Below are 71,930 nucleotides of genomic sequence, written 5' to 3' on the forward strand. Positions count from 1 at the left end.
ATCTCTAGTGTAGCCACTCTATGCCAACCAGAGAGAGCTCTCCCATCAACATAATTAAAAAACCTTCAACAAGTGGTGGTAGCTATGTCAGCGGGAGACGCTCTTCCACTAACATAATGGTGTGCACACTACCACTGATGCTGGTGAAACTTATGTCGCTGAGGGAGGGTGTTTTTTTTCACATCCCTGAGTGACATAAGTTTTGCCAACATAAGTGGTAGTGTAGACTTTGACCTAAGTGGACTTGAAGCAAAAAGTTTTTTCTCACTGAATGCTCGCAACAGTCTGGCTGGATCTCTCAACCAGGATCACTCCTCCAGTTTAATTATGCTCTTTGTCTTTCAAATGTTGTTGATGCCATGAGAAGAGCTGAAAGAAGAGAGATGAATTGTGTCCTCTGTTCTCCCTTTTTATAGCATTTATTTTCTTTGAAAATCATCTCCAGCTGGGTACTGGCAACAGTAAATCTGTTTTGGATGGGAACCCCCAGCTTTTTATTTGCCAACATGTACATTTCTCACCTACGCTCTTCTTCCTGCTAAAGAATAGCTGCTTACCCAGGTGATCGCCCATCTGATTTTGTTGACACCTGGCTGAGGTGTCAGTTTGCCTTTTGTCTCTGATGAACTAGTTTGTGCCTCCTTTTCTAACCTGGGAGCATGTCTCAGCAATGTCCTGCAGTAGAATCTTATATCTTTACATACAATGTTGCTACACACATTTTATCAGGACAATAATGGTCAGTGAATTATGAGTTTTCAAATTATACCTCACAAGGTATACTCTGTACAAAATTTATCATTGTCTTGTAAGAGTGGTGAACATAGGGTATAGATTGTCACAATTTGGTAATATGTATGGGAGCAGATATGAGAAACTACTTACATAAAGGAGCTAGTGGCTCAGACAAAGCTACATTAGTACAGTCAAGTGATTACAGTTGGAACTGCTAATCAGAAAATCTGTGTTCTATTCCTGGCTCTGCTGCAGACTCGTGGGGGTGGGGGATCTTAATTAAATCACTTTCAAAGATTTTAATGCCAAAAGGAACCATTCTAATCATCTAGACTGACATCCTGAATAATACAGAGCATAGTTATTCATGCTGAAATCCCTGCATCAAACTCAGTAACTTGTGCTTGAACTAGAGCATATCAATTAGAAAAACATCCATTCCAAGATTTCAAGTGATGAAGAATCCAACATATCCATTATTTACATCCTCTGGAAATACTTTTCCAACAGTTAATTGCCCTCACTGTTAAAAGATTTGTACCTTATTTTGAGTTTGAATTTGTCTAGCTTCAACTTCCAGCCACTGGATCTTGTTAGGTCTTTGCCAAATTAGAGTACTCTATTTGTTAACCTTCTATGGCTTAGTTAACCTTTCTATGGCTCAGTCTGTAAATGGGCATTGTAATACTTCTCTCATGGGGATTAATGGACACTGAATTATCTTTACAAAATGGGCCAGATTCTTTGGTCTGCCAAAGAGAGCTGGTGAGGAATTTTCTGCTGGAAAACCATTCCATCAGAAATTCAGCTTCCACAAAATATGTTGCTTAAGTTATTGCTTAATATGCCTTTGGAAGGCACTCAGAAACTATGATGACAAGACTGGTATAAAAATGCATATAGACTAGACTAGATTAGAACATGAACTTTTTCAGTGTTTCCAGAAGTTTTGATCTTTCCGTTGGGAAAACCAAAACAAAAACTCCAAGGTTCCCCAAGATCTCCAGCTCCCTGGCAGCCCATCTGGTGTATCCCCACTTAAGTAAAAGTGTTGGCCAAAATGTTCAAATTGGAGTGCCTAAAGTCAGGCACCTGCAATGAAGTGTAGGGGTTGGCTGACAAATAAGGGATTACCAGATTTGTGCCTATTACATGGCTGACCTGGGATGAGTTATAAAAGGAAAAGGTAAAAGGAAGCTATCAAAGACATGGGCCATAGAAGATATACATTAATCAAACACAAGCTTGGGGCTCAATAAGAGGAACTGGATGAAATTCTATGGTCTGTGTGTTACAGATAAGCCTGGATGATCTGATGGTCCCTTCTGGCCTCACAATCTATGGATCACAGGGTAATACTGTATCCTCTCTCTTCTCAAAGCTGGAAAGGCCTTGGGTAATTATCACCCAGTAGCTTGAGCTGATTGGTTCTGGTTTTGAGTTTGTGTTTTGGAACTACAGCAAGTCCTGAAGAGACCTGTAACTGAGCCTTTATTTTCCCCTCTTGGGGTGATGACTCTGTATGCTGGTTTACAGCCATTTAGACTACAGAAAAATCAATTCCCTAAAACTGTACCATAAAACAACCAAAGTATTATCTTTAAGACAGAGCGAGGTTAAGGCGAAAAGTTGCCAACAGGAGTGGACTGTGCTAAGCACCTGAAATAAAGTGGCCTAATTTTCAGAGGTGCTGAGCACCCATAACTTGCACTGAAGTTAACAGGAGCAGCATCCTCTGAACAGGCCATGTTGATTTAGACACTGAACTTTAGTCACTCAAGTTTTCCAATTTTGACCCTAACTTCTCAGAGTCTTCAGTTCCTCTCTAGGGACAATGGTATTTGCCACCTTTGTAAAGTGCTTTGGGATAGTTAGGTATTGGACTTGATTTTCCATGGCCTTGCACCTTGTGTAGGGTTGCCAAACCTCTAGGATTGTCTTGGAGTCTTCAGGAATTCAAGATTAGTCTTTAATTAAGGATTATGTCATGTGATGAAATCTCCAGGAATTTGTCCAATGGCAACCCTAACCTTGTGGAGTCATCTACTCCAGTAGAAATGGATGTAAACTATCAATTCAGAAAGATATTGGAGGAATGGGGCAGCCGGGCAGGAGATACTCTTGTGCAGTGGCTGGTGTGTGTCTTGGAGGGGACTAAGGAGTCCATTTAAAGTGGCAGTCATCCTCTTTCTCCCGGAGAGCTGCGAAAGAAGTGGCCAGACCAGAGCTGCAGTGGTGCAACAGCTTTCAGCACTAGCCCTGCAACTGGTGTGTGTGTCTGTTTGCTTCATGGGGCAACACCCTCCTCAAAAGTACCTTTGGGATGCACTGTTCCAAGCCATTGCTGTGGGTATGGGGATACCCTTTAAGGTCCCAGAGCCTGGTTGGTGTGGCGGGGAGGGGAGGAGTGGTGGTGCTGGGGCAGAGGCAGCAATTTTAAAAAACAGCATCCAGGGTGGCTAGTTATTGCCCTTTACATTGCACAAGCATTAATGACTCCAAAAGGTGCAAGCTAGTGGTGAATCAGGACCCAAACGTGTTACATAAGTGCCAAATGACATAAGTGCCAAGCGCCTGTAGTTAAATGATGTAACATTTGAAATATGCTATTCTAATACTCTGCTCAGACTTTGAATGTTTCTCAGGCGTGATAACAACACAAATGTCTTGTAGCTGCATGGAAACTTTTTGGTTCTGCCTAATTAATCAAATCTGGACCTTTCTTACAGCAAAGTTTATAACACGTCACATGGCACACGCTAGTTCTGATGACAATTGCTGGGGAGTGATGATAATTATTCAGTTTCTTTCTCTTTCACTCTGTCCTAATTAACTCAATGGTTTAATCACTAAAACATCTCTAATTGTGACATGTATCAATCTGTCTGCCGGCAAAGTTACAAGAGGTCTTGTCTAAATATGGCAGTGATTGAATATGGTAGATTTTCTCGGCTGTTGTTTGTTGGCTCATATTCCCCATCTGCAGCTATCAGGACAGTCACTGATTTAGTCATGAAAATGTTTGTGAATGTCAAATATTTCAGATACTAGCCCAAACGTTTATTCAAAAACGTTTTCTGGAGGTGCACGACTAGGGCTGGTGCATGACTAGGGCTGGTTGAAAATTTTCCATTTAAACTTTTTTCTGAGGGAAATATGGGTTTTCTATTAAATGGAAATTTTCCTGGGAAGTGGCTTCCTTCCTCAAAAAAAAATAATGTTTTTTTCATCTGGAAATTAAAACACAAAAACATGTGCTTGGGGCTGCACCTTGGGGCAGGGCGGCGCGCCGGTTTTTTTGTTTTTGTTTTTTGGTTCGTCGGGGAAATGCTGGAGGGTTTTTTTTGTTTCAGAGGCATGGCGCTCGGGGGGCGGGGCTTCGGGCGGGGCTTGGGCAGCGCGCGGGGCGGGGCTTTGGGCGGCACTTGGAGGGGCGGCATGGCGCTCAAGGGCGGGGCTTTGGGCGGCGTGGTGCTCAGGGGAGTGGGGGTTTCGGCAGCGCAGCGCTGGTGGGGGGTTCGGTGGCGCGGCGCTCGCGGGGTGGGGGTATGGCGGGGCGGCGCTCTTCTTTTTTGCTTGGGGCAGCAAAAAAAGTTAGAGCTGGCCCTGCAAACCATTTATTGGTTTTATCAGCTTTCGGATAAAAAATTTTGATTTCCAAAAATGTGGCCTACCTAATGAGTCTGTTACCCAGAATTGATGCATTCACCCTGATTTTCAATCTAATGTATATTTTCTAAATTAAGTAAATCTTGTTTTCAGAGAATTGGTCTTAAAATAATGATTGTGAGTCAGGAATTGTTTTTGTTTATTTTTACAGTGCCCAGGAACATGCTAAATGCTTTACAGGGCAAACAGAAAGATGCAGTTTGTGCCTCGAGGATCTAGCAATCGAATTTGAGAGGTGATGAGACAAGAGCAAATGGGAAACTATAAATCATGGGATAGGAGGATAGAGAGTAAAAATTACATTGGTGAGATTATGTCATTACTCAGTTTTTAGGCATGTGCATTTCTGGATGGTTTAATTTCTGAGATTTTAATAATAATAATTATTGACTGACTTCTTAAACATATTCAGGAAGAAGTAAATCTTCTTCTGTCTACATTAGAAAAGTTGCATTGGTTTAATTACATTGATTTATAATCAGTCTAGCTAAACTGGTGCAAACCCCTAATGTAGATGCACTTAAACTAGTTCACCTCTTGCTTAATCTGTTTATCTTAATTTAGTAATTTACACTAACCTGATTTAAGCCAGAGTTAAACCAGTTTTAGGAGTTTGCATGAGGGGTTTTCATCAGTTTAACTAGACTGAATATAAATCAATTTAGCTTGCACCAGAAAATTACAAAATTAAGCTAAACTAATTTAAGCCAGAATTAAATTTGTTTATGTGAGTCTTCACTAGGGGGTTTGCACTGGATTAACTAGATTGAATTAAAATTAATTTAATTATTCAAATGCAATTTTTTTCCAATGTAGAGAAAGCATTAAAGAGGGATTTGAATGGGGAGAAGATAGTAGTTTGGACCAGATAAAGGATCAGTAGTCGAGTAATATATGAGGGGAGAGAGATGGCTGCAAACTGCTCTTAAAGAGAAGGAAAACTTATCTTAGGATTCAGTCAGCAGTTGCCTGGGGACACTCAGTCAAATATGTGGGTACTCAAAGAAGAGGTGAAATAATGTGTTTGTCTTTTAGCGTGGTGTAATATAATAGTTAATGCAAATATTCTATTCAGAGGGATGATAAATTCAGATCCAAAGCTTTCTTCTATGAGAAGGTTCATTCAATACATGAGATCTATTTATTTTTTTACTGTAGTCATTTTTTAAAGTAATTGTTTAGTCACTATGTACAGTATGACATTTCTCTGTATCTGGAAAGAATAGGGTCCATCCACATTTCCTGTTCTTGAAAATAATACTTAATTTTAATTAGCAGAGACTTAGGCAGGAAACCGAGATGGTCCTTGAGTGAGGGACATTTCTTTTGTTTAAGAGATCCACGGAAGCAGAACATATGGACTGTTACATGTACTCACAGCCAATTCAAACTAAAAAAAGAAAAGGTATCCAGAAATTAGAACTTTTTTGTGAAGGTACTTGTCTCTAAAGTCTCTTGTCATAGCAGAACATTTCCAGCAATATAAATGGAACCAGTAACCTGCAGCGTCAGTAAATGTCTACATGACAGAATTGAAGCACTGTGAATTTTAAGCCAATTTGGAGGAGGCTTTAAGGGATCATAGAGTGTCTGTTTTGAAGCAGGGGGTCTAACCGAAGTGTTTGCCAACAGAGTTTGATTTCATCTGCTCACAAGCACCGGTTGTTACTGTGGAGACTACAGGGAAAAAAACGTACCAGGGGAAATGACCTGTGGGAAGAGTGATGCATGCCACATGAGCGGAAGTGAGCAGCTGTCTTTTCACAGGTGAGCGGTGTTGGAACTGCCATAAAAAAGGACACACCCAGCACTACGTGTAGAAGCCCAAATGAAACCAAAAGGATAAAGCTGTTCAGGCTGTGGGTGAGAGACCATCTGCCAGTGGTAGTGACGGTGCAATTGTAAATGCAGACAGTAAACAAACTCCAGATATAATTTACACAGAACTATAAGGAGCTGGTAATCCCTCGGTCCTGGACATAGCATGTACATTTCGACCAATTGCCCAGAAGGATTATGAAAGTTTACTTGCAGCTATTCCACTTTGCATGCCTCTCTGAACCCACTCAATTACAAAAAAACAAACAAACAAAAAAACAGAGTCAGCAGGGGTCCTGTATGTTAAAACTGCATACTAGAATCAGCCATCACAGTGTTGTCTGTGCTTCTTACTAAGGCAGGGAGCTCTAGACAGTCTATAACAACGAACTGAGACCCCGCTACAACCTGCCCCCATCTGTTCTGCCCCTTTGCAGGTGACAGCCCCACCTTCCATCAGAGACCTTTTGTTTCTCCAGACACATCTCTACAAAACAATAGCAGCTGCTCCACACAGTTTGTCATGTAAATCTATTCAGGCCCCCAGCCAAGATCTACCAGGCCTGAGATGTGAAGAATGAGTGGAGCATCTCTGGGTATGTCTACACTGCAGCACGGAAGTGGGGTTCCCAGCATGGGTAGATGGACTCATGCTAACTTTGCTCATGGGAGCGCATTAAAGAGAGCAGTGTGGATGTTGTTGCATGCTTGGCGGCTCAGGCTAGCTGCCTGAGTTCAGACTTGGGGGGTCAGGCAAGCTTGGACTTGGGTGGCTAGGTCCATCCACCTCAGCCTCACATTGTCCCCTACACCCCTCCTCCCACCTGAAAGCTACCCCATGGCTGGGTCTCTGCCCCGTTTCTTCCAGCTTTGAGAATTTCACTGCCCTCTTCTTCCTTTGTATTTATTTCTCACCTCTTTTCTTTCATATCCTTCTTGTTTTGTTCTTCCTCTTATCCTTCATTTCTTTCAACCCTGCTCCTCACTTCTCTGCTCCCCTCACTTTCACTGGAGTCCACTTCTCCCCACCTGTAGCTGCCTCTTCTCTCGCTCCCCTTCACTCTGCCTGTCCTACTTCTCCCATTCTCTTTTCCCCCTTTCTCCCCTGACTTGTAACCCTACTCTTTTTTTTCTTTCCCAACCTAGTTTGTGCCCCACTATTCTCTCTCTCAATGAGATAAACAAGAATTATAATCGTTAATCCTAAAAAAGAGCATTAAAAGGGATATACAACTTCATGCTCCAGAGTTTACCCAAACTCTATTAGGGATTAGGATAATACACTCATGGGGGACTGATTATCCCACATCTACCTACTGTAGTGTTTCTTGTATCTTCCTCTGAAGCATACTGGCTGCTGTCAGAGACAGGCTTCTGGGCTAGATGGACCAAGGGTCTGATCCAGTGTGGAAATTCCTATGCACCTCTTCTTTCCCACCGTTTTTGGCTCTTTGAGGGCAAGGAGGGGTGACAGGACGGCAGAGGACAAAGGCAAAGGACCCCAAAGAATTAAACACCAAGAGACTTTAATGGAAACCAAAAATGTGCCACAGGTACCACTCACTCACCGTTAGGTCCAGCATTGTAAACAGAAAAGGCAAAAAGGCAAAATTCTAGCGCTTCATCAATGCTAGTTCAAACCAGTTTCACCAGTGGCATTAGTGGGCAAACATCAACAGATTCTAATGGAGTTTTCCACGGGTAAGTCAGCAGAGAATTTGGCAGTTAGTTTTCTGATCTCCCACATACAGTTGTATTATATGTACAGTCCTCCTCAATCTATCTAGGTATTTATACCATGCTCATCACCATGGTATCTGAGCTCCTGGTCAGTTCTGAGCTCTGAACTCACACCAATAGACAATTATGCTATTATATGGAAGGCTGCAGTTTTATCAATGAATTCCAGGAAAACTATAACTCCTAAGTGAAGATTTTTCATGAGAGCCCCAAGATACAATTATTTCGTTTTATGTAGTAAGTAGAAAAATAAATAAATAAAATAAGAAAGCGAGATAATCAAAACACTTGTTTCTTATTTACTGTTATTGCTTTTCCTTTCCCACAGCTCTGCCTCTCTCTCTTCCTCATGTTTTTATTTTTAAAATGGAGAGTAACTTTGCTTGGGGTCTCACATGTGCCAGTTAGTAGTGGTGTGATGCAAGTTTCTTCATCCTACCATCAAACGTCCCTTCACAGCATTGCATAATATACTGATCTAGAACACATTTCACTGTCTCAGTCCTGGGCTGCTCCTTGAGTGGACTAAGGTGAGGCCAGCAAATTCATTTTCAGTTGTGCTAGGAGATGGATTTGAACCCAGGTTTCAGAAGTTGAAAAGTTAATGTGCATTAACACATAGTGTAAACCAGCCTCCTTAAGCTCCTCCTTCTCTCATTTGTTATTATCATATTTCCCGGTGTTTGTCATATAGTTTGTTTTAGGTCACACCATACCGTAACAACTTTATTGCATGGCCTAAAGCAAACTATATTCAGAGATTCTATGACCAGAAGAGACCACTGTGATCATGTAGTCTGAGTTCCTCATGCTATTCCAATTTTGTTCGGAATGCAATAGTTATTACTCTGATTGATTACAATATAGTGAGGCTATAGAATATACAGGCCCCTTATATATGCACTAACTATTGACTTTGTATACTTAGTGGGACAGTATTCCATAAGAATATGCTTTCTCCTCCCATATTGACTAGTTAGACAATCATAGAATATCAGGATTGGAAAGGACCTCAGGAGGTCATCTAGTCCAACCTGCTGCTCAATCCCCAGACAGATTTTTACCCCAGTTCCCTAAATGGCTCCCTCAAGGATTGAACTCATAACCCTAGGTTTAAGCAGGCCAATGCACAAGCCACTGAGCTATCCCTCCCACACAGCAGGTCCAACTCTGAATGCACACAGGGGCAGGTCCATGGGGTAAGAAGGTGCCGTTTTTACAAGATCTTGTAATCTAAAAGAGTGCTATTCCTTAATGATTTCAGAGACTGATAAGAAGTAGATGAACGGGTTGAATGTTTAGGGCAGTGCTTTGTTCTGAATCTCTCAGCCTTTACTTCTGATAATACTACAGTCTTCTTTCTCAGAAACACACCTGTATTGCAGAATCCAGGTGCCACCCCCAGAGGGATTACAGATCAATGTTGGACACACGGACATGAAAGCTGGGTCTCCCACGGGCTGAGACTAACTATGTTGTTCTGAGACTGAGCTGCAAGATGTTCCTTTCTGCTTGCATTCTGTCTTATTTCCTTCTGGGATACCACAAAGAGCAACTCAAGGACTTATATTAACACTAAGAAAGACTCCTTTTAGGAGTCTAAATGATCTGGGAAAAGGGTAAACAGTGAGGTGTCAAAACTTGCAGATGATACAAAATTACTCAAGATAGTTAAGTCCAAAGCAGACTGCAAAGAGTTACAAAAGGAATCTCACTAAACTGGGTGACTGGGCAACAAAATGGCAGATGAAAATCAATGTTGATAAATGCAAAGTAATGCATAATCCCAACTACACATACAAAATGATGAAGTCTAACTTAGCTGTTACCACTCAGTAAAGAGATCTTGGAGTCATTGTGGATAGTTTTCAGAAAACATGTTCAGTGGGTTTTTTTGTTTGTTTGTTTGTTTTGTTTAAACTAACAAAATGTTAGGAACCATTAGGAAAGGGATAGATGACAAGATAGAAAATATCATAATGCTACTATATAAATCCTTGGTACACCCACACCTTGAATACTGCGTGCAGTTCTGGTCACCCCATCTCCAAGAAAGATGTATAGGAAATTGAAAAGGTACAGAGAAGGGCAACAAAAATGATTAAGGTTATGGAACAGCTTCCATATGAATAGAGATTAGAAAGGCTTATTCAGTTTGGAAAAGAGATGACTAAGGGGGGTAATGACAGAGGTCTGTATAATCACAGATTAGCGTGGAGCAAGTGAACAAGGAAGTGTTATTTACCTTTTCACATAACACAAGTACTGGGGGTCACCCAATGAAACTAATCAAGAAAATAAGGATTCACCCTTTGCTCTGCTATTACGGACCTTTTGACTATGTTCCTTTTAATGGGCATATAACAGTCAAGGAAAATGTTTTTTGACTTTATTTTGTTTTGCTAAAGTGGTGGCTATTTGAACACCACCCATGCATGGTGCCACCTGTGGAGCGGATGATACGCATACCTCTCAACTTTACCACATTTGGAGAGAAATTTCTCATTTTGTTCTCAAAATTGCTAACGTATTTGGCACCCTCTTGCTTTTATTATAGAAAATCATTTAAATCAGACATAAAGAGTCAGGGACCAGAGGAAGAATCATTTACACTAAAGAAAGGGCTATCATGGCATTTTAAGTTTCCTGCCTGAATAATTTTTGGTGTCTTATGGGTCTTTGTCACACACTGTGCCCCATGTTTGGCCTTTGGCAGGCTCAGAGGTCTGGTGGTAATGCAATAAAACATATAGTTACATAGAAATGATTGTTAAATGCAACACAGAGTACTACAAACACAAAAAGTAACCCTGAATGCAGAAATACCAACCCAAGCATACTAAGTGGTATCTCTGTCTAGATACTATCCTGCTAGGTTAATCAATGCAACCCCCCATGCTAAAAAAAGGGACTTAAATTGGTGCAGATAACCTGCAGCAGCTGATCGCATTTTATTAAGCCTGACACTGCTACCACACAGCTGTTAGCCTGTGTGCAGAACATCAAACAGGGCAGAGCCTTTAACAAAGGGCAGAGTGTGTACTTAGCAGTTAGTGCCTGCAGTTGAGTCACAAGCAAGATTTGCCCGAGGTTAGTTCCTCACATCCGTGTGCAGGCACTCAGGGCACGCCTTCTTCTCATACAAGCCGTGCAGACAGAAGCCTTGTCAGGCTAGCTCCCAGGGGTGGTGCTAAAACAGACTTCAACGCCTTCGCTGCCCTGACAGCAGCGGGATCAGCATAATCGCTCAGGACGATCAGAGTAAGTTTCTTGCCTGACACTTTTAAACATTTCCCACCACAATCTGGGTTATGGGGGGAGGGTCTGCCTGGGAGGAGTTGAGCAGGGGACGGAAAGGTAAAGCCAGCATCGGTCCCTGAAATCCGACACCCAAGTTCACACGCTGGTGAGTTTGGCAAGCAGGGGAGAGAAAGCGAGAGAGAGTGTCTGCTCGCTGGAATGTACTCACACCCATCTAGCGTGTTCCGAGCTGCTCCGTAATTGTGGGGAAAGGAAGTTAGGCCTAACATGGCAAACAGCTTTTTTTTAATTTCTTTGCTGCTCCTACCTTTTGGTCATTTCAGATTATATTGTAGAGGCTTTTTTTCTTTTTCTTTTTTTCTTCTTCTTCAAAGATCACACTTTTCTAGGGCATGGGCCTTGATATGCCAGCAGGTAGACCTCGTCAGTGATGGGTCACCAGAAAACTGTTGCTTGGTGCTCTCTGCTTAATATTTGCATATCAAATAGCTGGTTTTTTAAAAAAAGCATTGAGGTGTCCAATGCTTCCATGTTGTTGCTGTTAGAGATTACACGTGTGCTTTCTGAAGAGCTCCAAGGAAAACAAAGGTTGGCACAATGTTTTTCCCGTTCTTTAAACTTTTATTATGAACTTAGTTGTGATTTCCCCCACCCTCCTGCCACTTTGTCCCCCTTTATTGTTTGATTTTTGTATATGATTTTATAACTTACAGCACTTGGGAGGGATAGCTCAGTGGTTTGAGCATTGGCCTGCTAAACCCAGCATTGTATTTTCTGAATGCTGATAAGGTTCTGCTTTACTTTAATAAGAGGTTACTGCTGATGTTTGCTGAAGCGTTCTTGTTATGTTCTACCTCCAGTTTTAAATAAAACTATTTTGTCATGGTGGACAGTAGTTTTTACTCCTTGTCGTGGGTGATTGTACTTAAGTACTAGCACTTTTTTTTGTAGCACTAGACAACCTGGAAAACATTTTGTCCTCAGTTATGCCCCATGAAAGTCAGTAGGATTGCATGACGTGTAAATGGAGCAGAACTGGTCTCCCTAGTTCTGTGTTTATTTAAGATGTAGGATGGTTAAGGGCAAGGTCTGCTGATGGGTAGTCCGGATTTACATCAAGTTTAGCTGAAGGATGTGGATGAATTTACAGCAAGTTTTACATTGGCATAAAAGGGAGTAGAAATTTGCTTCTTGTTTATAGTGGCTAGTTTTTGTGTATAAAAATGTGAGCAGTTCAAATTCTGGCTTCCATACCAAAATGGACATTGTCTCCCTCCCTCCCCCATGTTGTGTCTGGAATAAATTCCTGCTGCTGAACTGTCAATGTATTAAGAGGCTTTCCTGGGGGAGCAGAGAGGTTTCCTTGCAATCAATAGCGAGTTGCTTCACAATAATGAAAAGGTTATATTGATTCTGCTACGCTGAAGGGCTATTTGAGTTTCACCATTATTGCTCATGAGGGGGCCATGCAAACTTTCAGCAGAAATTGGATTATCCTATTCTCCTGGCAGATGTCACTTAAATGGACACTGTCAAGGCTGACATGCACAAAATGTTTCGTTCCCCCCTCTCCCCCATTTTTTTTTTGGCTCAATTAGCTTTCCAAATAAAAAATAAACCACAATTCAGTGATCCACGTAGAATAACCCTAGAGCAGTGGTTCTTAACCTGGGGTGCACGCACCCCCTGTGGGTGTGAGATGTCCTGGGGGTGCAAGATGTGCCAGATTTTTTTTTTCTTTTTAAGAAGGTAAATAGTTGAAAACACAAATTAAGCACAGGCACATAGGTGCAATTACTTTGTTTCATTAAACCTATGCATTTATTAACATTACACTTTTTTTAATGATTACTGTAATATGCAAACAAATATATCTAGGTTTAAGGGGTGTGAGAACATATTTTGAGACCAAAGAGGTGCAGGCTGCAGTAAAGGTTAAGAACCACTGCCCTAGAGTGTTGGGTTTGTTGTGATTTGTGGATGCACTAATCTCCTTAGCTGATAGGAGTGGAGGGTCATAATCTTAGTGTGGGATGGACGGGATTGAATGTCATGGGGTTTTAGTAAGGGACGTTGGACCAGTCTGTATATATCTGGATATATAGTTTAATTTTCCCTTTTAGAGGCAGGAGTGAACACATTTATATATGTCTAAATAAATTAAGTTAAATATCATGCCAGCTGTCTACTCCTCTGGAAATCTGTTCTTGAGGAAGGAGATAAGTGAAATTGACAAATGATCTCTAGAGAATTCCTGTCCATTTCAATCTCAGCAGATTCAGAAGGAGCAGAACAGCCAGGAGTACAGGAGAAGAGGTGCAAATCCACTTTGGCAACTTGGACTATGTCTACACTACTGCGGTAAATCGACCTATGCTATGCAACTCCAGCTACATGAATAACGTTGCTAGAGTCCACGTACCTTAGGTCGCGTTACCGTGGGGTCTACACCGTGATGGGTCGACAGGAGAAAATCTCCCATCGATTTACCTTACTCTTTTCATCGGGGGTAGAGTACAGGGGTCAACTGTAGCGCAATCTGCAGTTGATTTGGTGGGTCTTTACTAGATCCACTAAATCGACTGCCGGTGGATCGATCTAAGAGCATCAGTCCCCACTGAAGTGTGAACCTGCCCTCAGTGCCCTGCACTGATCAGCTCAGAGCTGGGATTTTAACACTGTTGTAGGTTGATAGTTGTTTTTGCTTTCATTAAAAGGGGTGATATAGATATATTAAATCTGTTTTATAGGTGGATAAATTTGTGGGATGTTTTACCTTTTGAGTGGCCCAATTCATCCCTTTTGAAGCAGTTGAACTCTTGGGGGAAGGGAGGGAAGAGGCTTCTTGTATATTTTAAGAATAAATTCCCTGTTCTGCTGAGATGAAACCTGTAATACACTCACTTGGAGGCACAGGGGTATTCTGAATTAGGGGCAAGAGAGACAGTAGTTGCAAAACCAGAACACAATACTCTTATTCTGGAATAAAACTGTCCACACAAGGAGTTATTCCAGAATAGCTATTTCTGAATAATTCCATGTGTAGGCAAACCCATAAAATGCCAAATTCTGCTGTAATTAACACTTCTGCCCCACTACTGGGAGAATGAGTAAAGCTAGAATATAGTGTGGTGTGTACAAGAAAATCAGCTATCTAGAAGTAAAATACATTGCTTTTCATTCACCATGTTACTGATTGAGAAATATTATTGCCACAACATATCTGCAATGGTGTCAATTTACTCTAAACTGATAGCATTTCATGCACTTGCAGCCACAACGAAACATATTTAGTCTTTTAAACAATAACAAAGCAGAACTCCTAGCTATAACCTCATTCTTCAGTCTGTTTTTATGTATTTGGGAAGGTGTAGAACTACACCATTATTTTATATCCCTCCTGAACTCTGTTTTACAAGATCTTTTAAACTAATTGTGCACATTAGTCTGGAGGCAAAAAGCATTCACCCAAGGGTAAAATAAATCATATGCTTTCAGGCATGTGAAAAGAGAGGGCTGAACCCTGGAGTTATGCCTACTGAGACCAGCTGACGATCTGTCCCAAACGTTTTTAATTCTTGATTCAGACTTTTTAAAAACAGGAGATAGTTTTCCCAAGCTCCAAATGCCCTGCATACAGAATGTTTGCAGGTCCGGCTCAGTTGTGATGTTCAAGTTTGAACAGCTGTAGAGATAAGCGACAGCTCTCATGGCACTGCACTTTATTTTTGCATTCAGAGAAACAACACTATATTGCACCTGCTGACAAATCTGCATCAGGGTGTAGTTTGCAGCGCTGGTCATCCAGCTGTGCAGGGCCGGCGCTGGTGTGGCCACACTCACAGCTACCGGCGCTGGTGTGTGGCCACATTTGCAGCGCTGTTGGGAGTGATGCATTATGGGCAGCTATCCCAGCGTTCAAGTGGCCGCAATGTGCTTTTCAAAAGAGGGGGGTGGAGTGGGGTCTAGTGTGACAGGGAGCGGGGGGAGAGAGAGAGGGGATTTTTGGAGCCAACACTGTGTGTTTAGCTTCCTGCCTTGAAAAATCCACGCGGAGCTCGTTCATAACAAAACAAAGAGGCTGCATAACAAAACAAAGAGTAATTTATAAAAGCATTCTGGGATACATCCTTATACCCTGGAGGCCAATCACAGTGCTGGTGTGTGGCCACACTTGATGACCAGCGCTGCAGCACCAGCGCTGGAATCCTTATTCCCCATGCTGAGTGAGGTGTATGGCCAGCGCTGCAGCCAGGGAGTTGCAGCGCTGGAAGTGCCCTGCAGGTGTGGCCACTTACTAATTGCAGCGCTGGTGGAGGCTTTCCAGTGCTGCAACTCGCCAGTGTAGCCATACCCACAGTATACCTAGAAACTCTGAGGGCGGACTCTAGAAAACACAACGTGCTTGCTGCCAGAGTACATGAATTTAGATGTAGAGGTTGCTATTTAGAAAATGGCATGGTTAAGAACTGCTGGTAAAATACATTGCCCCTAAGAAATTGCAACTGTGCACTATGTGGTATATCAGATGCCTTTCAACACCCATGATTTTTATATACTATTGTTATGGCTTTTAGATAGAGAGAGTGGAATTAAGTCATGTCAGAATCTCTACAGTCTTTTTTTTCCCCTCTGTGCTGAACCTTTAAATTTCGGAGCTCACCCGGTGAACACAGTACAGCTATATTTTATTCTCAGATTTGCTGTGGAGACAACACACACTGCTCTTTCTCATTGAGACTTTACTTTTGTTGTTTCTTTTGGGTTGTTTCCCCCTTCAATCTAATACATTCTTTTTGGATTGAAAGTATTTGTTTTGCACTTTGTACATGGAAACATTAATGCAATAGCATTCACTTCAGTGGATTTATAGCAATGACGAATTTGGCCCTAAGTGTGTCAGAAAAATAAGTCTGTTTTTCTTCCCATTTACCCCAGCCTTTTGTATACAGCTTTGTATCGTGTATTGTAATACAAGTCTGCAAAGTGTCTTTATTTTAGCTCATGTTTTATTAAATGACAGATTTAATTGCTGACCTGAAAGAATGAGGAGATAGAATTGCTTCTGTGGATTAAACCACAGCAAATTCAGAATGCAATAAATGATTCCTTGGTGGATCAATAGATAATGGACTACATGCTTGTTAATCTTGTAGAGTTCACATAAAAAAAACCTACATTTTCTGTACCAAAAGAGTATCTAAGATGTTGGCTTTCATTTAAACCTTAAGGAATTGTTTAGTTCCCTGATATGTATTTAGGGGAGGGTTAGCTCAGTGGTTCAAGCATTGGCCTGGGTTGTGAGCTCAAGCCTTGAGGGGGCCATTTAGAGATCTGGGGCAAAAATCTGTCTGGGGATTGGTCCTGCTCTGAGCAGGGGGTTGGACTAGATGACCTCTTGAGGTCCCATCCAACCCTGATATTCTATGATCTAACACAGCCAGTTGATAGTTGTCACAAGGGTTCTGGTATCATCAGGAAGGGTTTGGCAGTAGGGAGGTGGAGCAAATTGCTAATCTTCCATGAAACAAGTCCTGACTCACTTTCACCTCCCTGCAGCCACAGTCTCTCACTGATCTCAAATCTACCTGCCCTAAGGAACCTGTATCTCCACCCTTGGGCTGGGCAACTAGCCCGGTGAGACCAGAAATGGATGTTTCTGGAGGTTAGAGAGGGACCTGCTGGATGCAAACTTTAAGGGCCTGGTTCTCCTGTCACTGACACCTGTATATATCTGCAGTAGCTCCATTGAAGTCAAGGTAGTTCCACTGGCGTAAAACTGTCATAAGTGAAAACAAGGCACAGGATCTGGCTGGCAGCAGGCAGGAGAAGCTGTGGCTGGGAGACATTAGAGTTTAGATTGCTGTTGTTTGTGTGTGGAGTCCATGCTTTTTTTTGCCCTGGGGAAAGATGGTGAACATGTTAGGGGGCAGTTCTAGGATACGCTGAAAGATTTTACTCTTCTTTGCCTCTGTGCAGCTCACTGAGAAGGAGCATTTTTTTCCCCCTCTCTCGGCACTGTAAAGTGTTAAGCATTCTGGTGTAGTCACTTGTGTCTGCAGAACGGAATATGTTTTAACTCCAAGAACTTTTCACTGAATAATCAAATTGCTTGAATATTCATGTGGGCCTCCCATAGAATGGAGAAATAATTGACTATTTCAAAAGTGACGATTTAAAGGCATAAAAGACCTCAATGCTTTAGAATTCACTCCTGACCTAAAATGCTGCTTCCAATGAGAAACTTTCCTTCATTATGTGCAGTCCTTTAAGAGTCTCACTAAATAGATTATTTAACAAACCAAACAATCTTTATCGCTATTGTACTTTTTTTTTATTTAAACAGAACAATACAGGAAATGTGAATCTGCCTGAACATATTGTAGAGAGAAGGATCAACAATTATCATTGATCTTAGTTATTAATATTCTTATTTGTTTCTGGTAGCACTTACAATGCGCGAGGTGCATTCCAAACATTAAAGAACGTTTATCTTACCCCATAGAACTTAGAGCCTGAGATGAAGAACCTGATATTCAGTTATGCTAAGGCCCTTTTATGCCTTTCTGGTAGCATAAAGAGGCCTTGACATGGATGGAAATTACTCAGAAAGTCCCAGGCAGGTGACCAGTGACATAAGAGTGCTGCACTGGTCTTGCTCCAAACCCCTAGCATTGAGGGCAGATCAGGGACATTGTCAGTGCACTAAGATCATTCTCTGCTCCCTAGAAGGCCATGCAAAGCAGAGCGTAAGTCCAAGTCTGGAGGCTTGTTCTAATTTACACAACACGCTGGATGAGCCTTTGCGTGGGCCCAGAACATTGGAAGTGAGTTTGTAGTTGCCTTTGCTCCCTTCTGTCCCAACCTCAAGAATGGAGGAACTGAAAATCAGGCCAAAATATAGGGGAAAGACTTGCAACATACAAGTGCAGTGGGTCAAGCTGGTAATTGGCCTTGGCTTGGTAGTACAGTGTTTTTACAACAGACGTTTGTTTCATTTTGTTAATCTATAATATATTTATTTATAAGAATTGCAGCCAAATTTTCAAATGTTACTACAGATTTTGGGATGCCTCATTTTTAGATGTGCCCAATTTGAGACCCCATGGTTTCCGGAAGTGCTGAGCACCGACCACCGCAAACAAAGGCAACAGGCACTGCAGGTGCTCAAAATCTCTTCAAATCAGGCCCAGGGTGACCAATGACAACTTCAAAATGAGTATGGTGCAGCTCGTGGGCCAGCTTAAAACAGCTTGTGGGATGGATCTGGCCCGTGGACTGTAGTTTGCCCTCCGCTGGTCTGGAGCCTTCCACAGTGCTTGGAAATTAATTGCTGCAAATGCATAATGGGGCCTGATCTTACTCACAGAAGTGTCAATTAGGAGTAACTCCCTTAATGTCAATGGAATTACACCGGTATAAAACCAGTATTATTGAGATTAGAACCAGGTCAGAAATGTGATTCAGCAGCGTAGTGGCTCTTCAAATTTTAAAGAAATGTTTAGGAATTATTTAATTATCCTTAATATTCCCAAAACCAAATGATAACATGCATTCTGATTTCTCCCACCCATTTTGTCAGGCGAGGCAGTAATTAAGGTAGACAGGGCTGGAAAACTTTTACCAACACCTTCTCATCCAAGCCACTAAGTGGGTGAAAAATGGCACCCCCAAAGCCACACCAACTCTGCACATCAGTGGATGTTTAATTTCCATTACTGGATCTTCACTCCCCCATTCACTATTGTGCTCACCAAATAAATCCATTCATTCCCAGTTAATTGTGTCTATTTCTATTCCAATTAAATCTCTCCCCAGTCAGTTCTGCCTCCCTACTCAGTCAATTCTCTTTCCCTAAATCAAGGAATATTTCCTACCCAGCCAGTCATTTTAATGCTGCTAGTCAATCTGTTTGGAGCTCTGATGCTCCCATTTCTGTTTTCCTCCCCAGGCACACAGAAGGGTCTTGATATGTCAGATTCCTGTTTCCAGTTGGGGTCTTTCTTTCCTGCTTCATCTCTATCCTGTGAGCAGAGACTGTTCTGTTCCTCATTTCCTGCTTCTAAAAGTAGGAAAATATTTTTATCTGCCAATAAAAATATCATGGGCCAAATTCTACCCTTATATAGATAGGAGCAACTCCTCCTTGAAGCCATTGGGAACTGTGCACAAATACTGTATATGTGCAAGAGTAATTTTTTGGCCATGTATCTTTTCTTCTGGCCACTGACTGGACAGCGCAAAGTGGTATGACGTTGCAGGTAATCCATTCTCAGTCTAAAGGCTAATGTGGAATGATTCTGGATTTAGAATTCTGGTATAAAGAATCTAGATTCTGGTGTATAGAATACAGTATTTAGCCCTAGATATGTAACGGCGGTCAAAACGTTTCCTCATTTCCTTTGGTTAAGCACATTGTAGTCAGTAACCAGAGATGTCTGAAATGTGGGATTTCCAGATCATGGGAGCTTTTGTTATTTAGACATTGCCCCCCCAAACCTGAAATCCCTCCCCTCCCCCCCCCAAAAAAAATTCCCACACCCTTTGTTTTGGAAACACTGACACATGGTGTTTCTGAAACAAAATTTGCTCCCAGCTGCAGCGTGAAATTGACATTCTTGTCAGTGTCACTGCTGCAATTAGCAAGAAGTGAAACCAGCCTGTGATTCCATAGAAGTTTGTTGGATCCATCTTGCTTTCACAAGAAATTTCAGGTTTGACGAACTGGCATTTTCCAACTAAACCGAGATCCAGCCAGCTCTAAGGGTAATGCTGTGGGAGCAAGAGGATAATTTAGTTTCACCTCTGTCAAAGAAGGCGCTGTGGTTAGCAGGCCAGGTTTGTAGTCCGAAGCGCAACATTCCATCTGGCAAATGTCAAGGCAGCTTTGTCACCAGAGGCCAAATTCTGTGCTCGGATACTCATACCTTTCCTGTTAAACCCCATGGAAGATGTCGTCTGTGTGAATCTGAAGGTACAGTTTAGCTTCAGGTGCCTTCCCTTTCTTATTCCCCTGATCCAACAAACAGTTGATGATCTGTGAGATTTGCCCTTTTCTTTTATTTACAGTTCAGGCAGAAAGTTTGAGGACTTTGAACACTCAGCTACAGAAACATGTCACACAGAAAATTATCAGTTTGTCCACAGAGAACCAGAGCAGAACCGCACTGGAGCAATATAGGAAATGAAACCTAAGATGTGTTTAACTGTGGGTATGGCTACACTGGCGAGTTGCATCGCTGGAAAGCCTCCACCAGCGCTGCAATTAGTAAGTGGCCACACCTGCAGGGCACTTCCAGCGCTGCAACTCCCTGGCTGCAGCGCTGGCCGTACACCTCACTCAGCATGGGGAATAAGGATTCCAGCGCTGGTGCTGCAGCGCTGGTCATCAAGTGTGGCCACACACCAGCGCTGTGATTGGCCTCCAGGGTATAAGGATGTATCCCAGAATGCTTTTATAAATTACTCTCTTTGTTTTGTTATGAACGAGCTCCGTGCTGAGCTCTGTTGCTGCTGCTGCTTATCTAAAAAACAAACAGAGCTCCTGTTTGCTGTGGTGTTGGCGGCAGGCTGTTTGCAATTAAGAGTTAAGACTAAGGGGTCGGAAACATGTTCTGATTTTTCAAGGCAGGAAGCTAAACACACAGTGTTGGCTCCAAAAATCCCCTCTCTCTCTCCCCCTGCTCCCTGTCAAACTAGACCCCACTCCACCCCCCTGTTTTGAAAAGCACGTTGTGGCCACTTGAATGCTGGGATAGCTGCCCATAATGCATCACTCCCAACAGCGCTGCAAATGTGGCCACACACCAGCGCTGGTAGCTGTGAGTGTGGCCACACACCAGCACTGGCCCTGCACAGCTGGATGACCAGCGCTGCAAACGGTAAGTGTAGCCATACCCTGAGATTCACATGTTAAAAAATGACTTAAATATTCTTTAAAAATTAACATGCAATACAAATAAAGGAAAACGAATCTTTCAAGGGTCCCACCAGCAGTTTCTGAAAATACCTGGTATACTAATCTTCCATTTTATTGCTGTGTGTGCTTTTTCTGTCCTTCCTTTCTTTGATTACTAAGGGCCAGATTCTGATACCCCCTTGCTCAATACCTTACTCAGACAGTTGCCCCATTTAATGCGTCTGTTCAAGGTCAATTGAGGGTATCAGAATCTGGCCCAGCCTTTTCCTGCTGGACTCTTGGTGGGGGTTTGCTAGACACAGTGGATGAATCTAGCAGCTTATGCTGTGTCATTAGAAATAATGGAGCCTCAGAAAACTGCACAGCCCCAGGAGTGGTGGTAAAGGGTGACTGACTAAATAAATAAATAGATATTTATTTTAAATACCAAACCAGAAAACCTATAATGGGGTGGAGCTGAGCAGGGAGCTAGAGAATGCACACATGATCCAGCATTAACAACTGGGGTGCGCAGGGATTGGAGGAAGGGATGAGATTGACTCCTCAAGTCCACTCTTCTACCATACAACCAAGCTCACTTCCTCCTGTTCCCCTCTTTCCCTGACCCCTACCTTACCAGCCTCTTTGTCCACTATTAGACGCTTCAAGCCCTAGCTGCCTTCACTGGACCTGATGCTGCTAATATGCATGTAGTGAGGCTACAGTGCAATGGATTGTAGGGTATGTCCATTTGTACACGTAATACAGTGTGTGGTAACACAATGCAATTGTGGTCGACAGAGGTGGGTCTGGGATGGTTGAGACGTAATATTGGGAGAGGTGGTTGGGCAGGCAAGGAACAGGATGGGGTGGGGAGAGGGAGGCCAAAAAGTTGAAACTGGAGGAGATGGGGAGGAAACTGCTGTTGATGGGACTAGCCAGGACACTGAAACTATACGAAACAGTCAGGTGATCCTGGAGCCACTAGGCACTACTGAATAGAAATAATAACAACAGTGCCTCTCTCAAGTCTCACAGTCAGGATGGGGGGGCAGGTGAGTCCCTAGCTAGGTGGATCACTAGGTCCAATCATTTTCAGCTCTGTATTCCCACCTCTTTACTATAGCTGCTTCCAAAACATTGTTTAAGTAGTTTAAAAAAAAAACACAAAAAAACAGACCCTAAAAAGGGATTTAGGAGGGAAGGCTAGCTCAGTGGTTTGAGCATTGGCCTGCTAAACCCAGGGTTGTGAGTTCAATCCTTGAGGGGGCCACTTAGGGATCTGGGGCAAAAATTGGTCCTGCTAGTGAAGGCAGGAGGCTGGACTCGATGACCTTTCAAGGTCCCTTCCAGTTCTAGGAGATTGGTATATCTCCAATTATTACTTATTACTAGGATAATGAAATTGATCTGGGTGTACTCTGAGCTGTATCCTAGGCTGGTATGAAATCAGCATGACTCCTTGTACTTACACCAGCTGAGGATTTGGCCCCAAACAAGTGCTTAATTTCCATTACAAATTCTAAGCTTTAGAGTGTATTCCTTGTATCTGTCTGTAACCCTGGGTTACACCCAGGCACTCATTGTAAAGGAAGAGGTGGGAAGATTAATAAAACACGAGAAGCTGGCAAATATTCGGGTCTCTTTTGTGTAATATTCAGGTTTGGATTCTTCACCTATGCTTCAGAGTTTTGAATCACCATATTCTTTTTGGTGGTTTGGTTTTTAATTGTCCGCATTCATTTAAAATATGGCCTAGCCAGTGTGCTCAGTCTTAATGATAGGACTTTGTCTTTACAAAGAAGTCCTATAGAGATCTTAGATTTTAAATCTGAAATCATTACTTAGCTATGGTCAAACAGATGAAATATGGGTAATGATATCATGCTTATGCAGTTATACGGGAAGTCTAACCCAGTTCCTGTCTTTCAGATGTGAGCTAGTGCAGTTAAGATTTCACAGAATTATTATTTTTTCCTAGCACTCTGGCAGATAAATACCAAAATTAAGGATAGTTTTCACTTTGATAGCAAGGGATTTAGAGGTTTTGATCAGCAACCAAGTTGCAAGTCAGCAAAAAGCAGCTAGAGTGGTATTTTTGAAAGGCTCCCATTAACTTCACAATTAGTTGGATTCAGCCCCTAAAGCATAAAGGAGAGGTGACGTCACACTTGGAGTAGGTATCCTGATCACACCTACACTAGGTCTGATTACCCCATGAAGATCTTATTACATTGTTTAGTCCTTGCACAGCATTTAGTCTCAGATGATATGACTGCCCCTGGATTAGATTAGGTAGATATGATTCTGTACAATAACCCTCTGAGTCCCCTCCATCCCTTTTTTCTTTTCCTCTGGATGATATTGATAAAAATCTGCTTAAATCTCTCTACCTGTTTCTTCCTTCTGCAATGTGGGTGAAAAACTGGAAATATCACTTTTCAGTAGCAATTTGCTTCTGATATTGTCAAAATCCTAGCATTTCTATATTTTTATAATCTCTGTAGGTATTTCTATACTATTACTTTTATTGTCAGTAATCACAGTTACGCTAGTCAATCACTCAAATATGACAGAATAGATTGTACATTAGAGGCAGGCATACCCCAGATTAGTCAATAACGGATCTGAATTATCTACTTACAAAACAGGTTTTTGAAATGGAGAAGAATTTATATGGTCCCTTGTGGTATAACTAATCCCTTACCGTGCACTCAGCACAGAACAAAAAATGCCAAATGTATTTCTAAAGGATGATAACTTTAAGAAACAATCAACTATTTTCTTTATTTCAATTATTTTTCATATTGTTTGGTACTAAAAAATTATTACTGTATTGCATTAGACAATCAGACTCTCTTTGCATCAGAGAGGTGCAAATGTGACTTTATTGTGTGCAAATATGGTGAGGGAACCATGCTACATGGAACATTTGTTTAGGGAATTGGGGAAGGAATTCAGTGTTGCTTCAGGCCTATTTAAGTCTGGCCCGAGATTGTAAAGAAGAATGTTTAAAAGCAAGAGCCCAAGAAGCTGCATTAGGAAATACTGATGTCCTTGGATGACTCGGAACATGTTTTATAGTGCATTATGAATGACCCTTAGAATAAAAGTGAATTTGAATGGGTAATTGTTGCATTTTTCTTTGTTTAACCACCACGATTAAAAGCGGTGTTTGTAGTTTGTGTATATTAATGTCTGAATTTAGACCCAAATCCTGCTGAATACTTGCATGAATAGACTCATTGTGGGGCTACTTGAATGAGTAATGTGAGCAGGATTTGAATCTTAAGATCTGCTGGCTTCTTTGCAAGTCTGTGTATTATAGTGTGCGTTCTAAATTAATAAACTGGCCCTTGTAAATATTGGCATGTGTTGTTGAAAGAGATGAATACAGGGTGTACTTTAGAGTGTCTTCCTTTTTGTTGTTGTTGAGCTGTAAAAGGAAGTGCATTCGAACTTCTAAGTGTTGATGGTATGTTGTGTTTAAAGGGACACTTTCAATTGACAGTATATACATCTGTATCCGTGCTACAAATAACACCGTGGCTTATTAACCCAGAAGGAGTGAGAAGTCTGTTCTGATCGTAAAAAGCTTTTCACATGTAGAAGCCTATTGATTTCAGTGGTGCATACGTGTACTGAATTTTTGCCCTCCAAGGTCCCCAGTGCTGCCCAGTGAACCAAACTTACTGCTTGGTACTCTTAGGGACTTATTTTTGTCTTCTCTGAGCTTGGAAAATGACAAGAGATCCATTTCACTTTCAGATTGACAGGCACCGGAATGACACATTTGGATTGAAAGGGCTCCAGTATAGCGTGTGTGTGGTTTTGGTTTTCTTTATGTGAGAGAAGGGGCCCTGACTGTGATCCCACACAATTTGATGCTGTTTCAATTCCAGCAGGTTGAGTATTCCTTCAGAAAAGATGAGGGTGTTGGCTCATTGCAAAGGTTTTCAGTTTTTTATTTTGTGGGGGTTGATCATTTCCTTTTTGGCCACATGATTCCAGATGAAGTAGTTTGAACTTGGTGTGATTGGTGGAAAAGGTTTTATCTTGAGTTTTGATCGCTCACCTTTCTGTTCTATCTAGTTATTCCCCTTTTCAGGAAGCAGCCCTGAGGCCATCCATGGGTAACTCAAACCCTTAAAATTTGGCTTCTGCACCTTCATCCTGTTTTTTGCAACCATGACCTCACCCTTTATCTTTCCTTCGGGAAACATGTCTCAAATGAGGAAGAGAAAACTCTGGGGGGTTTTCAGTGCATTTTTTTTAAGCACTTCCATTCTGAACTAAGAATGAAGTTTGGGCTTTATCCAAAGTCCAGGTTCTGACATATGCTACTCAAAACTCCATGAGACTCAGTCCTAGATACTGGGCACTTTAAAGGCTTTTTGAATGATGATCAAAGTTCTATTATGGAACAATCCTAGTAGCAGTTGGTTACACTCATCTGCTAGGATCTGGTTTGTGGTAAGGTACTTACTTCAGTGATAGAAAGGTAGGGAAATCCCTTTGCCAAAGTGTGCCTGAAAACTTTCCAGCTGGATTTCAGCTGCTTGTTGTCTCATTGAGTGGAGCATAAAGAATAATTGTGCATATGCTATATGGAATTTACCAATTCTCTGTATTTTGCAGGAGTTTTAAATTAGCTTGTGGTGGGGAAGAAGAAGAAATAATTTGATGTAATTTCAGAAGCAAATACAATTATCAACTCTTGCAATAGCCTTCCATAATTTTTTTTTCTTAAGGCGCTAATTCTCCTGCTTCTGAATGAGAGGCGTAGAGGAGGATTCTCAGTAATACTTTGTTTTCTATTCGTTTTGCTTGGCAAGGGGAATCCAAGACTATTCCTCTTAGAGACTTGCCCTAGGGAGGATGTTTGCATAAGCAGTCTCTAATCCTTCTAAATCCATCCTCTCCCAGGGCCTGTTTATTTCAGTCACTAGATGGAGCTACTAGTCATTTCCAAAATTACTGTTGGCTGGGATTTGCAGACATACATGTAGTGCACATTTCATCTCTGAAAGATGCATCTCATGGTAAAGCTGATGACTTAAGGCAAGAAGACAGGGTAAAATGTTGGAGATCTCTTAAATGCCAAGAGCTTGAGCAAATAAATGAAAGGTTGAGGGTACGTATAATGTATGTGGCTGACTCTCACAGGCTGCCATCCTCGGTAGAACTCCAGCAGTGTTGCCAGTCCCACAGAAGGGATAGTGCCCCACTAGCACACTTAGTGCCCTGTACCCACATGTCTATGGGAATTTATCCGGCTCTCTTTAGAGCCAATCATGTTTATGCAATAGATTCTGTTTGTGCCGCTCTTCCCTGATCTCCCACTAATGACAAACACAAGATCTCTTGTTTTTTTTAAGAGCTCATTTTTTCCTGCTGCTCTAGGAGTACGCTCTGCTTAGTGACATCACAAATAATTACTGCAGGGGTTGAATATTAAGAGATCCTGTCTTCACACACATCCCTGTTAACAGGGGAAAAGTGACCGACAGAAAATCTGATAAGTACATTTATTTCTTACATAGAAATTTTTGTTTTCAAACTCTCTGATGAGATACCAGGTGTTGTTTACTATTAGGTTCTTGGCAGCTTCTGTGATGAGGGTAGGAATAATCAATATATATATACAGTCTTAATTGGAAGAAGAAGAAAACAAATTGGTAAGTGTTCCTCCCTGTACCTCATTCCCTCCCTTGCATAGAAAAGCAGCAATATGGGGCACTTGCCTTAATCCTGTGCAGTCCACTAGGGAACAGTCTGGTTCATCCAGAAAATATAGTTGATTGAATACTACTTTCTCTCACTACAGAGAGAGATGTAAGAGTAGCAGTTCTGCAACCCCCCTACAATAACCTTGAAATACCTTCCCCTTCCCCCGCCCTCAACTTATTTTTGGGTCAGGATCCCTCCAATTACAATACCATGAAATTTCAGATTTAAATAGTTGAAATCATGACACTTGCTATTTTTAAAATCCTACGACCGTGAAATTTACCAAAATGGGCCATGAATTTAGTAGGGCCCTAAGCATGAAGGGCTGGAGGAATGAGGCTGGCTGGGAAAACTTAGTGCCACAGCTTTCATTTTGTCTGATCTCAAACTGAAAAAGTAAAAATTGGCAAATTCTTGTAACATTTTGGCTACATTCCCAAACCTACACGTAGTCTTTGACCACGAGCTGGCTTTTTAAAAGAAATGTTGAAATAGCCTGGATAATTAGAACAGACTGACCCTTTTCACCTAAATTATGTGGTTTGATTCAGCTTTGTTTCAAATTTTCTGTAGAGCATTGGGATCAGAAAGCACTCTGACAGACTAGCATACACAAATAAATTAATCAAGACACCAATTTCTTCACTGTGGCGAAGTACAACAGGGCATGTTAACCATGCCTTGAAACAGATATTTGAAAAAGCGCTCTGCTTCAACTACAATGATGGATCTACACATCCATGCATAAAAGGAGCAGATATCCTCCATTTGCAATTTTTATAGCCCAACCTCCAAGATATTCAATTGACTTATTTGAAGCAGTATCATCTACGTATTGTAAGTAATCATGATCCAACGCAGATGCTCTGGAGTATCTGCTCACAAATGACAGATTTTCAATTATCTGCCACACTACAATTAGGGAAAAATCAGTAATCAAGACTGGAGAGGATGATGGGCTGGATGAGAGCCTTAGCTCTCTGTACAGCAAGAAAAGATCTGTTCCCTCCTCTCCCCCCCTCCCTTTGAATTAGACTTAGTGTGTGTGTGGCAGGGGATGTGGAGTGTCAAAAATGACATGCACCCCTCCCTGGTTATTGGCCTGATTGACAGGAGGGTTTTGGAGGAAAGGTAAGGGGGTCAGTTTGAGGCATGTTAAATTGTTTTAATTGACGGTATGCCATCTGGGAGGAGATATCAGGGTGACAAGCTGAGAGATGGAATTGGCTAGAAGGAGAGATTGCATGGTGAGGAGTAAAAAGTGGAGCTGAGTCATCTGTATATAGGTGCTAGCTGGAAGCTGTGTGAGCAAATGAGACAGCTAGACAGGATGTAAGGGGTGGGAGGGGGGAGGAAGGGCAGGCAAGGTTTCACTGAGTGGAGGAGGGCAAGAGATGTTGAAGGAGCAATTAGAGAGGTGTTAGGAAAACCAGAGAGGCCGGTCTGAGAAATGCCGCACTAGTGGAACAGGGCACCCAAGAACCCTGTCAGTGGCTGGGAAGGAGCTGGAGGAAGTTACAATGGATCTTCTTGACTTTTTCTTGTGTGAATGAGAGAGGAAAGGGGGTTGAGGAGGGAATCCGTTAAGGAATATGTGGAAATATGGGTGGGTTAGTAATGTGGCTCTCGTAGCCCTGGGTTTTAAATGCTGCAGTTCTAATACCGTAACACTGCTACTGGCAGTACTGGGATGAGTTCAATGAGGTTGAAATGCTATGGTTCTTGTACTGGTCTCTGCAATAGACAAATAGAGTTGTACTCTAAGGTGCCAAAAGTACTCCTGTTCTTTTTGCAGATACAGACTAACACGGCTGCTACTCTGAAAACTATCCCATGTGTACCACACGCATTTATCACAGGTGAGGGAGACATGACTCAGGAATCACGATTCAGACATAAGGCCATGCCTCCCCAAGTTACTCATGAGTAGGGTGACCAGACAGCAAGTCTGAAAAATCAGGACAGAGGGTGGGGGGTAATAGGAGCCTATATAAGAAAAAGCACTAAATATCGGGACTGTGCCTATAAAATCAGGACATCTGGTCACCCTACTCATGAGTGACTGGTGGAGACCTACTATTAATCACTTCTCTCTAAATACTGTTCAGAAAAAGTGAGTTATTTTAAGCTGTTTTTAGTTCAGGGGAAAAAAAACCATCATCCAGGTACACCATTGAATGTGTCTGACCTTCAGTGTTATCTAGCACTGCTGTTGAGGTTATACAATTATTGGCTGGCAACTCTTAGAGAAGACTTTTCTCATAAGAGACAATCCATTGGGTTGTTTATACTGTGTAATATCAAAACACAAACCATTCACATAAACCAAAGTAAAACATTCCTTGTTCTGAGTGCACTCCACACAGATGCACTGTAGTAGTGCAACTGTAGAGACAAAGCAAAGTGGATTTGTAAAATACGGTGTGCTCAGTCGAATACATTTAAGTACTTTAAAGTTGGTGGTGTAGAGACTGAGTTGACAGGTTTAAAGCAACCTTTAAAAGATGCAATTATTCAGGACAAATCTTGAATAATTGTAATCAAGGAATGCAAGGGCTGCCGTTGGTCTGGGATATAGAAAACTTCAATGCCATAAGATTTTAATTAGCACAACAAGCAATACAAGTGTTGATGGTGTGTTAAAATAGCCTTTGGACACATGATAGAAGTAGGGAAATCTAGTCTGTCATTGGAGACTGGATAATCATGCTTCAGAAGAAGGTGTAAAACTCCCCATCAAACAGCTAATCAAGCTGCCTGATTTTAAGATATGTTAACTTCAGGAGGAAATTTCTACTTCTAGCAGGGATGAATTTAGCCCAGTGGTTCCTGTTTTAAAGTGTGAAAAAACAAAACAGTAATATATTGGACAAATGATCATGTTTCCTCTTTGTCTACAGAGGTTTATAATTGGCTGAGTGCAGAGTTAATAGCCAGTCCTTTTTCCCTCATGTGATGGCGGATGGTGGTTGCTCAGTTTTCTTATTGTTAGGACTACAGCTATTGAGGTGTGGGGTTTTTTTTTCCCCTCATGCTTTTATAGCACCTGTGCCCTCAGTCAACACAGCCTCTAGTGTGCTTATCAGTAGACTTTGAGTGGAGATGACCTGATGCCACTGGTAGTGGTCTCCCATATGCACTCCTGTCAGTAGACCCATAAATTTAGTTTTCACACCCAGTTTGATAATCTGGTAGTATCTTTTGTCCAGCACCTGTAGATCCAATGCATTCTGACAATCAAACCCTGAGTAGTAAGTTGTAGTTCCATCCGTGTACATTTGACCATTCACTTTGTACACTGAAATCTTTTTATTTGATAGAGAAATTTAAAACACCGCTTTCAAGCAACGTGACGCTCGGGACTAATGCTGAGTCTGTAGATTATGATAAATGGTTTTCAGTGCTCTATTCTGCCTGATCGAAGATTCAGCTCTGTAAACCAAGGCCAAAGTGGGCTTATGAGCCTCTAATAAGTGGCTCAGAATAGTGGACTACACCTACTGTGGTGCTCTGTCCTCAGGACTGGCTCTACCATTTTTGCTGCCTCAAGCAGGAGGAAAAAAAAAAAAGCCGCCTGGACTGCCAAAGCACGCGCGCATACACAAAAAAAAAAAAAAGCCACCCGGATTGTGCTGCCCCAAGAATGGATGGAATGCTGCCCCTTAGTATGTGCTGCCCCAGGTATGTGCTTCCTCTGCTGGTGCCTGGAGCTGGCCCAGGGTGTAGTACACAAAATTTGTACACAATAGGTGTCGAGTACACAAAACCTCTACTTGAGTTTGTGAAGGAATAATGGCCACTCCCAAGTTGCCTTTCTTTGCTTTATCTAATAGGTGACATGAGATTATGGGTGTAAAGAACAGTACTCCAGGCCATGTAATTCTGCTCCATATTTTGAATGCGTGCTGGATGAGAGAAACTCTATGTGGAATCTCTTGTCATGCAATTGGCTTGTTGTACTCTGGCAAGAACTAGAATGATCCAGTGAATTTTCTGTCCTCTCTCTGCAGTGTACAGAACACAGACAGCTTGGTGTCTCCTTTGAATAGACTGTCACAAAAGCTGACGCTGCTAGACGTAAAAATTCTTTTGATCTTTCCAAAGTCAGAAGATGCCAAATGGCCTCTTGCAGTCGCTGGGCTGCTTTGTATTTGTCAAAGAGCACGTATGTAGGCGAAACTGTATTGTATTCGGGAAGCTCTCACAGCCATACAGATAACAAATGAAAACACATTGAATTTCAGGTTGGTCAAAATTTGTTAGTTAAAGCAAGCTGGCACTTCCTTATTCATGTACCAAGGGCAATAGATTCTGTTCTTATCGAAACTACTGGAATTACATTGGTGCAAATAGGAGTATCTGAGCACAGAATTCGACCCAGGGAATCCAGCTCAGATGCCATGGTGATGCACGCAATACAAGAGTTTGAATAGAATAGAACCTCTTCTACACTAAGGATTCACTAAACCCCATTCATAAGGAAGCAAAAGCTTTTACTTATGAAGAGTACAAAGATTGAGAGGCAGTGTAAAATGGCTTGCACATACATAGTCTTTCATGTCATGATCTCAAAGCATTTTACAAAAGTAGGTATGTACATATTGTTACCCCTATTTTATTTATCAGCCTCTTAAGGGATTGCCAACCTGATTCAAAGTAAAAATAAAAAAATCCCACATTGTATTTACTATAAAAGTAAGAATAAAACATATCTGATAACAATAGGCCCATATCATTTGTGCATGTTAGAGAGGTTGATGGAGCAGACCACAGGGAATGGGGAACAAGATTTCCTTTGCTTTAGATTGCAATAGAATTTTCAATGCCTTGTGACCCCCCCCCCCATTTGCCTTTTGGGACCCCTGTGGGTCATGGCCTTTGAGCTGAGGAACATTGTTACAGATAGTTTCCCTGCTGCTTTAAATACCCAAGATAATGCAACCAGTCCTTAGCAGAACTTGGAATGCAATCCAGGTCCACTGAATCTCAATTCACCCCTGTTTTCACTGCTAAACTATGGTGCCTCAAATTTGAAGTTGATGCTAATCTGAAGATTTGATTTTTTTATTCTTTTTTTAATTTGTCAGATTTGGGACAACAGCCAATGTTTAATTTTCATAAGTGCTTCTTTGAAAGAACAGATGGTTCACATGTTCACCATCTTGCAAAACTGCAGTTTCTTAGCCATCAGGCACATACGCTAGTGTAGTATTGACCAATTAAGAGTTCACGGTCTGGTTGCAGGACTCTCTGGGCTTGCATCCTGCAAATTAACCACAACAGAGGGCTAGTTGGGACCCCAATTGTTAAGAACTGTGATCATCTCTTTCCCCAAACCAGTAAGAGCCATGGCTACTAATAAATGGCACTTGATCTTTGCATACCACCCTCATGCTTTCACCACACTGGGTCCTGCTGCCCAGGACCTGCTGTGGTTATTCATTAGTACAGAAAGATGCTAGACCTTGTAGTGTACATCTGAATTGCTCAGGCAGGAACCAGTGCCACCGAGTGCTGCATCTTTTCCTGTTGCTTGGGGTAGAGTTCCTGGTATTGAGGTTGCCATCAGCATAAGGAGAGAGAGCAACTGAATGAATAAATAAAAGTGGCAGGGAGAAGTATGATGAAGTAACTAATGTACCTCCTAGTTCTGGGCAACCATGTCCAGCAACTCAGGTTACTGCAAAGAAAGCAAAAGAGCAATTTCAACGAAGGGCAGATAAGTAATTAACCTTAGGAACAATTTACCGAGGATCGGGGTGGATTCTCCATCACTGGCAATTTCTTAAATCAAGATTGGATGTTTCCTGGAAAGAGATGATCTAGGAATTATTTAGGGGGAAAAATCTATGACCTGTTAGACAGAAAGTCGGACTCGATCACAATAGTCCCTTTTGGGCATGGTTTGTATGAAAAGAAGAGGAGAATCAGTCAGCTCCTATGAATATTCTTGATGTTGACCTCAAATTCTATAACTAAAGCTGTACAAAACTAGTACACATAGCACTTTGGAGATTTACTGTACTACTTTTATGATGATGATTCCTGGCATACTGTAGTTCCTGTCCTGCTTTGGAGAATAATGCTTCTGTTGGCTTCGCAACCATCCTTTCCTCTCTGCTGAAGCTGTATTTGGGTTCCCCAAATAAACTCTGCCAACCTGCAAAGGCCCTGCTGTGTAAGTAACAAGATTAGACCGCTGTTGTGTGGGGCAAAGGAAGTCCCTCAGAAGTGTTACTGTTGCAGCTCTTTGGTTCTAAGAGCATCTGCTCAGTGCAAGCTGAACAGGCCTGGCAGATCTTGTTCAATGGTTCTCACTCTTGCATGACTCTGTGCTATCCTCCTATAAATTAATGATTTAAATATTCGTAGCAGAGGTGTATGATGATGCAGCTTCCATAGATCTAGTCCATTGTTCTCTTTAGACATAGAAACACAACATTAAATTCTGAGCATATATATTATAAATGATAGTTGGTTTTGTGTTAACATTACCTATTTGGAGTCTATGCAAAATTTTTACCTACCTTCAATACCTGAATAACTTACCATATGTATACACACTCCCTAAGCAAGTAACTACCTGAACATATGACTTTCCTCATGCCATTCCCAACCAGTAACAAGGTTTTAGTTTAATAAATACTGTTGGCTTAATCATTTTTGTTCTTTTTGGCAGGGGAACGTAGAAGGAGAAGCGGGAAGGTAGGGAGTCGAGCTGAGTGAACTATTTCTGTTTGGGTACTGTGACGTTATCTGACTAGAATATGACCATGCAAATCCTTGTTGCTACCACTGTTGTATAATTGCAATGAATCTTCTATAAAGTGTGACGCATAGCTTGCAAGCTGCTTAACCCTTTCTGGCCAATTGACCCAGATTGAACCCTTAGACATTTTGGTAGATAATATTTTGTGGTTTTGTGTGTTTACATATATATTGTTAGAAGTTAACAATGTAATGAAACAGTCCCTGTCTGTACTGTGTTCTGTTAATTCAGGTTTCAGAGTGGTAGCCGTGTTAGTCTGTATCAGCAAAAAGAGAGAGGAGTACTTGTGGCACCTTTAGAGACTAACAAATTTATTTGGGCATAAGCTTTTGTAGGCTAAAACCACTTTCCACTTCATCAGATGCATGGAGTGGAAAATGTGCCAGCAGTGTCCCTATGTACATGGACACAAATCAGATGTCAAGAATTATAACATTCAAAAACCAGTTGAACACTTCAACCTCCCTGGACATGCAATTACAGACCTAAAAGTCGCAATTCTTCAAAAACAGACTCCAACAAGAAACTGCAGAACTGGAATAATTGCAGACTATTCAAGCCTAATTTAATGGTGTCCAGTTTGTTGCATTTTGATTTGGTCATTTTAGGGTGCTTCTTGGCTTTTATACAGGCCAATTCCAAAATGGAATGTCATTTTGAAATGAAATATTTTGACATTTTTGAATGTCACTTTTTTTTAAATTATCCAAAACTATTTGAATTCAGCACCAATCCAAGAAATACTTCAGTTTATCCAAAATCTATATTTTTAAAGTTTAAAAAAACCTTCATACTAAAAATTTCACTCATCTCTAGCATACACCACTTGAAATCTACATGACAGACACATTCTGTCCATATAACCATGCCAAAGAGTAAACTTGGCTTTAGATGTGTTCTTGCATTTAGTAGTGACCTTTGGACAATTGCTTACTGAAATTTAACTTTAAATCATGGAGTAGCAAAATAGACCACTCCTACCTATGTGCATAAGTATAGCACTGATCGTATCATCTGATCATGTACAGCAGTTGAGCTCTGAGATGGAGTCCTTTTTCCTGTTGATTGTCTCCTTTGATCTTGAAGATACAAATTTATTTCTTGTATTTGGAAAAGGAAAACACTCCCCCCCCCTTCCCCCCAGGATTTTGGAACATGAAGGTAAATTCGGTTTTTAAGCTAAGATGAATTTTCTCTCACACCCTCCCATGAAGCATTTGTAGAACAGGCCACACCACTTGTACAATACAGAGGAGTTTACAAAGCCATTTGTAGGAATAAACCAACAATCTAGAGGAATGTTTTGATTTTAGCCTGGAAGGCCTATTGCATACCAAATCATCAAGAGAAAAGGATGCCATTTTCCTCTGTTACCCAGTTACGTTCTAAGTGATGTGAAGAAGACTTAGTTTGTGTCTGACTTTCCTACAGCATTGGTGATTTTTAAACAGTGTAAACCTTAGCAAGTGGGAGCTTCTTCAGTGTGAAGATTGAGTACAGATGGCATATTCTTTGAACAATTAATAGGATTATTATTGTCTATAGGATTAGAGGAATTTAAAGAACATGCAACTACATCTGCATTACCCTTTTTTTTTCCTTTACAGTAAAATAGTGGGTTGACGAGAAGCTTGTATCCCTAAGTTTTGGTGGTTATCCTGTGGGTACCAGAAGGTACCTCTCTATTCTGTCTGTGGCACATCATAATCTAGTCCAGGGGTTCTCGGACTTCACTGCACTGTGACCGCCTTCTGACAACAAAAATTACTTCTCAACCCCACGGGGGACCGAAGCCTGAGTTCCGCCGTCCCAGGTGGTAGGGCCAAAGCCTGAGCCCCAGTGCCCTGGCTGGAGTGGGGGTCAAAGCCAAAGCCCCAGGGCTTCAGCCTGAGGCAGGGGGCCTGTAACCTGAGCCTTGCTGCGCAGGGCTGAAGCAGTGAGCACCAGCAAGTCTAAGCCAACCTTAGCGAGCCCATTGAAACGGGATCGTGACCCACTTTGGGCTCAAACAGCAGGTCAGGAGAACTGCTGGTCTAGTCTCTTGTGGGCTGTAATACTTTGGTATAATGTTGGTTGATGGGTTTAGTGTGCGGGTGCTGCGTGGGGGTGGTGGCCTGTGACATACAGGAGGTTAGAGTAGATCTGGTGGTCCTTTTGGCCTTAAATTATGACTCAATTGAGGTGTTTGAAAGTATAAGTGAAATTTTGTCCCAGCCTCCTCCAACTCACAAGATTTAAAAATTAGACTCGCTTTGGCCATGCTCTAAAACTTTTTCAAACTAGGATTTGAGTTCTTATGTTACATGGGCTAAAACAGGGTTTCTCAAACAGGAGTCGCTGCTTGTGTAGGGAAAGCCTCTGGGGGGCTGGGCCGGTGTGTTTACCTGCCCCATCAGTGGATCCCACTGGCTGTAGATCACTGCTCTGTGCCAATGGGAGCTGCTGGAAGCGGCAGCCTGTAAGTCCCTCAGCCCGCACCGCTTCCAGCAGCTCCCATTGGCCCGGAGCAGCAATCTCCGCGATCGGCCGGACCTGCGAACGCGGCAGGTAAACACATTGGCCCGGCCCGCCAGGGGCTTTCCCTACACAAGCAGTGACCCCAGTTTGAGAAACCCTGGGCTAAAACCTAAAACTAAAGGCTTCCTTCCTCTACTCTCTTCCTATGTAAACATTTTAGACCATCTTGAGTACAGACAATAGCAATTAATTAATTCAGTCAAATTAACAAAAGTTGTTTTAAAGTTAAGTATACTAAGAATTCATTTGTTGAACCCAGTTATACTTCTGGCTTTAAAGAATTAGACAACTTCATAGAGCCGGGGCAGGCAAACTTTTTGGCCTGAGGGCTGCATCGGGTTTTGGAAATTGTATGGAGGGCTGGTTGGGGGAGACTGTGCCTCCCCAGACAGCCAGGCATAGCCTGTCCCCATCCCCTATCTGACCCCACCCCACACTTCCTGTCCCCTGACTGTTTCCCATCCAACTCCTTCTTCTCTTATTCCTGACTATCTCCTGCTGCCCCTATCCACCCCTCTCCTTCTCCTTCCTGACTGCCCCTCCAGGACCCCTGCCCCCATTCAACCCCCCTGTTCCCCACCCTCTGACTGCCCCAATCCCTATCCATACCTCTGCCCCGACCACCACCCCAAACTCCCCTGCCCTCTATCCAACCCCCCCCAGCTCCCTGCCCCCTTACCACACTGCCTGGAGCACCGGTGGTTATCAGCACGGTGCTCCAGGCTGGAGCCATCCATGCCACCGCACAGCACAGAGCACTGGGTCAGGCCAGGCTCTGCTGCTGTACTGCCCTGGGAGCTCATAGCCCACTGCCTGGAGCATTGCGCCAACGGCGGGGCGAGCTAAGGCTACGGGGGAGAGGGAACATCAGGGGAGGGGCCAGGGTCTAGCCTCCTGGGGCAGGAGCTTAGGGGCCAGGCAGGAGGGTCCTGTGGGCTGTAGTTTGCCCACTTCTGTCATAGAAGATAGGTCCATGAGTGGCTATTAGCCAAGATGGTCAGGAATGCAACCCCAAGTTCTGAGAGTCCCTGATTCTCTGATTGTTAGAAGCTGGGACTGGACAACAGGGGATGGATCTCTCAAAATTGCCCTGTTCTGTTCATTCTCTCTGAAGTATCTGACATTTGGCCACTGCCAGAAACGAGATACTGGGGTAGTTGGACCATTGGTCAGACTCAGTCTGGCTGTTCTTATGTTTATCACCATTTTAAAACCAGTTCTTCCTCTCTCTGCAGGTTCATAAAGATCAGCACTATGACTGATGGGGACTATGACTATCTGATCAAACTCCTAGCCCTGGGGGATTCTGGGGTTGGGAAGACAACATTCCTTTACAGATACACGGACAACAAATTCAACCCAAAATTCATCACAACAGTAGGAATAGACTTTCGGGAAAAACGTGTGGTAAGTTTTTTCTCAAGTCATCAATGTCTTCACTTCTTCCAGTTTGCAATAGTGTTGAGAATGTGCTTTACGTTAATGTATAGCATTCCTCTTACTAAAAGGTTTAAGGTGTGTTGAGAATGCCTTTTCAGCTTTAGTTTCTAGCTTGAGTCCTGTCAAAATTAGAAGCGAGTGAGGGAGAAGCTGTTGCCCTCAGATGGCTACCTGGTATCCTAGTGGGGTATTATCTATTTACATTAGCACCAAAGGCCTCCAGTGGGGCCCCTTGTGCTTAGCTAGCTGATGTACACATTACAGAGACCGCTTCTGCCACAAAATAGTTTGCGGCCTAAAGAGAGAAGGTGACAGGAAAAAATAGAAGGGGAAAGAGCACAGCAAAAGTGTCTTGCCCAAGATCACATGCCAGGTAAATAGTAGAACTGGAAGTAGAACCCATGTCTTCATACTCCTGCCCAATGCTCAGTCAACTAGATCTGGGGTTGGCAACCTTTTTGGCACGCGGCCCGTGAGGGTGATGCGCCGGCAGGCCACGAGACATTTTGTTCACATTGATCGTCCGTAGGCACAGTTCCCCGCAGCTCCCAGTGGCCACAGTTCACCGTTCCCGGCCAATGGGAGCTGCAGGAAGTGGCAGCCAGCATGTCCCTGTGGCCCATGTCACTTCCTGCAGCTCCCATTGGCTAGGAATGGTGAACCACGGCCACTGGGAGCTGCGGGGGGCTGTGTCTGCAGTTGGTCAATGTAAACAAAATGTATCATGCCCCGCCGGTGGATTTCCTTGGTGGGCTATGAGTCGAAGGTTGCCGACCCCTCAACTAAATACTGCCTCCCAAGGTGTCTATAGCACAAACTATTGACTTCTTTGACTCACTTTAGTAATGTGGTTGTAGATTGAACTATCTTCATGCCTCCTATAGGTGGCCCTTTCAGGCTACAGTTCTACACTTGTAGAACAGAGTGGGTACTGTGGTGTATTTGTTCCTTAATGTTAAATGGAAGATAACAATCTTCCATGCTGTCAACGTGATTCCTTTCATGTGTACTAACATTCATTGCCACTGTTTTTAATAGAACACAACTATTGTGCATATCAACAAACCTTGACAAAAATGGATTTTTATTTATTTATTTTTTTAATTGCACAATGTAGGAAAAAAAGTTCTGCCTTCAGATAATTCTCTTTGCTTGCTTGAAGCACAATAGCAATCATAATAAAGCATGGGATCAGAAATCTGGGCTCTGTTCCTAGTTCTACAACTGACTTGTTCTCTAATCTTGGATGTTAATACTTGCCTAACTCAAAAGGAAGTGCCTAAACTCACTAGGGTATGTAAAGGGCTTGCATGGTATTGCAAAGTGTTTTGGACGCATTAACCATAGCCAGAATGGAGCATTTACAAAAAGCAGGTCTTCAATGCACAGCAGACCATATTAAAGAAATTAAATGTAGGAGGTGATTTCAGCACATTTGTATACGGAGATGAGCAGAATCAGGGTCTAAATGACAGTATTAAGTATACCCAATCATCTTCAGAAGACAGTATTGGTTTTCTGGTTTTGAAATATTGTTTTGTGAGAGGCCCTTTGAAGTGGAATATTCGTGAATGTGAATCTCTGTAGCAAGTATAAGCTATATTTAATAAACCGACTTATTCTCCGTTTGTGTTTGAAGAATTTTTTGTTTCAGTACAGCACTATGTGCTAAGGGCAAAATTTTAGTAATAGGGAAAGACATTCATAAATTAAGCAAAAGACTTCTTGTGTATTGACTATACAATCAGCTGATTCTACTCTGTGTTTGTCAGATATACAATAGCAGAGGACCAAATGGATCTCCAGGAAAAGCCTTTAAGGTCCATCTACAACTCTGGGACACCGCTGGGCAGGAAAGGTAATGTACAGAGTTCAGGATCTCAAATCCAGTTAATCAGAATCCTATTATTATTTCTAAAATTTAGACAGGTGAGTCAGAAAACACTGATCTTCTGTCACAGATTTTGGTTTTGACAACAAATGAAAATCCACCTCTTGTTCCTGAAGGAGAATTTTTAAACTGTTGCAGTTTTGCTGTGATCATACTGAAATACTATATTCACTTCTTTTGTAAGCTTCCTCCAAGCTACCCTGGAGTAGCAGTAAAGTTCATGGTGGTTTGTTAGCATATAGTATATGGCTTGGCCTACTCTTGATTAAATATTGGCTGTGCCTAGAGACAGGAAGTGGGGAAAGGGAGGGAAATCAGTCATGTAACAGGAAACAGTATTGGGGCACTGGAGTGGGAAACAGCCTAAAACAACTCATTAGATGGAGAAAGGGAAACCATGAGTACAAGCTGTCTTCATGCTTCTAAAAGCAACCTGAAAGCACTGAAGGAAAATTGCTTATGGCAAAATTCAATGGATAGGAGAACAAAATCAGACCTGAGGAAAACAAGTGCAACTGCATTGTCTGTGGCTTTGTCACCTTTGTGTCGCTTCCACACCTGGAAAGACTAATTTTGGTTTCAACCACCATGATTCCCTTTCAAGCCCTCCTGAAGCACATAAGCTCTGTACCCTAGACCTCCCTTGAGAGAGGTCACAAAATAAATGACTGGCGAACAAGGAACTGGATGCATGCTAAATGTCACAGCTAAAGCACCTATCCCTGTGTCCATAGTCTATGTGGTCTAAATTATAAGTTCCTCAAGGTCTTCATACTTCATACTTTTTTTTGTAGATCGCAAACACACTTACAGTGGCGCTATATTAAAATTGGCCTCTATTAAGACACACCTATTTTTCTGATTTGAACCTGTCCCATTGTCTCTTTGACAACCACATTTAGCTATACTGTATAAAAGGCATCACTTCTACAAAAGAGATCTTATAGTAGCACTCATGCAGCTAACTTGTGTGAGGTTTCCCAATGACGTGTGTGGCTCTCTTCCGCAGCAATAGTTTGCTTTAATTTTGATGCATGTGCCCTGGGTATCTATCTACCACATCTGCTACTGATAGATGTGCCAGATTATGTGGTGGCTTAAGACAGAGCACCAAATTCCATTTTCTGTTTTCTAGCTCTATATGAAAGTTTCTTAATGTGTTTGGTTTCCTAATTTATTTGAGACTCTGGCTTGTAGTCCTGTGGCAGCAAACTGGGGCTATATTTTGGGTGCTGGGTCCATGGCTTTGTGGAAAACCTGCAAAACGTTTGGTCTTTGTGCATTCAGAGATGACTCAAGTTTCATTTGAGCTCAGCTTGTCAACCACAGGTAAATCAGGGCCTCTGTAGATGAGCTTCCCAGTAAACTGTTTTTATTCTAAACTATGATTAAATGGCCAGATACTTCTAACATGGAAGAGATGAAAGGTGGTGGTTAACCATCAGTTTCCTCACAATACTCTTATGTTCATCAGTTGAACCGATTTTGTGTCCCAGTGGTTAGGGATGCACTCAATGCATATGTATTCTTGTGATTTAAAAAGCAACATGTTAATTTTTAGGCTAGTCCAAAGAACAGAGAATTTGAACTAGGAAGGTGGTCGTTGGCAACATAACATTCTCACACATCTAAGCATCCTCTGGTAAATTACACCCACTTTGATAAGTAACTACTGATAGCTACGATAAACCTAGCCAAAAGGAGGGGCCACAGGCTTTTGACTATTATGAGAACATTTGACTGATAAATTGTGCAACTTCTCTGGGTTTGGATTTTATTTTTTTAAAACTGCCTGTTGCAAAAGAGATTCAGTAAAGCGTGGTGTTTTTTTTGTTTTGTTTTTTTTGTTGTTGTTTTTCCCCCTTGTATCTCCCCTTTGATGGATGGTGGGGTTTTTTTTGTTTGTTTGCTCCAGTAAGTCATTCACTAAAAATGATTACCTAGTAATTTTAGAGGTCATTCTGTGTTAACAGAGCTGCGTATTTGTTCCTTCCTTCAGATTTCGAAGTCTCACCACAGCATTTTTCAGAGATGCCATGGGCTTTTTATTAATGTTTGATCTCACCAGCCAACAGAGCTTCTTAAATGTCAGAAACTGGATGAGTAAGTAAAACAGAACAGCTTGCATGTTTCCGATAACTAGCAGCTTCTTGTGTTTTTTAGGATACTGTATATTGCATGTTTCCATTTACGTAATGTTAATTTCAAAGAGTGGTCCGACATTTTTCAGGTGGTCATAAACCTATGGCTTGGGTAGGTGGGCTCTGAAGTCGCAGCTCTGGAAAATTACATAAACTTGTGCTTTGCAGAATGCTCTGAAGTTTAACATCTATTTCTCTGGCCTTTTCTGGGATGGGTTGGAGGTTGTGTGAAGAGGTTTGTGGTGATCAATTTATGGGTGTGTAATCCTGTCCAGTACTGGTTAAGGTATTATAGTGGAGGAAAAAACAACATGCAAAGGTGACCAGACTTAATTTCAGGTTCTGTATAATTCAAACTTGTTAGTTTACTAACAACCAACTTCAGCGTGCTCGTTGGGAGTATTCTGGCCTGTGTGTACAAGAACAACACTGTGAAAGGCAATATGGGAATACAAATAAATCTCTTCATAGCAAGCTATAGCTTTATTAATAGAGATAACAATAGCCATACTCCCACTTCAGTCCGGTATTTGGCTACTGAAAAGTTAATGCATTGGATTCTATCTGCTTCAGTGGTTCCTTTGCCACACTGCTCCTCTAAATTTCTTCCACATATTAATATATACTGCAGCTACTCATCTTTTCTTACCCCCAATTTTTGACATAAGAGAAGATAAGCGTAAGGAAATTACTTAAATATTGAAACCAGTGGATCTACATAGTTATATCTCAGCTGAAGATTTGGCCTCAAATTTCTAAATAACTGCTTGTGAAAAGCATTTGGAATTTATTTCTGTGATCTCCTAATGGGTTTCTTTGAATAGGAAAATGTCTGTCCGTACTAAAGGAAACCTAACCAAAATGTACTGATGTCTATTTGTAGACTGAAGTACTGTATGTAGAACACATTTTTGCATTTAATTCTCCTCCTTTTTCTCTAGGTTGTATGGAGGGGAAGTGAATAATTCACTGGAAATAAATTCCTAATCACATCTGTTCCATTTTCCCCTGTAGAAAATTACTTTAATGAGCCAATGTATTATGAAATGTCCATATGGTACAATAATTCATTTTGTTTGTTTGGTGGGTTTTTGTTGTTGTTGGGTGTGGTTGTTGGTTTTTTTTTTTTTTTTTTTAAATCTTGGCCTTTAGTGGCATTTCAATACTTTTTACTCTAGGTTTGTGGGGTTTTTTTAGGTCAACTGCAAGCCAATGCATATTGTGAGAATCCTGATATAGTATTACTTGGTAACAAGGCTGACTTATCAGATCAGAGGGAAGTCAATGAGAGACAAGCACGAGACCTTGCAGATAAATATGGGTAAGTAAATTGTGATGGAAAATTTAGCTGATTTCTACATCAGTGTAATGTTTTTAAAACCTAAATGGCCACCATGCCGTTTTGAAATTTTGGGAAACCAGTTAGATTGGTTAGAGATTTACAAACATTGATATGCTATAGAAATTAGTCTGGTGTCCAAAATCTTCTCCAGTGCTGCCCACCCTGTCATGCTTTGAAATGAGTAGTCCACATGTTTCCAAGTTTGATAAGTTAGATAACACTGTAGAAGATGAATCGTGTTATAGCATATTGATGCTTAAACAAAATATAATTACTACAGAGCTACATTCTAATTCAGCTGGTTAGTCCTGAAAACTAGGACAAAAAGTGTCAAAAGCATATGCCCTAAAACTCTCTGAGAAGGACTGCATGGCTAAAGAGACTGGTAACATGCTGTACCCTTCATGATTGCACCTAGTGTCCACAAGATCTTACAAGTGGAGAGTGTAACGCACTCATGGCCTCAACTCCTTTTCTATTGGACAATTTAGAATTGTCATATTTTGCATGATCACGCCCTGTACTATTTTTTATTTTTATTTTTTTTTAAGATGAGCAATGATTAATACAAGAAATGCCCTCTTCTAATTACAGTAAATTTGGTTAGAATTTTGGGGATTCATAGCATGAACATTTTATTAAAACTAACTCTTACATTGTTTGAACTGCCTGCTAAACTCAGAAAATAGCTCTGAGTGTGTCTCATTAAATAGATAAAAAACATCATTTTTCCCCCCGAACTGATTCACTAGGGCTTAATGTGGCTATTCACAGAGAATTTGAGCCAAAAAAGATGAGGAAAGTTGAGGGACTACAACAAGCAATCAGACAAAAAATTCTTATTTAGATACACGAGAAGTAGAAAACCTAAGAATTGTCCTTAGTCAATTAAGGAGTAAGGACACTGCAGAGAAGTGAAAGGACTGCATCAACTTGCATAAGAGTATTTGGGGGAGATCAATGAGATATTAGCAAAGATTTGAGGGGTCAAAAGTGGGGGCACTGGAGCAAATTGCCCTCTAGTTCTGTTGCTTTTTCTAACACGTAAAATGATCATTCTTCTGAATTCCAGGTTAGATTTAAGAATGAGGCGGCTAAGCTGCGTGCATAAATAGACAATCTCTTTGAAATAGCCACTCGACTGGGGAGTAGCAAATGTTGTACCTATCTTGATTTTTATTTTTTTTTTGAAAAAGCATTGTTCATATTTTAGATCAGTATTGCTTATTCATAATCGGGTAAACTGGTTGAAACTCTAATCAAAAGCAATAGAGTTGTAAACTCCCTAGAACATGATGGTATAATACAGCTTGGCTTCTGTAAAGGAAAACTCTGTCTCATCTCTAAGGATTCTATGCTTGTCCACAAAACAGTGGAGAACCAGTTGCCCCGACACTTTGACAAGGGTATTTTGAAAAAGTCCTTCAAAAGAGATTATTAAGGAAACTAAGTTGTCAGAGTGACAGTTTGTTGCTCGTGACCATTCTGGATCTCAGACAGAAAATGAAGTAAGAATTAATAGTATACTTCATAGCAAAATGTGAAGAGTAGTACAACTCCCTATTCCATAATAGGGCGGCACTCTTTAATTGATGATTACATGTTCTGAAATGCAAGTTCATTCACATTGAAAGGGATAATTTGAACTACTCATACGTACTGCTGCACTCTAAATGGACTGTAACAACTCAAAAGTGAACTGGTAATAATGGGTGACCATGCAGTGGGAACTTCTGCTTGCTGTTGCTGTTTGACAGCTGATGCAAAATACTAGAATGCACAGAGAACGAGAAGAAAGCAATACTGAAAATATACTGCTGTTACATAAACTAATGGTGTGCACCCCTCCCCCCGCCCCAGAATGCTGTGTTCAATTTTGGTCATTCATCTAAAAAAGAAAGGGATTTGTGAGGTAGACAATAATGATCATAGGGAAGTTTTTCCATCTTTCTGAAGAGACTAAACTCCTCTCTGAAAAGATTAGGTGTGTGTGTGTGTACATGTGTAATATAATGTGTGTGTGTGTGTGTGTGTTAAAAATCCTTGTGGCCACTCCTGCTTACCTGTTCTCCATATGCGTTCCATTAAAATCAAAAGGCAACAATTTAAAATCTGTAAAGCAGGAATCTACCTGTGGAACTCAGACACAGGATATCCGAGGCAAAGATCATACTGTCCACAGCTATATTAAACAGAATCCAAAAACAAAACCTTCAAATAGAAATTAAAACCCTCTTGCTCCCCACAGGAAAAATTTTATACTATCTCATTATGGGTCACCTTCTCCATAACCATCTAGTAGATAATTGTTGCACCTTTTTCCTGACGCTCTGATAAATGCTTCTGTTGGAGATAGACCACAGGTCTATACTGATATGGCATTTTCCATGTTCCTTGAGAGTTACTGTAGATGCAGACAGTCTTCACTTTCCACCCAGAAACTTTTGGTGACAGAAAATGGACTGCTTGTGAATAGAAGTATGAAATACTTCAAATTTGAAGTACCTGCAAGATCTGCAGTTCTGAAGCCTGGAAATCCCATGTTGCCAAATATTGAGGGAGGGTGACTGTAGAAATTTAACTGGAAATGCTCCTGAATTCACTAAACAGTGATAGTCAATACTTCTGTTTCCTGTTCCATCTCTCTATGAGCAGGCACTGCAGTAGTTCTTCTTTACAGAACTTTGGAAAAAGTAAACTTTTATGAAGGCCTGTTTCTTTCAGCTGTAGTTTATGCAAATGCTGCCATTCTGGTTTGAAGCCAGAACTTCCAAGTTAAAACTGGCAGTTGGTTCAAGATGCAAAACTTACCTTGATATTAATACCCATTTCCCCCAACCCTCTATGTTAAAGATCTGGGGTTTTGTTCAGCCCACTTAATGCAATAAATTCCAGCCAGATTTGAATTCCAAAACTCCCTATCCCCCACCAAGAAAGTTTGTTCAGGGGTGCTTGGATCAAGAGTTTTGCTCTGGGGCCTATCTCTCATTTTAAGCCCTTTCTAATGAGCTTTTTAATTTTTTTTCATATCCTACATATTAGCATACCATACTTTGAAACAAGTGCAGCTACTGGGCAAAATGTGGATAAAGCTGTGGAAATGCTCCTGGACTTGATAATGAAGCGCATGGAACAATGTGTTGACAAGACACAAGTATCTGACACAGCCAATGGAGGAAGCTCGGGGAAGCTAGATTCAGCAAAGCCAGAGGAGAAAAAGTGTGCCTGCTAGACTTCACCTCTAAACTGTGAGAACCAATACGAATATTTAATCTGAAAATGGCTGATTTACTACTAAATTCAAATCTGGCCATGCACAGAAACAAAGCTGTCTTGTTTGGGTTTTTGTTCTTCTCCAGAGAACTGAGTTTTCAGAGAGGCTTCTGTGCTGGAACTAATATTCCTGATATGGCACCATGGAAGATCTAAAAGAGCCCTCATCTTTATCTTAGTACAATCAGGCTAGAAAATGTAAGAGATGTTCCCTCCTTCCTTGGAAGGAGAAAAAACTATAGTGGGGGGAGGGGAGGGAAATAATTAAACTGGATATTGTGATAAACTAAAAAGGGGGTACTTTGTTAGGTCTCTGTTTTAATTGAATCTTGCTTCTTTATACTACTTTGTATTTACATCACAGACTATAGATCTGCTAAAGTGGAGATATGAGTAAAGAGAACGTTATGTGGTGTATTACTTGCGCAAAGGAAGCAATGGTGTGACTGATTAATAAGCTAGTGTGTGAGGAGAAAGGGGTGGAGGCTGCTTTTTTTTTTTTTTTTTAAATAAAACCAGGGAAACATGCAACATTATTTATGTTGCTAGTAAATAATCAAGCAGGGTTTGGAGGGGGATAGGGAGAAGACACTCACTCACTCACTCACTCACTCAAATTCCACCACTACATAGAAAAGTGGCAACACTTGCTGTTTGAGGCCAGCAGAATGCATTTCATGGTGTCTTGCAAATTTCACCACAAGCAAAAGCACTCTTGCTAGTCAGAAAAATTCAGTGTTCGACAGCAGAAAACAGGCTGTGTGCATCAGGTATGGCGTGCGAGGGGAATTGTGAAAATGGTGTCACTGTCTATAAAAGAGTTGCAAAAATTGTATAGCACTTACTGATTCTCTAAGAAGTTATTCAGTTGTTGACTGGGAACTCACCACCTGCCATGATTTTGTGATGTTGCCAGTATGCTTTTGCTTTCAAATGAGCACAATTTTTGCATATAGAAAGTGGACCCTCCTTGTGAAATATTTCTGAGGTGGGGATTTGGAATGCCAACATATTAAATGTGATCTAACACTAGATAAAATGTATTGTATTGTGTAAGCCTATACAAGTGGGGTGGTATGGCAGGTAATTAGAAGACACCACCAGTTGCATTAAAAAGTAAAGCAGGAAGGTAAAAGGTGAGTAATTTTTTGTATTGTCTCAGTGTGGCTGAGAGAAGGAATGAGAGAGTTCTTCTACAACAGTATATGTCTCTCCTCACTGGCTTCTCTTTTAAAAGCAAAGAGTACAAGAAGATATTTAGGGTTTACTTCTATTAAATAGGTAAGGATCTAACAACATGTTCAAAGGGACTTGATGAATTTGTACTTCCAGACTCATTTTTAAAAATCACTCCAGGGAAAAATGTTTCACAGAAGAGCTCTACCAAAGAGCAAAACTAAATTGGTTGGTTGGGTTGGGGGAGATTTCCTCTGCTTTAAAATTAAATCAAATGTGAGGTTTTCAGTTTTAGTTTTTGAAGTACTGTGATTTTTTTTTTTTTTAACCAATTAAGCTTAGTTTGTGGACTAGCCACCTGGTATCTTATTTGATACCTTTTTTTGAAAAATATTGAGGGTTTACTAGCTGCTTTGGTGACTGGGCAGCACACTTCCTGCCCATCCCTCCCAATGATATTTATTGAAAGATCTGGCATGTAGAGAAGGCAGATGGTCTGACAATAAGGGTAGCCATTTTTGTAGGGTGAGTAACCAAATAGCCACTGTAAACAAATTGGAGAAAAATTCAGTTTGCTAAGTGTCTAAATGAAGACACATCCTATGCAGCAAGTTCTGAAATACCTGCTGCCCTTCTGTAACCCAAAAGCACATGTTACGTATGAACTTCGGTGGCTGCAAGACAGCCACTGTTATCATTTGGTAGCTCTTGCCTAGGCAAAGAATATAAATAGTTGAAGTAGGCTGTTGAAACTTCAAGCACAGTCCCAAAAAATAAATTGAGGGAAATGGAGTTAGTGGAGTTTCTCTTTTTAATACTAAACAATACCAGAGCTTTGTTCTGCTAAGTCCTCCAAAGTCTGTGATAAGGGTGGGAATGGTTGTAACCTGGGATTTCCCACCTCATCATTTTTTAAAATCCTCAACCATGTAGAAAGTACTTAATTTACAGTATCTGGTTTTGCCCATTCAAACAGGGTGAGGAGCCTAGTTCAGAGCTCACTTGTTTCCTTTCAGTATGAATACATTTCCTAAAGTGACATAAGTTGGTGTTTAGAGTCTAAAGTTGTTAGCGAATTCTAATGGCTGTTGCTAGCCTAGCAGAGTAGTGAGATAGGGAGACTACTGCATGCAAAGCTGTGAAGAGTTCATACCCCCAATTACAAAGCAGCCTAAGGGGGCAATTCAGCATCCAGTTAACAGCTTCCCCATTTTGGCCAGCACTCTAGAAAACATGACTTTGGATGACATGAGGGCAAAAGCCATCTGCTCTACAGCAGGACCCTACAGTCTTCCCCATTAAACTCCATTGCCTGAAAACTCCCAAGGGAAAGAACTGGTGATCCCGCTAAATGTAACTGTTCTAAGACATTCCACTGCTTGAAGGTTGAATGTGTAACAATCACAACTTGAACGGTAGGCAGTTGAGTATGGTATAGTCTCTATTGCCTTAATGTATTAGCTCATCCAAAAAGCTCTCATCAATTTTTTTAATTGATCACTGTCTTGCTGCCATTATAAATTATTTTCAGATATTAATGTGGATGGGTTGCTAGCCACTAAACCATAGTGTGGAAGGAGGGAAAGTAAATCTATACCTTACCCCTTAGAGACACTGGCAGTTTTGCAGGGTAGCATTCAACTTTATATTAAAAAATAAACTCCAATCAGCTACAAACTGCTTGGTAGAACTCCGAGATTCATTTTCTCTGCAAGAAACCGGATAACTTGCTTATTTCTTAACAATCTCCCCAGCTTGCTTCTATTTCTCTGCACCCTTCTTGTCCCTCCTAACTACTGTTTTTAGGGTCACATTCTAGTGGAGAGAAGGCTGCTATATTCATGTAATTGCCTTTTGGGCCTGATCCTAATTACGGAGCAGGTGCAATCCCCATTCACTTCAATGGGTGATTTGAGATGCTGAGCTTCTCATTGGGATCACTCCTTTATGTCAGTGAAGATGTCTCCATTGTTGCACGCGATGGAAGTGTGAAAGTTTCCACGCTAGTGTCCTTTTACTGTAAGCTACCCTGAAATGCTTATCTTGAGAGCAGTTGTCCTTAAGATCTTAAAGTGCCTGTATCCAGTGAAACTCTAATGTAGTGAAGTCTTGCCCTACTGCCCCAGCTCCTATACTCCTTAACCACTTCCTCTAAGAAAACAGGGGGCATGGCTGCAGTTGCAGTTTGAAGCCTTTTTTCGGTTTTTCACTAACTGGAGGTTCACTATGCACAGATCCCACTATGTAACTTTTCCATAACTGATAACGTACTGAGCTGACAATACCGAGTGACGTATGACTGGTTGTGACTCATTGTTTGTGCACCAATTAGTTTTCAATCTCCACGTTGCAGCCGAGACATTAATAGAATAGTTCAGTTTCTACACAGATGCAATGATGAAGTAGAACTCAGCCCCTTGCCATGACACTACTGTTTACCAGTTCAAACTTTTAGGTTTTCATTCTGAACTGCTACAGAGTTTAGCAGCTGCAAAACCTGTTTTTACACCAATATTCTTTGGAGCACTGCATTTGAGCATAATCCTTCTTTCAAATACCCCTAGGACCACATGGCCCTAAAATGAATTCACTTTCATGTACCATGTCCAGCAAAGAGTGACCACTCTCATTTTCAAGTAATCTAGACTCGCTATTTCAACTTTGCTATTGCATAAATTATGTGGTACGCAGTTAGATCAGAAGCTCAACATCTGCTTTATGTACAAACACAGAAGGCTTGTAGCTTGGTTTACTATCCCCAGGGTATTGGAACAATGAGTCCTGCAGTTATACATGTGTATACATAAGTACTTAATATCAGTATAAAACTTCTGCTCCTGCTAACCTTTGTTTTTAAATTGAATTCACACATTGATCCCTGTGTCCTGCTGGTTTCTGTCTTCTCTCCTAGACATGTGTGCCTTCCTCCAAAATTCCCCTCCTTAATACCTTTTTGTAACACTCTTCTAGGCAGTGCTCATTTCTGAGTTTGCAGTTATATGTGGCGCTATGCATGAACCAACCCTGAACATGGTAATTACTTAATCAAGGAATGACATGCAGCACCCAAGATGACAATCCTGCCAAACCTATGTAGTTCTGATTTTCAAGGACTCTGTTGCTGGGTTTAATATGCTGATTTCTTTTTAATTGCTTGATTTGAATCAGGTATGTCTTAAGCTCATCATCTCTCTTCCTAGGTAGCCTCCAGGCTTTATACAAATCAGAGGTCATCAGATTTTTGTCTTTCATTTGTTTTCTTGTTCATCTCCATCCATGCTCAATTAACTTTTTTTGATCTACTGTAGTGTCAGAAATCATTTGTGAACTCCTAGGTACTAGCCCATTATTTCTTCCTGATCTACAAGTATTTTTGTCCTAATCTCAAGCATGAATGTAAAAATGTGACATTGCTTAATACACTAAGCAACCACAGCGTTGTATGAAGATTTTATTTTAGAATGTATTTATTATATTATAAAAATCTTTATTTCTGCAACCATCAGTTCCATCTGTTGAGGTGGAACAATGGGTTAGAAGAATACCAGTGCAGATGGGTAAATACACTTGTCTTAAAGTCATTGTTTTAAGCTTCTGAAATAAGTGGTGCTCTGCTGCATGAAAACTGCCATTTTGAGAGTCCACAGAACTTCTTTAGGAAATATTTTAGACAAGCCTTCCTTCCCAGCCACACCCCAAAGCTGAAAGTCCTCCTAGCCAAAGTTACCCTTTTTATCCCATTTCTCCATTTCCACATCCTTTATTTCTTCTAAAGTAGACTTATTTTCTACCTCTAGCCTGAATTTTAAGGGTGTTCCAAATGTATCTGTGGGGAGAAATGAAGGAAGGCTGGCGTGATGGCACTTGAATCAAAAACTTCTTTTCAAACACAGAAACCATTTCTGCAGTGAGTTTACACTGGCCATGTTTACATTCATCTAAAATGATGTCTCAGCTACTTCTGTGACCCAAAAGCTTCTTAAATCCTTCATTGCCACCTATGGAATCCGCATGTTTTACAAGGCGTCCTCTATGGGTGACATTGTCCTCAGTACAGGAGCCCAAACATGGACCAGTTCACCACTTAAATCTCCAAGTTTAAGGGTTCACATGGTGCATAAGTTTTTCCATAGCGACATCTTCATGGAGGTTGAGTCTGTCTCTCAGATTACCCCTAGATTATAGACCTGGCATAAAATGTTCACCAGGTCTCCAACTCAGCAAAGCGTTTAAGAATATGCCAAAGTGCTTTGCTGAATCAGGAGCTGGAGCACCTTTATGGAGAGAAATAGAACTGCCAGTAGAATAACCATAGTTCAAATCTTTAAAAATGCAACTGTGTAGAAAATACTCGTTAAAACTGTCAGTTTGTGAACAGGGTTTTTTTTGTTTGTTTAGTTTTTTTCCTTTTACCATCCAGTGATTTTCAAAAACTTAAATCAGCACTAGGGAAAATGCTAAGTGTGTTTTTCATTAACTTGCCTCAAAGATTGGTTGCAGCCTTAAGCATATGATTTCTACTGATATCTTGTAAAAAGTATAGCCACTCACCTGTTTGTGTGGCAGCAGCACTGCCTATCCTGAATTGTTCCAGGATTAAACTCCCACTCAAGGTGACGGCAAAAAATATTTGAACTTACTGCTCATCTACGTTTGTAATTTACATGCTTTACATCATTGTGAAACCTACCATTAGCCTCCCCTCTTTCTGTAAAATACATCCATCTGTCTAACTTTCTATGCTAATTCTCTTGTTCTAATTCTGACCGTTTCCCCCAAAATTAGAATGCAAAACAAACAAAACCTTAAAATGCACAGGGCGGAGAACTTACTGCAATTGTCACTGTCAATTTATGTAATCCCCAAATGCTATCTTCCTTTGGGGAGTATAAATCCCATGTTTCCTCTTTCGAGCATACCCTTTTACGTTTAAAAAGATACTGTTATCTCTGGAAATATATTGGGTATCCAAAGACATACTTGGGTTGCTAATAGACTAAACATGTTTTTAACTAAAACTTGCTTACATAAATATATAAAATTCCTTGTGTATGATACCATAGCCGTTGAAGGCAAGAAAGCACTTTTCTGGAGCTTGAAATTAAGATTGTATCTCTTTTTAAAAAGAATTTAAAAGGAACGTAGCTATTCCATTTTTCTTGTAGTGGGTCATATGGGAGTAACAATTGGAGAGGCACCTATTTCCATGACTATATAGACGAGACCGATGTTGGATATGCTTTACCAAAAATCCACAATTAAATCACTTGTCTTACAACAAATAGTTGAGAGAAGCTGCCATTTGCTATACTGCTAATTTTGTATAATCGGTTGCCTTAGAAATATTTTGTGAAGGCTAAATCTTAGTTAACACTTTGAATATGTAAAGGATTATCAAACACTTGTTTAGACTTTAGATAACACTGGGCCATATGACTAACTTTAAAAAAAGATATATAATAAAGATATTTTGATACCTGCTTGACAGCAAATATTTCAAAACCTGTTTCATTCAAAGTGGAGAGTTCATCTCCTAAAATTAATACTGTAAGGCTTACAAATAGATCCCTTGATCAACATCCAGCCTCTAGAGACATAGAACCAAATTATCCAGCTAGAATTGTACTTCCAATAGTAATCAAACCTAGCTGTGAATTGTCTTAAGACACTTAAACAATTCCACTTTCTTTAATGGAGCCACTTGTATGAGTGGTGCCATGATTGAAGGATCCAGGTAATTTGACAGGAAACAGAAATTAGCAACTGCTACACTAGTGCAGGAACAAAACACTATGTAGAGATTTCAGGCCTCATTCTGATTTTGCTCAAAACACCATTTTTACACTGGTGTAACTCCAAAGATGTCCATGTGAATCAAGTAAGACCAGGCTTGCTGTATCTTTTTGGGTGTATTTTGAACAGGAAACTGTTTTCATACATGCTATTGATGACAGGAAAGCAGCTAAGCCATCTGCTCTACACCCCTCCTTTCACTGCAGATAGGACAATTTTTGGACAGGAGACCAGGCAGTCAGCTGAGAAACATCCCTCTGGCTGTTGGACAGATCTGTTTTTAGATTTTTTTTTCTTTAATGTCTATTCTCTAGTTCAGGAAAATACAGATGGTAACTCGTCATTGTGTGCTTTTTTCATATGGTAGCTTAAACTGAAAATATTCTTTAGAAAGCATACCCTAAAGGTGTCAAGCCTCATTGCTCAATAGGGCTTTTAATGTACATACTGTATACTCTGATACCAATTGTATCTTACTGGACCTTATTTATGGAAGTTAAATTGTTCTTTGATTTTGTTAAAGGTAACCAGCCGACAAATGCTAACACTGTTTTATTGTTACCTTTTAAATGTTCTGTTATGTTCCCTTGAGCATGTTTTATGTTTGTCTTTGCAACAGATCTGTAAATGTTATACCTAGTGATATGAATGTGATTTTAAACTCTTGAACATAGTATTTTTATTACGTATGCCCCTTGATGGACTGGTGCCTGCATAACACTGTTAACATTATTTTGTCGTACCAACTTACTGGTGGCTTCAAAATATATTGTCAAATGATTCTCTGGTGTCTGGGTTTGTATGATATGGTCAAGGAATGTACTCCTGTGATTCAGTTTCTGCACTGTTCTTTTCAAAATAAAAACGCATTTTATATCTGTTGTATTGGCTGTGTGTTTTGGGGGCGGGGGAGGGAGGGGAGAAAAATAAAGCTCCTCCCTCAATGAAATGACCCAGCTGTCTAGTGTGTTCGTCAGAACAATTCCAGGTTTAGAATGCCTGACCAAGGGGGGAGAGAAAGGAACAATTCCTTCTTTTTTTTGTTTTACTGGCTGTTTCCATATAGCAGGTCCTAATTTGGCTCTAAAAGTTAGACCAGCTCAAGTTCTTCTAAATCAGTACATTTGGGGGGGTTACTGAAAATGACTGTCACTATACAGCATTGTGACACTGAAAGTATGCCTATGAATAGCACACCGTGTTCTACCTCTGTAGAGAGGGTTGAGCGGATTGCCAAGTCTGTTCAAATTTCCAGCAAAAATCTCCCTCTTGAATGGAGTAGCAGCTTGCGAAATGACATAAAGAGCCAAATACAGAGTCCTCCAAGGGGCTGGAAACTCCTTCAGAATTTGGCCCAATAATTCTAGGGCTAGATATGCAGGGGATGCTGCTTGAAGCCTTCTGCAAATGCATCTGTTTAGCAGGTGCAGAGGTACACACTTAACTGAGGAAATTGCAATCTCATTTCAGAAGAAATGAAAGAGATTGGCTTGATGCAGTCAATCAGGTACGATTCAGTCTCATTGGGCAGAGCAATTGCTGTGATATGGCTCACAAGGCTAGCACTCTGCAATTGTCTAGTAATTATGCAAAAGAGTCAAGTATCTTTTTTTTTTTCTAACCTAAGCCTGTTCAATCACGCACAGCATGATATCTGACTTAACTGCCAGACTAGCTAGAAGGTAAATGTCATTTGTACCTTACAGTGGGCTAATCCTGAAGTGACAAGCTGCATTAATACAAAGTCCATTAAGTCATGCAGGACTAAGCTTGTTGAAATTTAGATTCATTTTAAGACAGATGACTAAAGGGGGGGTTGTAGTTTTTCCAAAAGCAATTATGGGGTATTCTGCTCCTAGCTACATATAGTGTATTTTTTCCTCCATCAGATCCATAGAGACTATGAATACTGAAGTAAGGAGAGCATGTCCTGGACAACTGTTTGTGATGTAAGATGTAGCCAGAGTAAGAAAAATGGTGTATGGCCAACAACTGCCAATGTTGCTGAGCCGTCACAGCCCTGCTTTCCACAAATGTAGAGTTCAAAAGATTACCCCCAACAACCATTCCCATTAAACAGCTGTTTCACATGGTATCTAGCTTGGGAAATGAGCTTGTCTGCATCTTGGCATTAAACACTGAAGGTTACACTGCAGCAGAGTCCCCCTGTGTTCCTGAGGGCTTGTCTGCATTACAGGTTATGTTGGCATAATTCAGTTGCTCAGGGACCTGTGAATAAGCTACACTGACCTAAGCGCTGCTGTGGACAGCACTATGTCAGTGGGAGAGCATCTCCTGCCAACCTCTAAGAGGTGGTTTTATTATGCCAGCAGGAATATGCTACTGTAACACTTCTAAGGTAGACAAGTCCTTAGTTTGCTCAGCCTGTTAAACCCTCTAATTAACAGCTGAGAGTGGAGACTGTCAGCTACCCAACAATCCCAAAGCAAGCCCAAGCAGCAGCAGAATACCATTTGTCCTGTATGTAATGCACATCTTCAGCTCCTCTGCAAGTGTTTCCTGATGAGATTCTACTGCCTTGTAAACTTGGGCTGGAAGAATAATCCTTAAAGCTCACACACTGGGTAACTGGAATGAAGCCCTCCACTTGTCATATTTGGTCTAAACATCAGGAAAGTCAGCTCCTTGCAGGAAGTGAAAGTGCCACAATTCATAAGATGTCAGTATGAGATCAGCTTAGCCAAGGGTCAAATGTAGTGAGGGTATGGGTTAGTCTCTTCCCTGTTTTCTACTAGGTTAGCCCCATGGTACACTAGTTTTATGCACCAGTAGAAATGTATATCAGTACATGTTAGTTATTAAAAAAACTAACTAAGCCTTGCATTGATTACAGCAAAGTGATATTTCACTGTCCCGTTCATTTAAGTTTATGATAAATTTTCTGTAAGTTTCTATACTACATCCATCACTAGTATAAGCAACTCCCCCCATGTGAAAATAAACAAGGTGAGCAGCAGAGGTGTGAGGGAGTAGACAGGTGCAATGCATCATAGAATCTAGACCAGGGGAGAGCAAACTTTTTGGCCTGAGGGCTCCATTGGGTTTCCAAAATTGTATGGAGGGCCGGTTAGCAGAGGCTGTGCCTCCCCAAACAGCCAGGCATGGCCCAGCCCTGCCCCTTATCTGACTCCTGCTTCTTGTCCCCCCCCAGACTCTTGTCCCATCCAACCCCCCCCCCATTCCCTGACCTGCCCCTGACTGCCCCATCCAACCCCCCCCCCCTCATTCCTAACAGCCAGGGAGACCCTCTCAGCAGTGGCAGGGCTCAGAAACAATTATTCTGTCTCCTCGAAGATGGTAGCCGTAGCTTAATTAAGACTTATTGGAAGGCTCTGGGAAGAAAGCTTACCATGGAAAAGCTTCAAAATATAAATACTGTAGCTGGACTACAACATTCCCACTTAAGTCAGATGACCATTTTCACCTACATATGGTTATTGCAAAACAGTTTAATGTCATCGGTCTGGAAGATCAATAAATTCTGTTTTAAGTGCCATAGCATGTAAACTCTTGCTTTGCCTGAAACTGTTTAATTAGACTTTTCCCAAAGTCTGAAAATACTGCAATCAACATGCATAGCACATCACCACTTGTGCAACCATTAGAGGAAGCTACCCAATGCTTATATAAAAACCCAACTACCCTATTAGTGTTCTGATAGCTTAAAAAAAAACCAAACACATCGACACACACTCTATAGATTAGAAATGATAAATTTAAAATGCTAACATGTAAAGATAATATAATTTATTAAATAGCCTTTTACAATTAACATCTCAATTTTAAAAAGTTCTTAGTTACATTACAGTATTGTGTTAAAATTTGATACACCAATTTTTTTGTATATAATTACACAAATTTTGTTTTGTTAATCTTGAATATGCTCTTAACTATTGTTTGATGTACCTCATGGCCCATAAAATGCTTGTTGAAGATGGACTCTTCAATATGTAAGAAGCTGTTACAATGGTATCTGTTTCACCATCAGCAATGTCCACAGGATGCTGCTGTCATTTGACTATCATTAAAGAACACAATGTCTCTTCAGTTCTTGCCTTAAATCCAAATTTGTTTATTCATTTAATAAATACTCTTCTGTCCAAGTGCCATTCCTGGTGGCCAAGCTTGCTGTGTTATAACAAGCTATATAAAAGGACTGAATGAAGGGTCATTAGCAGAGAGAGACAGAGGTTCTTATGAGGAAGCTGGAAACAGACACCACTGATAGATTCATCTAGCCATTTTGCTTCCGTAGCCTAGCTAGCATTGAGTAGGGGGACACCCCATCAGTCCTGGATGAACTAAAAAAAAAAAGATAAGATAACGATTACTCGGAATATGAAGCACACCAATACGAAACAAACTTAGTATAGGCATCTAGACTTTCTACTGTACCCAGATACTGGTGTGAAATGCACGCTGTCTTTTCCACTCCCATTCTTCCCCCCCGTTACAGTCTCTCTTCAGAGACCTGAATCATGGCTGCCTTCCCTCTGTAGTAATGACTCTCTCCAGAGCCCATCAGTGCTGGTCCTCGGGTAAACAATTCACTTCCTCTAATGCAATTAAGGTTGATCCCACACAAGACCTGAGCATTTTCTGAAAGGGCCTTAATGGTTTTTTCCTCCAGACATTTGTTTTGGTGAATGGGTAATTTTCTCTCCTGTGTAATTACACACATCGTTAAAGTGACATTAATGGAGATGGCATTCCTCTACTGTAAAATGTGTTTACAGTTGAAACTGCAAGCCTCTAAGCCCATACTAATCACAGGATTCAGCATCTTCTTCACCAATTATTAAAAGCTACTTTTCATATTTAGTGTTGATCTGACAAAATGTTGTGCAGATGCTCACTAGTTGGTGTAGTTATATGATTTTGACTGCATCAGTGTCTCAGTAAATAGAACAGATATCACATCTCTTTCAAGACTGAGAGCATTCCCATTTGCAAGTCAGAATGCAACATGAGATTTAAGCAGAAAGATAGACCATTGATGGACTTATTGGACATTTAAGACCCCTGTTATTTAGAATGTCAATTACTTAATTTCTCTCTCACATTGAGGCATTCTTTCTTTATAAAGAAACTACAGCATAAAATGTTATGACTATTTCTAACAAGACCAAAATAGAATCATTGGAGCAGTTTGGAATAAACCTGACATTAACACACAAATAGCACCTATTAATCATTCAGCACAATTTTTTACAATTAACAACATTTGCAGACAGTGTCGGAAGAGAGATTTCAGATATATGGCAATAACTTTAAAAGACTCTTACATTGTTGAGACACCTTTTGAAACTTTAATCTTGGGTTGACCAGACCAGAATTCCACCTTGTATTTAAGTTCTTTATTCTGAAATTGAGACATTAAATTAATTGCACTTCCACCAGTATATTACAGCATTTAAGGAAGTCAAAGATACTGTTTGTGGGTGTGATCTTCAGCTTGTATAAATCAACAACACAGATAAATAGAAACAAGTCCAATTAGTACATTGATTTCAATAGAGCTATTCCAGTTTACACCAGTTTAGGATTTCGCCCTTTGGGTCTCCCAGAATGTCAATACAGTTTACAGGCACTGAGGATAATGCAGTCACTTTTGAAAAGCTTGGTATGCTGGCCAAGCCTCAAAACCTGAAGATACATCAAGTTCCTGTGCCCAGCATTACTGTCACTGTTTGGATTTTGCTCTGTTGGTAAGAAAATCCTGCCCAGCTCTTTTAGGAGTATTTTTGTTAGTTGCAAAGCATTTTTGAGGGTTGAAAATTTTCCATCAAATCTGTTTTTCCACTAGAAAGATGAGATTTTGACTACACTATTTTTTAAAATATTTATATATTCTTCCATCAAAAAAACCAATGCCCCCAAAATATTTTGATTTGGGTATTCTGCTGTGGTGCCTCATTCTCCTTGATGGCCTGGACAACATCTTGCATGATGCATTAGTCTCCCCGCTCTGGTCTGTCTGAAAAATGGCAATAATTATCCTTTGATCTGTCTTGATTATTTAGACTGAGATCCTTGGGGGCAGGCATGGCCTTACATACGGTGGCTGGATGGGAACACTAATTTGCCTGTACAGGTCACTTTGAAAATGTCTAGAACTATATAATTAGAGTTATAATTAACATATATGTATTATATTTATATGTGTGTGGATTATAGATAATGCCCCACACATACTGGAATTAGAATCAATTTACTGGATCTGCTATGACTGAAATTAAGATTCTGAATAGCAGAAAAGCATTTTATTTGTAATATATTTAATGTTTGTACCAATGTAAATTCCAGGATTATAGACTAGTGTTTACAATGGGATGTCAAGAACTATATTGCTGCAATGCGTCATTAGACAAGATTGCTACAAACTGTAAAATGGTGCCAAAAACCACACAAAACAATAACGGTATTGCTACTGAAGATTATGTAAATTTGCAAGAGGCTAGTTTCTATGCAATGCTGAAAATATAGGGTAATTATTTTGACAGAATGCACAGTTCTTCACTGTAGCCTAATGCTTTCCAAAATAGCAACATGTAAAAGCTGAAAGTAAGCAAGGGACATTATTAGAAAATCCAAACACACACGTTTTAAGACTATAAGAACATAAGAAAGGCCATACGGGGTCAGATCAAAGGTCCATCTAGCCCAGTATCCTGTCTTATGACAGTGGCCAGTGCCAAGTGCCCCAGAGGGAGTGAACAGAACAGGTAATCATCAAGTGATCCATCCCGTCGCTCATTCCCAGCTTCTGGCAAACAGGGACACCATCCCTGTCCATCCTGGCTAGTATCCTTCATGAACGTATCTAGTTCTTTTTTGGCCTTCACAACATCCTCTGGCAAAGAGTTCCACAGGTTGACTGTGCATTGTGTGATGAAATACTTCCTTTTTTGTTGTTGTTTTAAACCTGTTGCCTATTAATTTCATTTGGGGACCCCTAGTTATTTTGTTAGGAGAAGGCGTAAATAACACTTCCTTATTTACTTTCTTCACACCAGTCATGATTTAGAGATCTCAATCATATCCCCTCTTAGTTGTCTCTTTTCCAAGCTGAAAAGTCCCAGTCTTATTAATCTCTCCTCATGCGGAAGCCATTCCATACCCCTAATCATTTTTGTTACCCTTTTCTGAACCTTTTCCAGTTCCAATATATCTTTTTTGAGATGGGTGATCTCATCTCCACGCAGTATTCAAGATGTGGACATACCATGGATTTACATAGAGGCAATATGATATTTTCAGTCTTATCATCTATCCCTTTCTTAATGACGTCCAAAATATATATTATAAGCCCTATGCTGAGAATATTTACACAAATGCTTCACTTTATTTGTGGTGTGTAAAGTTCACCATGTGGGTAAGAGTTTGCAGGATCAGGACCTAAATTATATCCTCACTGCTAAAATTCTCATCCAGGCACTCATTTCATATCTGCATTACTGCAACAACCTCCTCTCTAGCCACCCCAAAATGCACACTGCTTCCCTCCAGTCCCTATGAAATGCAGAACGCGCTCCCTCTCCTCCCTAACTCCCACTTCCAGCCTGTGGCCTGAAAGAAATTACTGAGGAATTATGATTAGGCAGAAGGCTGGCTGGGGAAAGTGGATACAAAAAAGGCAATTATCCTTTCATCCCTCACCTTTATGCCTTCATACGTTGTTTGTGTTCTCAGGTTGAGCTCTTTGGGGCAGGCACAGTGTCTTAGCACATATTTGGAAAGTGCCTGGCGGGTAGTGGGTGCTACCATAGTGCAAATAACAACTATTGAATAGAAAATAGCAATTTTGACTTTCTTCCCCCCAAACTCACCAATGCTGTATATTAAATAGAAATAGTTCTAGGGACATAGGGACATGTAGGTGAGAGATTTCCAAAAGCACTCTGCTTTGATCTAACTTTGACCAAACTTACCATTGTATTCCATAGAATAGAAGCAGAGTTAGACCCTTGCTGAATGCTTTTGAAAACCCCACCTGCAACTGTACCAACCACTCCCACTTCTCTGTCATCAGAAAAATACTTTAAGAATCTTATTGTACCATACAGTTGGCAGAAGATGATGATATAAATCTCTTGATGACTACTTGGGGAAAGAAAAAAGGAAACTCAAAAAGAGGCAGATTTGAAATAGTTTTAGGCTCACAATTGTAGAGTTTGGTATGATACAATCGTTCCCTTTACCTGAGCTTCAAGCATATTTATCTTTTCTTTCATAGCCTTAATTTTTTTATCTTGGTTTTCTAGTCCATTGTTCAGTTCTTCAATCTAAGAGTTAGAAAGTAAAGTTAGCAATGGTTTTCAAACCTTGTAATATATTAGATACACTTTCAATAACCAAACTTTAAGTAGGGGGATATGCTATCAGAGCATGAGGATCAAGAAAGGCAATATAGTCTGAAGTCTACATGATTAAAAAAATGCTCTAGAGAAAGTGTAATGACTTATTTTTAATTTTTAAACAGATCATGAAATCACACTTCCATTTCGGGTAACACGTCTGCCTTTTTTATTCTTGGTCTCTGTGCCCAAACACACATTTATTCCTCACATGCAGCTTTCTTAGCCTAAGCAAGCTAAGGCTGATGAGATGATTCTCTGATGATTCTATGACGAGTCACAAAATGTGAATTAGATTTTGTACAGGTAGTTTAGCTGAGCACAAATTAATACTCTTTGTGATAGTAGCTCATATTAGTACCCTCTTTACACGGGATGTCAAGTAATAAATATTAAAATGGCTTCAAGTTTTAACAGCCTATAGATTTCCAGACACCTGTTTATTTTATTGACTGTCTTACACAGTGCCTATAACTGCAGCAGCCAAGCATCATTAGAGACTCAAGGTTCCTCACAAAAAGGCGGTTCATTCTGTGGAACATAACATAACAGGTTTGCAGCTCTTGTATTCATTGCTGCCTCTGCAGTAGTAGCTAACCAAACACTATTTCAGAAGCTACATTAAGGCTTCTCCTGGTGAGTGAGTATCCGTGCTCTGCCACTTTTTAGGGATATTCCCAATGTACCTTACATTGGCTGGGGACTCAGTATTTCCTGATGTACCCCTATGGATTGGGCTTATTCTCCTATGCTCCTTGGGCAGCTAGCTCAGCCCTTCCATCCCACTTGCAGGACACAAAAACTTTTCTTTCTTCCTTCCTTGCAACATTCTATTTCAATCACTGTCACTCTGGGAGGTGGAATCACTCCCATTTTTTAAAGTGTTGCCGCTTTCTTTTCTTTTAAATTATATATAAAATAGTACATAACATCTATTTCTAACTGTTCTTGCATGTCCAGTGATGGAGATCACCACATCATCAATAATAAACTTCACAAAGTGAAGGAAGCACTAAAACAAGTCTCTAATTTGTGTTCCCCATACACTAAACGTGCTTGGTTAACCTCACCTCTTGTATCGCACTGCGTAGGCTTTGATGCTGGGTCTGGATCACATGCTGCAAGTGAGAAATCTGTTCTTGTACAGTGAAAATCTCCACTTGAAGATCAAGACAGCTGGTGGGGAAAAGACAGATTACCAACAACTTTTTCAGTTGATATTAAGGGGTTACATTATTCCCAAAAGATCTAATGACTGGCCTGACATATGCTTTCTGAACTAAGAATATACAAACTAGCAATCTGAGCACCAACCTTTTTGGTTTGGCCAAAGTTGTATTAATATATGAATTATAAATACAGGCATTAAGATTTCTTTAGTGACTAGATCCAATAATTTGCATTCCACATGGGATTCCAAGTCATTGTATCTGCCTTGACTCATATCAGCTGTACGCAAACTAATTTAATTCATGGGTAATAAGCATAGTCTGATATAAAAGAAGGAGCAATTGTAGTTTATTTCTTACGTTATCTTTAACAACTATAGTCAATTATAGGAAAAACAGCACCACTCATACTTCATACTGGAAGAATAAAGTTTAGGCATAATATAGTGGAACAATTCTTCAACAGTTCAGCATGGCACATACTGCCAAAGTAATAGTGTACTGCATAGTAACTTGGGAACGTCCACATAGCCTGTGGCAGTAAGCCTCCCAGCCCGGGTTGATAGACTTGGGCTTGTAGGGCTTGTGCTAGCTACATTGAAAGTGCTTTGAAGTTGTGGCTTGGGCTGGAGCCCAAGCTCTGAAGCCTAGAGAGGGAGGTGGGCTTTAGAGGAAATTGAACTGAACAGAAGATAGAAATTATTAAAATGTATTGTTTGGAAGAGGCCCCAAAAGCCATTAAGATATTAATTCTGGTTAACAGAGTGGGGGTTGAAGTGGGTAGAATGGTTTCCTCTCTGCAGGCCAAATCCTGCAATCCCTAATTAGTCTTTACTCAGAATTCCTGTTAATTGAACCAAGAGTTTTCCCAGAGTAAAGACAGCAAGATCTGAGCACGTGCCTTCGCATGTCAGAGTAGTAGAGAACAATTACTTATTCTCTAAATAAACCCCGGTCTGGAAACCCTACTGGACATCTCACCGGAGGACTTATAATCTTCTTTAAAAAATATAGACAGAGAAGGCATTAGGCCTAACACAATGTATATATGCACTACTTGGGAGAACTCAGCCAAGTTATTGTTAGGTATTTCACTTGAAATAATCCTACAGAACAGAAAAAGCATTTCTTCATATGCTATTTGCTCACCTCTTAGTATCTTCAGAGTTTGATAGAAGCTTCTCTTCAAATGACTGCTTTTTTTCTATTAATGTTTTCTTTTCCTAGGGAACAATGAAGAAGTAATAATGTGCACATACAAAACATATGTGAAGTGATTAACTAATTTTTCAATCACTATCTGAAAACATACAAAACCACCAGAGTTACGTCAGCTGTAGCCAGCTGGAAATTTACCTAAGATATACCCTCATCCCCAGATGAGGTCCAGAAGCATCTGTCATCATTCTGAATTGGGTCAGAAAAGGCAGGGTTACCAGGGAGCAGCTGTCTATTGATTTACAGTGGAAAAAATGATTATTTCAATTAAAAAAAAATTCTAAAGAAAGCCGGTCAGTAAGGAAGATTAGCTTTTTGACTGATATGTGTTCACAGACACTTTCTGCTCCAGGAACTATACCAAAAGGGCAGTGGTACTTTGCAATGCAAAGATGGATCTGAGGGTCAAGAGATTAAAATTGATACAACTAAAAAACTTCTTCTTAAGTGTCAAATTTTGGTAACTGACATCTGATTATTTAGTGACCTAAGTACAACAATTCCTAGTTGTAAATGTAAAGAGTACATTAATACATACAGCCACCCCATGATGTATCGTCTTAGCCTGTCAGGGTGAAATCCTGACCCTAATGAAGTCAAAAAGAGTTTCACAACTGACTTCAATACGGCAAAGAATTTTAGGAGCAAGAGATATGAGTCAAACACATCAACATATAAGCCTTGTCTATCTATGGAGCTGGCTGGAAGAGATCCTAGCTGTGGTGCATGTAGCCATGAAAATGAAGCTTTGTGTGTTCTACCCACAGCACCTTTCCTGAGCCAGCTCCACAGTGCAACAGATTGTGTGCAGATTTGTAATGCCAAACTACACCGTGCTAAACCACATCTGCTATCAGCCTGGTCAGTCAGATGTGAGGTATAGGAGGCACCCCTGAAAGTTTGGAGTGCCTGGGGTAAGAAACTGGAGTGGGGTAAGAAACCTATTGAGGTGCATGAGGATTGCCTGGGTGTACCAGAAGGAAGGGCTTGGGAATACCACTGAGAAATGCTTCAGGGGAACACAGTAAGGGACAGTATACTCTGGGAGAAAGATGTTCAAAGGTGTATTAGAAATATTGGAAGATGAGTTATTGTGGCTGACTCTACTCAGGTGTGCAAAAAGATCAGGGAAAGTGAGGAGAGGGCACAAGAAACTGTCCCTCCACTTGGCTGCAGGAACATAAGCCAACCATATTTCCAGTCCTCCTGAACCTAACCACAAGAACAGGGAGAGAATCTAGCAGCACTGATGGAGTGATGAAGGGGTTAGGGTGGAGACATGGCCCACCTCCCAGCTCCTGTACTGGTGAGGTACTGGAACTGATCCAGCATGGGGCTGGGAGAGTGCACATGCTGCCCCTATTAAATGACATCGCAGCAGCCACTGCAGAATGAGCTTCCCCCACCCAATTATCTCTAGTCACTCATAATTGCTGGGGGAACTCCCCCAGTTACCAAACTCCTCTACTTCCCCATCACAGGCTGCAGCTTAGTTGTGGCAGGAGCAGACCACAGCTTGGCACGACAAGTGACAAAAATGTCCTGAAAGCACATTGCATTTAAATGCTTTTAATCTGACTTTTTTGGCAGAACTGTATTAGTGATGTGTAATCTTGCTGCATTCTTAATTACTCCAGAACAGATGGTGAAAGTTAAATTTTATGTATGTTCATTGCAATACCTTTCACTGGCTCACAATTATTTACTACAATTGGAAAGTTGTTCTCTATAAATACTCACTGCTTCTGAATCAGCTGCGAACTTGGGAAGGATTTTGGAAAGAAAATCACTACAAAGGGGAGGAGATTAATAGCATATTTCAATACACTATACTTTGACAATGCAAGAGTAGGAGTTGCAGGTGTTTCCTCTTAGGAACCATTGGGAACCAGGACATTTCAAGTCTCATAAATTAGAATTAATTTATGGCAGTTAGGTTAAATAAGTTAACTGATTTAAAAATCTAGTGTTTAAATAACTGAAAGAAAAAGAAACCTGACCCCTCATTTGATTTACAAATTACATTTAAAGGGCCTGATGCTCAGCTGATGTAAACTGAGGTAGCCTCATTGAAATCAAGGGGACTTTTATACCAGTTGCAGATCTGGCCCAAAAACTTTTTAAAGTAATTCAACTCTTCTTTATAATTAGATTGCAACATGAGACTGACAATAAAGAGTGCTTAGGATACTCTTTACATTGTAGTTCTATTACTTAAGAGGTAGGAGCTAATACAGTTGAAACTGATATTCACTGTAGTTCCACAGAGCTTGACACCTTTACTCATATCACCTGTTCCAGATCAAGAGGAATATGCAAGTGAGCAAGGACTGTCCACATGGCTAACAGCCTGCAAGATCAGGCCTCAGTATTGTGCAACAGATACACCTCTACCCCAATATAACGCTGTCCTCAGGAGCCAAAAAATCTTACTGCGTTATAGGTGAAACCGCATTATATCGAACTTGCTTTGATCCACCAGAGTGCACAGCCCTCCTCGGCCTCCAGAGTGCTGCTTTACCGCGTTATATCCGAATTCGTGTTACATCAAGTCGCGTTATATCGGGGTAGAGGTGTATTAACAAAAGCCACATAATGGCCTCAGAGACAGTGGCCGTGATCCTTGCATAGGGAAGATCCTATTGCCTATCCAGGAACAGGATGACTGGGCCCTATGAGCATACCTCTTCCATTCGTTGCACTCGTTTCTCCATGTCTGCAATCCGGCTGAACTTTTCTTCGAGTCTTTCAGTTACACAATTGACATTTTCTAGATTTTGTTTCAATTTTTGTTCTTGCTCAAGTTTGCGGGCCTGTGGTTAGAGAGAAGGAAAAAAAAAAAAAGGCCCAAACCAATGAAGATTTCCATTTTCAGCAAAACCATTTTGCTGCTATTCTTCAGTATGTTGCCAGTCCCACAAGTGACCACCGGCAGGCCCTCTGTGAAAATCCTCACCCCCTGTAGTCAACAAAGATCCATGCTATTTTCCCCCCAACAGTGAGCAGCGAGAGAATAGGGCAAATTCTACCCCTTTATTCCTTCCTTATTTTGAGCAATTTATCCATCAAATCTGAGACTGGACACAGGAGAAACAGAACAAGAGTTTTGTTTTAAGCTTTCCATTTTTATATTGTACTGTAGTTAAAGTTAAGCCTATAAGACAATGGAAGTCTGCATTAGAAGCCCTGACCTACATTTGCAAGAGTGACTAGTGATTTTGGATCCCTCCAGCTTGGATGTCCATCTTAAAGAGACCTGGTTTTCAGAATGTGCTGAGCATCCTCTGAAAATCAGGCTCCTTTAAGGAATCATCAGCTGGGCCCAAAGAGTCGTGTTTGAAAGAGTTGGGTCTCTATTTATATATCCAAGGTACTGATTTATCATGTTGACATATGGCGTTGCCAGCATATTGGACAGAAGGAACACTTGTATCCCTGCATGCTCCGATGTTTGTCTTTTCCACACACAGGAGAGTGCTATACCTGCATCAGCTGTTTATCATCTTCATGCTTTTTCTTAAGTTCTTCAGACTGACTGCAGTAATTCTCATATAGACTTTTCGAGGCATGTCTTAGAGACTGTGCACCTGCTTCTCTTGTCGCATCCAGCTGGAAAAGGTCATTGCAATAGGATTAATAATGTATGTCACACTTTAAAAGTTTGGCGTGGAAATCGGATAGCACAAAAATGATGCAATTGCTATCCTGTTTGAACAACTGTTAGCACCAAATCTTGCAGGAAAAAAAACCCCCTACAAACCCATGAAAATATATGGCAAATAAAATTAAAAATTTTTGAATAAAGGATGCAGATTTTCTATGTGATACAACAGCCCCTCCTGATCAGAGATGACAATTGAGGGTTTTAAATAACTGACACATTTCTGACTGGTTACAAGCACACCCTCTCTAGATCACTGGCTGAGCAGACTTCATGCCAGGAGCCACTGCAAGAAAATCCAAACCCAGAGCACAACCCAACAAGCGGTAGTTCCCAACAACGGCTTCAGTATGCATTCCACCATCAGCCAGCTAAAAATGTATTTCATCCTAATAAGAAAATCTGATGAGACTCTGCAGGGTTATTGCACTTCATAGAGAGGGCAATGCCACGATGAACAATTGCTTTCCTGCCACTGCTGGGATGGAACTTTAATCCAGGTAACACTGGATCTTCTCTTCAACTGACGAGCTGAAATATGCATTAGAGACTGTTAAAATGGAACGCACCTTGATCTTCAGTATTTCATTCTCCCTGTTCACAAGCAAGAGCTGCTGGTCAGTCTCTTTCAGCTTTTCCATGGTTAGATTGTAGCTGGAGTTAAGCGTGTCCTTCTCAGCCTCCAGCTCATTTCTGGGCACTCGGAAAGGCTGCTGAAAATGAACAAACATGAACATAATTTGTAAACAACAGCTTTAGCAGACTGGGTTCATGAAGGTAACCCTGCACTCGGCTACCTTCTTATCTCAGGCCCCCAATCTGCAATGAGCTCCAGGCACCCAGGCCTGCATGGCGCTCATTGCAGGATCATCGTCTAGAGTAATTACAGAGCAACAATCACCACAGTTTCCAGATACTGACTAATTCCCCACCTTCAATCTTAAATAAAACAGTGTTCTATTTGTGCAGCTCTCCAGGGTTTTACATTTGAAAGCATTAGCACATCATTACCAATAAATAACTGCTTTTGGTTCTCCAGAGTGTTACTTTGTACATGAGGTTAATTAACATTTAGAATATTGCGGCATATGGCGTATTATAGTATTGGGACCGGCAGCAACGCCTATTATGAAGGTTGCCTGACACTTCTCATTATGAGACCCTCTTTTAGTTGCTTATATTTGCCAGACTTTATCCATTTGGGCTAACATTTTTCATGCCAGGTGTCTCCTTCAGGATGAGTATTTTTGGAATGCTTCTGCCAAAATGGTTCAGCCATTTCAGAATGATGCTAGAGAAAGTCCCTGCTTTGGAGCATAGACTAGAGGGTGGCCTTTGTATCAGTGCTGTGCCTTTTGATATTCTTCTTAATATCCACCAAAGTTTGGTCAAATGCTAAGCCTTTGAATAATCTCCATTTTCACATGCTCTGTAGAGATCTAAGGCCTGGTCTACACTAGGGCGAATAGCGTAGCTGAAGTCGAACTACCTTAGTTCGAACTTCTTACCTGTCCAGACGCCGCGGGATCGAAGTCCACGGCTCCCCCGTCGACTCCGCCACCGCTGTTTGCGGTGGTGGAGTTCCAGAGTCGACAGGAGCGTGTTCGGAGTTCGAACTATCGCGTCTAGATTAGACGCGATAGTTTGAACTCCGAGAAGTCAAACACTACCCGTCGACCCGGCCGTAAGTATGGACGTACCCTTAGACATGGCTAAAATCTCCAAAATTCCATCCTCACTGAGCATGCTCCAGCCCCTCCTAGCGCTGACAAGGCTGTGTATGTGCCAACCCCACAGAGCGACTGAGCATGCTCTCGAGACAGACTGAAGGAATTTAGAGTGTGAAGAGAGCAACTGTGACTGGGGATGAAAGTGGGGAGTGGTACTGGGAGCTAGATGGGAGATGATGAGCGGTTGTGCAGGGAGGGTTGGGACTGGGAGCTGCAGGGCAAGGGAAACCTATGCATTTGATTTGTCATTTGCAATTTTATGGTTTGCTGCTTCTTTGCATACCTGATTTTGAATCTTTGCTAGTGTGGATCTGATCTGCAGGGAAAAGATTAGAAATAGGTCACAAAAAGAAAGACGATTTTTTCTTGTCAATCTGCCAGGTTAGTTATTCCAGGATATTCTCCTTAGGTCAGCAGCAATGCAGAAAAAAGTTGCCTTTTGGAATGATCACCATTGTGCTCTTTTGCTTGGATACTAGAAATAAAACATCAGTCCTTAACAAGCCAAACCGTATTGTCCAAGAGATCTCTGATGCAGAAATGGATGCATGGAACTTAACTATTTATTTTAGTGCCAGGATCAACATACTTTTCATTGACCCAAAAGAGCTCACACATGTTTAAAAAATTTATCCCTTGCATCATGAATATGACTTAGGATCATGGAATGCTTGAGAATTTTGATACAAAATTCGCAAAGTGATATTCTGACAAGCGCTTGGTCTGTTCCCTGATATGACTCATTATAAAGACAGTCGTGCATACCCCAATTAAATCCTGATCTCAAACTTATCAATGTCCCTTGAGGTTGTGTGTTAGACTCCATTATAATGGTAGTAGGCCAGAAAGAGTTTAAGGGACAGTGAACTGTGAATTTCCCCAGTAAGTCAACACACACTTGTTTAGCTTGGAAAATTTAGACAGTGTAGAAGGATTCAGATTTTTTATTTTCTTACTTGCAATGGGTTGTATTCATTGTTCTCCTCTGGATCAGAGGACAAGGCAGCACAAAAAGAATAATGAAAAAATTGTACCTTTTTTATGTATTCTGTTTCTTCAGTGATTTGGGCACAAGAAGATCCATAAAGGACATAGTTTCCTTCCATCCCTTGGTCATCTCTTGTTACATGTTCTGTGAGCGTCACTGTGGTAGTCATGTGTGCACTTCACTGCTCTGTATAGTTGGCACAGAAGTGGATTTTGTCTTTTATTTATAGAAATATCCATCGAGAATTAACTTAATTTTGTACATGCAGCTACACGTCCACTACATCATTAACAACATATACAGTAAGGCTCATATTATACAGTTAAATGCCTTTAAGAAGGCAGCTGCAAATATGACCCAGTGCATAATTTCCGTATTTTAAAGGACCTCTCAAGTCTTCAAGATGTGTTACTTCCCCACCCCCCAATTGACTTAAGGAAGTCCCCTATAGGGCGACCAGATGTCCCGATATAATCGAGACTGTCCCGATATTTAGGCGTTTGTCCTGCATCCCGATATATCACATTCCATTTTGGTTTTTGTTGCTCCGCTGGCGATGCCTCGCCATGTGCCCCGATATTTTCTTCCTCTCATCTGGTCACCCTAATCCCCTATCCAATTGTTGCAAATGAATGTACATTCAAAGGTGCTGCAGCATAACACATATCAGTGATTTTTTTATTGTCAATCCAAACAATTTCAGTTTAAGTATTTGCTTATTCAAAAGTATTATTCTACCTGTCACTTCATTCCAGACCCCAAAACTGGTGATATCCAATGTTATATGAGTTCCTGTCTCTGCCATCTTACTCAGACTGAGTAACACTGTACTCCACAAGTAGTTGCATTGACTTCACCAAGACTGTGCAATGTAAGAGTGGCAGAGTCAGTTCCACTGAAATCACTGGGACTACTCACACTGAAAGACAACAGCTCACTTTGAATAAGTGGCAAGACTGGACACAATGTTATAGCATTCCACAATATGAGTTTTTTCATGGCAGTGGGAGAGTCACAAATCAAAACACTTTTTTCTAAAGCAAGGGGAAACTGGCTTTATACACCAAGAATGAGGTCCCAACCTGCTTGCAGTTATGTTTCTGTGATACAATGGTGACATCCAGTGTCAGCTGGATTAATCTCAAGTGAACATGTATATAAACAGCAGATCTCAGAAGATGTGAATATATTGCACTCCATTTGCCATATACAGAATCAGGTTAATGTATATATATATATATATATATATATATTTTAAAGTCAGGTTGTCAAATGTCTACATTTGGAGTATCTGAAATTAATTAACAATTGCTCCTGCAACAATAAGATCCAATTGTAGTGTGCAAAGTTTTATGAAGGTTTAAAACATTAGTGGAGGAAGAGGAAGCAGTAGATATAGAGCGGGATTTTTTCAAAGTTTACAGCTTATTTTGGGGTTTTGTACTTTTAAAATCTCATTTAAAATGTGATTCTTTAAACACAAAATGTCAATTTAATAAGAACTAATGGTTGCTTCCATTTAACTCAGCAACAATGATCCAATTCCTGTGGTACACAAGGCTTTGGCCTACAGCATCAGCACTTGTTTATTCA

General features: G+C 40.9%; 2 protein-coding genes across 16 annotated transcripts in view; one reads left to right on the top strand and one right to left on the bottom strand.

The window, feature by feature from the left end:
• Window positions 1-10,946: 10,946 nt before the first annotated feature.
• Window positions 10,947-47,348, top strand: RAB27B (RAB27B, member RAS oncogene family). 8 transcript variants are annotated; one of them, XM_045020352.1, is made up of 8 exons: window positions 25,579-25,622; window positions 28,647-28,710; window positions 33,531-33,556; window positions 37,373-37,544; window positions 39,350-39,435; window positions 41,468-41,571; window positions 42,807-42,930; window positions 45,994-47,348. In XM_045020352.1, the coding sequence occupies exons 4-8, from the start codon at window positions 37,392-37,394 to the stop codon at window positions 46,181-46,183; spliced, it is 657 nt and encodes a 218-aa protein (XP_044876287.1). In that variant the 5' UTR covers window positions 25,579-25,622; window positions 28,647-28,710; window positions 33,531-33,556; window positions 37,373-37,391; the 3' UTR covers window positions 46,184-47,348. The 8 variants fall into 8 exon arrangements, with proteins under 8 accessions (XP_044876286.1, XP_044876291.1, XP_044876284.1 ...); XM_045020351.1 differs by lacking the exons at window positions 25,579-25,622; window positions 28,647-28,710; window positions 33,531-33,556 and adding an exon at window positions 10,947-11,223 and having other exon boundaries at window positions 45,994-47,339; XM_045020356.1 differs by lacking the exons at window positions 25,579-25,622; window positions 28,647-28,710; window positions 33,531-33,556 and adding an exon at window positions 11,280-11,368.
• A 9,598-nt stretch (window positions 47,349-56,946) lies between these two features.
• The window catches only part of CCDC68 (coiled-coil domain containing 68), an 18,738-nt gene continuing 3,754 nt past the window's right edge, over window positions 56,947-71,930 (bottom strand). For 6 of the 8 annotated variants that reach the window (XM_045020139.1, XM_045020140.1, XM_045020137.1 and 3 more), the window contains 10 exons: window positions 70,384-70,523; window positions 69,633-69,665; window positions 68,189-68,332; window positions 67,442-67,567; window positions 66,643-66,771; window positions 63,890-63,963; window positions 62,642-62,747; window positions 61,416-61,499; window positions 58,500-58,576; window positions 56,947-57,515 (listed from right to left, as the gene is read on the bottom strand). In XM_045020139.1, the coding sequence (XP_044876074.1) occupies window positions 57,449-57,515; window positions 58,500-58,576; window positions 61,416-61,499; window positions 62,642-62,747; window positions 63,890-63,963; window positions 66,643-66,771; window positions 67,442-67,567; window positions 68,189-68,332; window positions 69,633-69,665; window positions 70,384-70,506 (963 nt within the window). In that variant the 5' untranslated portion in view covers window positions 70,507-70,523 and the 3' untranslated portion in view covers window positions 56,947-57,448. Of the gene's footprint in view, window positions 57,516-58,499; window positions 58,577-61,415; window positions 61,500-62,641; window positions 62,748-63,889; window positions 63,964-66,642; window positions 66,772-67,441; window positions 67,568-68,188; window positions 68,333-69,632; window positions 69,666-70,383; window positions 70,554-71,075; window positions 71,200-71,930 lie in introns of all 8 variants that reach the window. The other 2 variants (XM_045020144.1, XM_045020143.1) reach the window with 2 other exon arrangements.

The sequence above is a fragment of the Mauremys mutica genome, chromosome 6, assembly GCF_020497125.1.
Source record: "Mauremys mutica isolate MM-2020 ecotype Southern chromosome 6, ASM2049712v1, whole genome shotgun sequence".
In the NCBI taxonomy this organism is placed as follows: Eukaryota; Metazoa; Chordata; order Testudines; family Geoemydidae; genus Mauremys; species Mauremys mutica.

Excerpts from the sequence above, each read along its gene's own strand:
- RAB27B (XM_045020350.1), top strand. The coding sequence starts at position 28,685 with ATGTGTACCACACGCATTTATCACAG. Across the intron at positions 41,572-42,806 it reads AAATGTCAGAAACTGGATGA|GTCAACTGCAAGCCAATGCA; the intron begins GTAAGTAAAACA and ends GGGTTTTTTTAG. Across the intron at positions 42,931-45,993 it reads GACCTTGCAGATAAATATGG|CATACCATACTTTGAAACAA; the intron begins GTAAGTAAATTG and ends CCTACATATTAG.